General features: G+C 41.8%; 1 protein-coding gene across 1 annotated transcript; it reads right to left on the bottom strand.

The window, feature by feature from the left end:
* Window positions 1-15645: 15645 nt before the first annotated feature.
* On the bottom strand, window positions 15646-59570 carry LOC148025009 (peroxisomal nicotinamide adenine dinucleotide carrier-like). Its single transcript, XM_087694707.1, has 11 exons — window positions 59275-59570; window positions 58708-58836; window positions 58560-58634; window positions 58343-58473; window positions 58183-58237; window positions 56827-56934; window positions 20989-21057; window positions 20778-20885; window positions 19315-19383; window positions 16194-16248; window positions 15646-15960 (listed from the first exon to the last, which is right to left on the bottom strand). Exons 1-11 carry the CDS (start codon window positions 59353-59355, stop codon window positions 15761-15763), a joined length of 1080 nt encoding a protein of 359 aa, XP_087550833.1. The 5' UTR covers window positions 59356-59570; the 3' UTR covers window positions 15646-15760.
* Between the last annotated feature and the right edge of the window lie 12519 nt (window positions 59571-72089).

The raw sequence follows: 72089 nt of genomic DNA, 5'->3' as shown, positions 1-72089 counted from the left end.
AACACTTGACATTTACTGTTTGATGCTTCTTGGCATTGCTCGTTTGATGCCTATTGATGCCTGGTGATGCCCGGATGTTATGGGATGCTATGTCTATGCTTTGGGACTAATTTGGAGCAGAATTAGACACCGTTTGAGCTTCATTTAACAGTAAATATGCTATTGTAATACAATGGGCTGAAGCTCATTTACTTGGTGTATGCATTGGTTCTTGGATACGGGGTGCTTACTAGAGGTTTGAATGATCATACCGATGTATTTGGAGATTATCAAATGCTTCCTTTTGGTTCCGCAATGCTTTTGAGCTTGGATTAGGCTCTGACTTGGTCATCCTTCACTGGAATTTGGCTTCAGTTGGCATGCTTTGGATTGGTTTATGCGTATTGTCACTACTTGACATTTAGGCTTCTTACATTTATGCTTTGGTCAGATATGGATGCCACTTGGTTTGCCCATGCTTGAAGTTACTTGGAGCTTAGTCTTCAGATGTATTTGAGCATTTTGGACCTACTGGGCATTACATTTGGTTGACAGTTACATGCTCTTTGAATGATTTCATGCTTATGCTTTACGGGTCTGAGATAGCTTGGGATTTATGCTCCGGATGTATCCTACTGAGATTTGGCATATATGATGCTATGTACTCCATGTATTAGAGCGTTGCTTGCTCTATTTGCATCTGACTTTACTTCCAGTGGAGCCTCTTGGTATATTCGGAGGTACACAGAGTCTTACTTACATTTGAGCTTGAGCTTGTGGGACAGTTACATGCATTTGCTCTCTTGAGAGCTTTATGTCTGCAATTAGTCTATAGTGGGCTAATTTGATACGCCTATTGCGGCAGGCACCTATTTCTATCACAGGTTTGTCAATTTTGTATGCATCTTGGATGGTTATGCATTGAGCTTCTTGCTCTATCAGTTATACTTGTGCTTGGTCTCTTCTCTTACCCCCCGAGACCCATTACATGCATGACTTCTAGACCTATGAGATGTCTCTTGCCTGACAAGTTGTTGGTTTGACAGTTCTTGGTACCTTCTTGCCCCTTGACACTCACTGTTGGATGTATCTTGCTACCTGGCAGTTGCAATGGCATATGTATCAGTAATTGCTTCATTTTGGGACAGTTTTACATACTACTATCATTTATTACAGCAAGCTGAAATCTACAGATTTTGAGCACTTCTATGAGGTTAGTGCTTACTATTTGATGTTATCTTGGTCATATTTGGTGGACAGGTGCTTCTCTTGGTGATATTCACTCTTTCACGCAGTTTTAGCAGTGGTTTTAGTGTATTTTTTGCTTATTACAACAACCTGCAATTTTACTTTTTTGCTTTGATTTGGGACATTATGGCTGGTCATCTGAAAGACACAGCTCTCTTTAACATTGCCAAGTTGGATGGTACCAACTATGGGTATTGGAAGTCCCAAATATGGCAGGTTTTGGTGCAAAAGTTACAGATTAGACCCTTGTATTTCAAGGGTGTTAAACCCGAGGATATGGATGATGATGTTTGGATGGAAGTTGATGAGCTATACAAGTCTACCATTATCTTGTCACTCTTAGAAGAGGTCCATCATAATGTTGTTGAAGATGAGAATCAGAGTGCCTGGGATTTATAGAAGAAGATTCAAGAGCTCTATGCGTAGTAGAGTCTTGCGTCACAGATGTATTGGCTGAAGCAGTTAATGGACCTTTGCATGAAGGAGGGGACTCTCTATCATCTCATTTCAGTCAGTTCATGCTATCATGAAGAGTTTGTTGTCACAAGGTATTGAGTTCAAAGACAACTTGCACCCGTTGTTTCTGCTTGGCACCTTGCTTGAATCATGGGATGTCTTTCGTACTGCCATGTGTACGAACAAGCTTGATGGGCTAAAAATCAAAGATGTTGAGAGTGCTTTATTGACTAAGGAAATCAACAGGAGAAACAATGATGCTTCTCGCTCTTCACATGCATTGACCGTTAGAGGTGGCAGACATGGCCGGCATGATAATGATCATAAGGGCAGGGACTCTCAGAAGTCCAGGTCACATGGTTGCGCAGTAAGTCCCGTGGATGGAAGTCTGATCTTACCTGTCATTATTGTGGAAAAGCAGGACATATTAGATCGCAGTGCCATAAGATGCGCGATGATAAGCACAAGGAAAAGGAAAAAGAGAAAGTGCAGGAAAAGTGTTCTAAGCGTAGTATTGTACTTGCAAAGTCCAGTGTGAAGATAGAAGAGGTTAATGTCATGCATGCCACTGATTCAAATGACAATTACATACTTGCAGCTTCTTCATGCGATGCCTTCCAGGATTCTAAGATACATTCTATGTATGCGCAATGCTGGCTCTTGGATTTGAGTGCGTCATTTCATGTGACATCCTGTAAAGATTGGTTTCATACCTATCGTACCATCTCTGGTTCTGTGCGTCTTGGTGATGACAGGTCTCTTGAAATTGTGGGCATTGGAGATGTTAGGCTGCAGTTTCCTTTTGGCAGTTCTTTTGTTTTGCATGATGTACGCCATGTACTTGCGTTGACTCGCAGCCTTATGTCAGCTGGACAACTTGATGATGCAGGGTAATTTGTGTCTTTTGGAGACTCTGCATGGAAGATTACTTGTGGCAGGCTTGTGCTTGAAAGAGGTGCCAAGTCTGGCACCCTCTATCCCTTACTTGTATCTGGAGCTACCTTGGATCATGTTTTGTCTGTGGGTTCTATTTCCCATGTATCTCTTTGGCATGCTCATTTGGGGCATGTCCCTTAAAGGAATGAAAACGCTCTGTGCTTTGCAGTATCTTCCATCTTTTGAATTTGCGCATTTTGATTCTTGTGATCATTGTTTGTATGGCAGGCAGACTAGAAATACGCATAAAAAGTTTGGTAAGAAACGCATGGGTGAGCCCTTGGCTCTTGTGCACTCAGATGTATGTGGACTCATGCCCTGTCAGTCACTCACTGGGGCAAAGTACTTTGTTACTTTCATATATGATTATTCACGTAAGCTTTGGGCTTATCCCATAAAGAGAAATCGGATGTCTTAGACACATTGCAGTGTTGGCTTGCATTGGCATAGAACCAGTCTGGGAAAAGGTTAAAATGCCTAAGGTCAGATAATGGGGGTGAGTATATATCACGTGCTTTTGAGCAGTTTTGTGATGAGAGGGGTATTAAGTGTTAGTTGAATGCCCCTTACACCCCTCCCCAGAATGGTATGGTTGAACCCATGAATAGGACCATTCAAGAAAGGGTCTGTATCATGCTTAGCTAGGCTGGCTTACCACAACACTTTTGGGCTGAGGCAGTTACTACTGCAGTGCATCTCATTAACAGGTTGCCTAGCAATAGTATTGACTTTCAGGTTGCAGAGGAGGTATGGGCAGGCAAGCCCTCCTCTTATGATCATTTGCGTGTCTTTGGATATGAGGCATTCTACCATGTGCCCAAGGACAAACACAATAAGCTAGATCCTAAAAGTGTCAAATGCATTTTCATTGTCTATGGAGATGCAGGAGAAATGGGTTACTGTCTATGGGATCCGCATGCGCAGAAAGTGATCCCCAGCCATGATGTCATCTTTCATGAGGACAAAATGCATATGCAGCCTAAGAAAGTGGTTGAGATACGCAGAGTTATCTTTTAGGAGGAGCCACCTGCTCCCATTCAGCCCCCGCTCCACGACCAGCTAGACAAAGTGAAGCATCACTTGATGCTCATGGCCCAAATGTTAGACATGTTGATGTTGGACAAGATGTTCATCAAGTAGCAGAGCCTGGGTTGAGGCATTCTACTAGAGATAGACGACCTCTTAACTGATTTGCACCCTCCATGGATTATGTACTAGTTACAGATGCAGGAGAGCCTCTCGCTTATGATGAGGCTATGCACATAGGTGATTGTCACTCTTGGGAGAGGGCTATGCAGTCTGAGCTTGACTCATTGCATAAGAATTAGACTTGGGATTTGGTTTCCTTGCCTCAGGGTAAGAATGTTTTGCCATGCAAGCGGGTGTACAAGCTAAAAAGTACCCCTAGACACCCCAAGCTGGCATACAAGGCTTGATTGGTTGCTAAGGGTTTTAAGCAGGAGCATGGTGTTGACTTTGATGAAGTCTTTTCTCCTATGGTCAAGATTACCATCCTACGCTTAGTCTTAGCCTTGGTTGCACAGCTTGACCTAGACTTGTACCAGATGGATGTCAAGACGGCTTTTTTACATGGGGACTTGCATGATGAGATTTACATGGAGCAGCCTAAGGGCTTTGCAGACCCTAGCAGGGAACACCTAGTGTGCAAGCTAAAGAAGAATCTATATGGCTTGAAGCATGCACCTAGGGAATGGTGCCATAAGTTTGATGTATTCATGCAGCCACAGGGCTACAACTGCAGTGCTATGGATCCGTGCTTGTACACAAAGAAAGCATGTGATGGTTCTTTACTGATTTTGGTACTCTATGTGGATGACATGCTTTTAGCACAGACAGCTCTCATGAGGAGCTAGATGCTCTTAAGGCACAACTCAAGAAAAGCTTTGAGATGAAAGATCTGGAACAAGCCTCTCATATACTTGGTATGCGTATTACGCGCGATAGATATCAGAGACTACTCTATCTGTCACAGAGGAAGTACATTCATGAAGTCCTTGAGCGCTTCCGCATATAGGATGTTAAGCCTATTAGCTATCCATTACCTTCTCATGTGAAGGTTTCACATGCCGATTGTCTACAAATAGATGAGCAGAGGGTGGAGATGACCAAGATTCCCTATGCATCAGTCGTGGGTAGTCTTATGTATGCCGTGATAGCCACCCCTCCAGATATTGCTTTTGCAGTTAGGGTTGCGGCACGTTATATGGCTACACCTAGCAAGAAACATTGGGATGTCGTGAAGGGTATCATGAGGTACCTGAAGGGCACAACAGATATGTGTCTTTGCTATGGCAGCCAAGATATAGGAGTCTGGGGTATACTAACTCTGATTATGCAGGACATGCAGATAGTAGGAAGCCCACTTCCGGCTATATGTTCACTTATGTTGGAGGGGCTATCTCTTGGATGTCCAGGGTGCAAAAGTGTACAGCTCTTTCTACTATAGAGGCTGAGTATATTGCAGCCACAGAGGCTTGCAAGGAGGCTATCTGGTTAGGCTGTTTGATTGTAGACCTTGGTATGATAGATGCTATGCCTACACTGCATTCGGATTATACAAGTGCCATTTAGTTGGCCAAGAATCATGTCTTCCATGTGAAGACGCAACATATTGAGGTGAGGTATCACTTCATTCGCGAGATCATTGAGGACAGGTCTGTTGACCTTGCCAAGATTCTGACTGAGCAGAATCATGCAGACTTGCTCATGAAGAGCCTCACTACCGAGTGCTTTGCCTTCCTCAGGAGATTGATGGGCATTGGATGAGATGACGACCTTTTCCTCATCCTATTGTACATGTGTACATGTTGTACTGTCTTTTCTTTTTTCTCTCTCACTGGGGTAGATCCGCCTTTAAGTGGGAGGTTGTTGGGGGTAAATGTGCCTCTATCTAGCCGCCTGTGTATTGCTACAATGACAGTACCTGCCACTGCACACTACAGGTGGCGGGCGCCCGTCACAGTCACTTATTCTTTATTCTTTTAGTTGACAGTTTGAATAAAGGAAGGCTCGGCTTCACATTGTGGTTGTTGGAGTTCCCAGTTTGAGTTTCACTCTCTCTCTTGCTCTTGCTCTCCATCCACCATAGCTCTCACCGCCAAGCTTCTTCCTCTTGGGTTCCACTTCCCTTTCAAAGCAATGAGTCACTGCTGCAACTATTCCTTACCTATCCCCATTTTTTTTCAACCCAATTCCATAAAAGTTCTTGCATATCATGAAACGGCAATCGAATTCCTCTCAATACATGCATTTCATGCTATCCTCTTAGCATAGCATTGAACTGCCATGTCTATACCCACGAGGAAAAGTGGATGTCGAGCAAGTTGGTAAGACAAAAGAGAGGTGGCCCTCCCCTATTGAGGAGGACCCTAAAGGGGAGCACAACCCGGCTTGAGAGGGAAATTTGCACACCCCTAATGTCTCAAATCCCATGCATTTAAAGTTTGGGAGCATGTACCATTTCAGAGGCACAAGAATTTAACCTACAACATTATGTAAATTGGCAGTGGTTATATGATGTAATGGAAAATGCATGGCAATCATTGAAAAAGACAAATGTATGACAACATAATGCAATGCAATTGGAAAATTGGGACAGAGCTATGCTGAGCAAGATGTATGTTACTTGTGGCATCTGTACTTTGGGTCAGCATTAAAGAGTTGGAATAGGGTATGCAAACAAGGTCCCATTGATTGGATCCTTATCTTGCAATCTACGGTGGGATTATTCAATCATTTTGTTTCTCACAGAGATCATTCTCAGTTTTGTAGTTGTATGGAATTCCTTTGTAGGTCTACATAGTTGGTACATGCATGAAATTGATGGTACAAGTCATTAAACGACCAAAACAGAGCATTCATAGATTGCATGAAATTCCAGACAGCTATAGCAAATTGCGTACAAAATTTTATGTACTCAATCATTTTCAATACTTGATAGCTCATCTAAAAGGGGACATCCTAAGCTTTATACAAAGCCAAAATTTTAGTCATTTGGATCACTAGAGCTCAAGATATTTGAGTTTTTCTTCTACTATACATCCAAGACAAGACATCATCTATGGCTAAAAATAAAAGAAAGGAACCCATTATGGATACCATCAGTGAAGGTTTAAGGGACTATCAGCTAGATAAAGAAGAGCGTGAAGCTTCACAAGAGGCTATTTACCATGAGAACCATGATAATGAGGAGCTAGAGATTAGTTCAACACATGCTGTAGTAAACAAACAAGTGAATGGGATTGGCACTACTCAGGTCTCTACTGATTCTAACAGTTTTCAACAACTCTCCAATGACATAAAGGACATGAAGTCAGGTATTGACAAGCTTGTGGCTCTCTTGAGTGAGACGATATTACCTACAGCTATTCCAAACGCTCCAAGTCCTCCCATTGTTCAAGAGCAGCCAAAGACCACAACTTCCAAGGTTGTTGGACACTATGAAGTTGGAGAGCCATCAAGAGCTCAGCCCTCTCATTTTCAGCCTCAATTTCACCCCCTAAATCAACCCAAGACCTACACTAGCCCTCAAGGACAAGATTTGGAATATAAGACTCATGCTAACTCAAGGCTTGATGATGACACACATGGATGCCATCCTTTTTACAAGTCTTTTTATGGACAGCAATCTACTATCCCTAAATCTACACATGAAGAGAAAGCTCAAGAACAATGTTCTTATCATGGTCAAGCAAGTGGAGGTAATAATATTCATGGGAAGCACCATGACAATGGACATGGTCATGTAATTTCGGCTCCAAATTCTTTTGGATAGCAACATCAAGTCAACAATAATCATGTAAATAATCAGCCTTCTAAACAAGGTCCTCATTGAAATTAGTTTTGGCCTCATCAAATAAGTGGATAGCAACCACCAATGAATGCCACAACAAATATACACTCTCCAATGTATGGACATCAAGTCTATGGACAGCCTCATGTTGTTGGGAACTCTTTCTTTCCGCCACAAAGACAATTTAATCAGCCAAATGGGTTTGTATATACTCATGGATAGCAACAACCATATGTTCATGAAACATGGAGTAACGATGTTCAAAATCAAAATTCTTTTGGTCCAAACTTTAATGGACAGCAACACAATAATGGCCAATCTCATCAATATGACCGGGAATACAAGGAGAAAATAACCATTTCTAATTTCAAGGGTAAAAATCCATCCCCTACTGAATTAGAAGAATGGTTTGACAAGCTTGAGATGTATTTCTCTTTGTATCCTAGACCAGGGAATGCCAAGATTAAATTTGCAGCCCTACATTTGGAGGGATATGCACACACTTGGTGGCGGTACATGTCGAGGATTGGTAATGAATTCTTGACATGGGATGCATTAAAGAGGGCAATGGTCAAAGTTTTCGTGTCTCCTATTGAAAAAGAGAAGTTAGAGAAGTGTTATGCTCTTGAGCAAAGGGGATTATCGGTTAGAGATTATTCTAGCCAATTCAATAACCTCTCCATGTATGTGGATCGAGTATCCGACAATGCCAAGCTGAATAAGTATATATTTAGGCTTGAATATTATCTATCTTTGGAAGTGGGAGCTATGAAACCATCTTCTTTACAAGCTGCCATACAATTGGCTAAAAGGTATGGTCAAAAATATAAGAGTTTTCAGCAAAGAACAAGGCAATATTTTTAACCAAACCGGTCCACTAGAACAGCTACAAATTATGGGCAAACAAAGACTGGATTTCAGCAAAGAGGGAAGCCAACAAATACCTATAGCAAGATTCCTATATTTCCTTCTGTTTATGGATCAAAACAAGGCAACGATTTCAAATTTAATGCTAAAAATAGATCATATGGAAAGAGGATTGAAATAGGTGGCAAAAACTCAACTCCTATGGTGCAAGGAAAGCATCTGAAGGACTTGTATGCGAAAGGTCTATGCTTCAAATGTGGGGAGAAATGGTCTCCCGACCACAAGACAAAATGCAAAGCCAAGAATGTCAAAGTGAGCATGATCTTTGAAGAGGAATTGGATGTTGAGGCAAATGAAAGTAATCTATCTCAGCTTGAGTGCTTATCTACTCTTGAGGAGACACATGACCATGATGATGATTGCCATTAAGAATTTTATGACCCTATGGATGGTTTTCCATTCGACCCAAGTGGTTACCACATGGATGATCCTTGGACAAATTTGGATTCATTGAAGGTTTGTTTTATCTCCCATGATGCATGGAGTGATTCCAAAGGGGACAATACATTACGCCTTAAAGGCTATATTAATGGAAGAATTTCTCATATTCTTATTGACATCGAGAGTACACATAGCTTCATTAATACACGATCTCTTGATGAGCTGAAGTTGTATACTCAAGAAATGCCTTCATCACTAAGAATCCAAGTGGCAAATGGATCTTATGAGAGTAGTAATTAGATTTTTTCTAATGTTCCCATCACTTTATTGGCATCTTGTACCACTTCGGTGAGTCTTATTGCCTTGGAAATGGGTTCCATTGATGTTATACTTGGCTGCAATTAGTTGAAAAGTATTGGCAGGTTTGCCATGGATTTGAATAGGCTGCAAATGGAATTTCAATGGCATGGACAGCAAGTTATTCTTCAAGGGATTGAGAAGAAGAAGCTAGAGCTGATCAGCCCCAAGAAGATTAAGAGAGAGATCAATGCAAAGGCATGTATGTTTGCCCTTCTCTTATCAAAGATTGATGAGGATCAACCCTCTTCAAATCAACCCTCTACTCCTTCAAAAGATATGGATCCTTGTCTTTGTAAATTATTGGAAGAGTATGAACATTTATTTCAGCCACCTTCCTCTCTTCTCTTCCTCCAAAGCGTGAAGTGGATCACCCCATCGACTTGCTTCCAAATACCAAGCCTATCAATAAGCCTCCATATCAACTTTCAAAGGTGGAAAGAGAAGAAATTGAGCACCAAGTAAAGAAGGTACTTGAAATGGGTGTTATACAACCAAGTCAATCTCCCTTTACTTCTCCCGTTCTCTTAGTCAAGAAGAAGGATGGTTCATTCCGCATGTGCACAAATTATCGGGACTTGAACAAGGCCTCTATCAAAAATAGATATCCAATAGCAAGAATTGATGATCTCTTGGACGAATTGAAGGATGCCAAGGCCTTTTCAAATATCGATTTTCAATTAGGATACCACCAAATATGCATGAAGGTGGGGGATGAATACAAGACTGCATTTAGAACCAAGAGAGGATTGTATCATTTCATGGTTATGCCTTTGGTCTTTCAAATGCTCCATCCACATTCCAAGCTTTAATAAATAAAATACTTTAGCCACTTTTGTTCAAGAAATTTTTGGTGTTCTTTGATGGCATATTAATATATAGCAAAGACAAAGAATAGCATTTGCAACATGTTAGAGAAGTTTTTAACATATTGAGGAGTCATAGGTTGTTTGCTAAAGCAACCAAATGTACATTCATGGTCAAAGAAGTAGAATACTTGGGACATATTATTGGTGAAAATGGCATCAAGGTTGACCCAAAAAAGGTCCAATGTGTGAAAAATTGGCCTATTCCAACAAATACTACATCATTGAGGGATTTTCTTGGTTTTTCTTCTTTCTACCGAAGATTTATCAAGAATTGTGCTCATGTGGCTACACCATTGACCGATAGGTTAAAGAAAGATGCTTTCTTTTGGCATGAAATAGCCGATAAAAGCTTCAATGAGCTGAAGCAACTCCTCATTTCATCACTTATATTGGTTTGTCCTGACTTTTCTAAGGTCTTTGTGATCTATGCGGATGCTAGTGGAAGAGGATTAGGGGTTGTTTTAGCCCAAGAACATAGTTTCATTGCATACGAGAGCAAAAAATTTGATGAAAAAGAGAGGAAAATGCATGTATATGAGCCAGATATGCTAACTATACTACATGCAGTCAAAAAATTGCATCATTACCTCTATGGAAATCACTTTAAAGTGAAACATAACCATAGGGTGTTGAAGTACTTCCTCTCTCAACCCTACTTATCTCCTAAGCAAAGAAAGTAGTTGGCAACTCTTCAATCATATGATTTTGAGATAGTATACATGGCTGGAAAAGACAATGTAGTGGCGGATGCGCTCTCTAGGATGTGGGCATGTAATGTATCTACCATCTACACTATATATAAAGATTGGATAAATGACATACAAAAGGAATATATGATGGAGGAGCATGCTGCCACAAAAATGCAAAAAATTACAGCAAGGGGTAAATGAAGAATATCCAAACTTTAAATGGCATAATGGACTTTTATGGTACAAGGGAAAGGTCTACTTGATCCCTCAAAGCAATTTAGGCTGAAAGTCCTTCAATAATGCATTCTTCCCCCTTGGCTGGTCATCTTGGTCTCTTTAAGACTTTTGACAAAGTGCACAAGAGTTTCTACTGGAAAGGCCTATGGCGGAATGTGAAGGAGTATGTCTCTCATTGCTTGGATAAAGATTCATCTTTATTACCAATCGGTCTCCTTTAGCCCTTGCCTATCTCACAAGGAAAATGGACCGATATTTCAATGGACTTCATTATGGACCTCCCTATCACAAGGCACGATTGAAATAGCATTTTTGTTGTGGTGGACAAACATACCAAATCAGCCCATTTTATTCCAACCAAGACACAATTTTCAGCAAAGCGAGTAGCTGACCAATTCATGGAAGGAGTGTTCAAACTGCATGGTATGCCTTTGAGGATAGTATCAAATAAAGACACTAGATTCATGGAAAATTTTTGGAAGGGTTTGTTTACTTCCATGGGCACTAATCTTGCCCCAAGTACCACTTACCACCCTCAAACTGATGGTCAAACCAAAAGGGTTAACCAATGGGTGGAAGTATACTTAAGACATTATTGTCATGACACGCAATCATCTTAGGATAATTGGCTACAACTTGCTAAATTTTGCTACAACAACACATATCATATGAGCATTGGGATGGCTCCTTTTAAAGCACTCTATGGATACAAGGTTCAAATTCCTTCAGCCATGTTTCATGAAGATGTGAATCCACAAGCGAAGGATGAGTTAGAAAGAATGGAGATGCTTATGAAGCAATGTAAAGAAAAAATACAAAAGGCACAAGATGTCATGAAGTCCTATGATGATAATAGAAGGAGGCACATGGAGTTTAATGTTGGAGATTGGGTCTTCTTGAAGGTGCCCAAGACTCATTAAGCATCCCTTAAAGGTGGAAATAATAAGTTGGTTCACAGATTTTATGGCCCATATTTGGTGTTGAGAAAGATTGGAGAGCTTGCATATAAGCTCCAATTGCCTTCAACTACTCACATACATGATGTTTTTCATGCATCACAATTGAAGAAGTATATTGGGCAGGATGTACAAGTTATTGAAGAGCTTCCACCACTCAATGAAGACGGGCTAATTGTTTATGAACCTAAGATTATTATTGGAAAGTGTGAAAAGGTTCTTAGGAACCGAACTCTCACTGAATTTTTGATCAAATGGAAGGTGCTACCTATGGAAGAGTCCGCTTGGCAACCCTCTTCTTATTTGGACGCTTTTCCATGGCTTTTGCAAGATGAATGATAATAGTCTATGTAGGGACGGCTTGTCTTAAAATACTGTTATTAATTAAATTATCTTAATGACATCAAAATTGATCTTGATGGTATGGGATAATGCCTCAAGTTGTGTACTTCATCTCTACACCAAAACACTGAATTTGAATACTCCAGTCAAAAGTTATGGCAATTTTACTGATGCAGTCTTGTTTGGACAGCAAGCAATCAATTCACTGTTTCAGGTTCATTGTTATGTTTCTTCACACAAGTGCTTCCACATGCTTATGGATCTTTGCTGACATAATTTGCTTCATTAACAACTTGCCTACTACCTCATTATCTTCAGTTTTGAGGACAACATCTCTAGGAGGGGATGATTTGTAATGAAGCAAATTATTAACATGAGAGTTGAAGCCTATTCCAATTATAAACCTTGTAAATACTCAACCAAGAGAGATGAGAGCTTTATGGTTTAGTATAAAAGGCAAGGAGTGCTAATGTAGCATCATTCTTTGGCACTATCATAATTTTTTCCTTCTTATCTTTCATCTTCTTGTACTTGGTTTACAGCTCATGGCTACATTGTGCTATGGTAATACAGGATGTTCCATGGCATGGCCATGCTTTTAACTCAATTTGATATATTTCTTGATTGTGTAGCTTAGAATATTTTGATTTCCTATTCATTTCCATTGTTAGATTAGTCTTTCTTTACACTAATGCATTTTGAGAAAGTTAAGTGCTTAACTTTTGGCCACATGATATGCAAGCACATGTAATATTGCACAAAAAGAGTGTCATGTGCCTTATTATTTTACCAGTGTATGAACTTTTACATCTTTTTGTATGTTGGATGAATATACAAGAATGGTGACTTGAGAAGAAAATCAATGCACGGTGTAGATATTTTTTTTTAATGTATACTTTTATATGACATTAATAATAGACACTACAATGTTACTTGAAAACTTAGGTAGACAATCCTTAAACTATAATTACACTTATCATGTTGTCAAATAACTATGCCTTATAAATTTGCTAATGTGACCTTTGAGTAATAATAAAAAATCATTACAGTCTATCTTCTTAATCACAACATCATTTTGCTCCTTTGTACATGTCCCTTTGTCTTTGCTTTTCCAACTCTAATACAAGCACAATAACAACAAATGATGAACCTTCTTTCCTTACTAAGGTCTCGTGTCTCTTCCACAGCTCTACTCACTTACTACGAAGAACAGCTTTCATTTTTTGTCTCTCTACTCTATTCTACATAAACCACAACTATTTTTGTACATTTGGTATTAGGAGCAAGTACAAGGCTTTGTTGTTGCAAGCCATCTAGTTCTTGCTTAACATGTTTCTCACCTAAAGAGACACTTTTCACATACTGTGAAGTGTTGGCTACACTATCATTGACTTCCATCCAAGTGTTTAGCTTCTTTTCAATTCTCCTTTGTAGCCTCTTACAATGATCCACGACTTGCTTTGCAAAAAGCACCCATGCAACCTTATGACCAATAGGCTTCTCGCAACACTCATTGCAATTATGGAAATCTTGCATTTCCATTAGCAAATGTCAAAGTGTAAACTTGATGCATCACAAAACATGAAATATAAGCTTACACTTGTAAATCTTAAGCACGATACTTTAAAAGAGATATGTATACAAAACTGCAATTCGTTACAACTACATACACTTGCAATTTGGACTTCTCATTCTTCATCATTTAACAAAGCATTTACCATCCTAGTCAAAGAGGAGGTTGATTTACTTCAAACTCAAAATAGATAATCTATTGTTGTGTATACCAAATGTAGTTGTTAAAAATCCTCAAAACCTAATTAGAGATTAATATTCCTCACCATGAAGTTCTTGCAATGCACTTTTAAAGTAACTTATGGCAATAATAGTGAGCTTGCTACTATGATTATTTGATGTTTGCTAATGGTTGTGAGATCAAACAATCTCAACATGATGGTTGTTGGCTGTGAGATCAAAATTGTGTCATGATAGCTTCAAGATGTTTAGGGGGATGCTCAACCAGTGTTCAAAGAGATGGCTTCAGTATATTGATGACAGTAATGAAAATACATGGCTAGAGGAAAATATTGCAATGGTTTTTCTTGGGCTACTCGCATGCACGCACATACATGAGCACACACAAATTCCATGAGAGAGAGAGAGAGAGAGAGAGATCTAAAATCCATGCAAAAGTTTTTCTTCAAACAAACATTCTTGCTATCATTCATGAAAGTACATAATATTATTCAATATATTTGATGAGTGCATATATGTCATAGTAAATTTTGAAAAAACTCACAATTTACCTCTACCTTTCTACTTGAAAAGATACAAAAATTGACCATCTTTCCAACAAAAATTGGCCATCTTTTCATGCTTCCACCCTCATATCACCATGTCTCTCTTAGGGAACTAGAGAGAGCTTGAGATCTATGAAACTTTATTATGAAACAAGGATCTTATCCCTTGATTTGAAAGATGAATGGTCACCCTAGTAGTTTGCTCTCATCTAATAATGCTTGTGCATCTAGCCCTCCTGTCCTCACATTACTCTACTATGTTAAGTCATTGCCCACTATCCCAAGATTCGATTGATGTAAATTATTATTGAGGAGGTCCAGTATGCTCTTCTGTTATCACGATAACCATTTGGAGCATGAATGGCCACCAATCCAATGAGTGCATCATCGATTCTCAATGAGATCCACAAGGCCCTTATTGTGACTAGGATATCCTAATCTTATACTTAACATATGACCATTGTTGTCATACATAAATACATACTCATGCTTATCCTTTTGTATCACCCCCTAATGCATCCTAGTAAAGTCCATTCTATTTTGGAAACTTCCACAATTGTAAGAGATGAATGTCGATACATGGAGGAAATTTGTTAATCTTCTCACTAGTGCTCTATGTAAGTCATATCTTATGAGGCTTCCACGCTCTTGAACAACCATATGCCAAAGCATTGCATGTTCCATGAGAGGATCCTCATGGGGACAATTTGAGTCTCTCGGACCTGCTTGGCATGTCTTTGTTGTCTCCTGATGTAAACATATCAAGTTGCTTTGTGCAATTTTTGCAAACTCCTTGGAATCAATGGAGTCATTGCCATTGAATTGATCCTCTGCTTTTGGATTTTAGCCATTGCCATTGTCTAGAGGACTCCCTTGCAAATGTTGCTTTAATCCCCCCCAAAAAACAATGAGAGCCCATAAAATCGTGCAAGATTGAATAATATATAAGATAACAGTCGTTTAATCTCCCACTTCTGAACGAATCATCCAAGCCCATGCATAGGTGCTAGGATAGGTGGTAGGCTTGTGCCTCGGTTGAGCTAGAAAGAGCAACTGGCTAGGTGAGTGATGACAAACTGAGCTTGGCCTTGGGCTTATCTTACACCAGCTCTATAGTATAAGGCCTTACAGTTCTTTCAATGAAGATCAAAGAATCTTTGAGTAGTGGATTCCTTGTAGCATGTGCATATATTTCAACCGAAAATCATGAATGAGAAGTAATTACAAACATATATGACCAACAGAAGTTAGTTGGACTGTATACTGTAAGCAATTATTTTGGCACATTCTTTAGTTTTCCGACAATAACTTGGTTTTTTGTAACTACAGTGCGAGCTAATTTCACCAGCTCTTCTTTCACCATAAAGAGAACAGCTGCGGCAAAGACACTCTGCATTATCTTTGTGCCCATGCCTTTGTAAAATCCAGCTAAACCCTCGTATCGGATCATTTTGACCACAGCATCAAGTGTACCTGGTTGAATTCTAAGTTATCAATCACATCCAAACAGCTAGGAAAGCAAAGGTCCTAGCCTATAACCCTTCAACATGATTTGTTTGTGTCACTTCAGTCCTTTGCTGAAATCTTCAGCAAAGGCTTTTATGGGTCTTGGCTTCAAACACTAAGCACATCACATGTTTTCCTCTTTTCAGTGTATAAAACCTTTTAGTCAAAGGCCAGTATATAATATAGAGAGCAGGACATACCAGAATATTGCCCTGTTTTATCTCTCCCAATTTCCTGCTTTGCTTGAAGACGTGACTGAAAGAGAGATCAAATCAAATGTCTCAAAACATGTCTTAGAGATAATATGGGTTTAGAAAATAATGCCTAATCAAGACTTAGTTCACTAGTCAGACATTTCAAAATGAAAATGTCTGTCAAAAAAGGGCAAATGATACCTAACATCCAGTTTATGGTGCAATGCATTTATGAACAGGTCATAGCTCTAGACAAATTCCACCATAGCATTGTGGCAGGTAGTGACCCAATCAAATCGTTCCTGTCTCCATACCTCCCTCTCTCTCTACGGCATGTGAGAGCCATTCTAGCAGGGACATTTTAGCCAAAATTCAGGCAGCTCCTAAAGCTGTAGTATACAGTTTTTAACACTTGCAAGGGCGAATCCATACTTTATCAGACATACTTACATTCATTCACCTTGAGCAAACCCTCAGTGATCTGCAAGCAAACTTTAAACCCTTCCCTCTTATATATGCAGCTTCATTTCTGACGTGATTTTTCAAGCATGTCTCTCCTCTCAGACTCTCTCTTTCATGCATTGTGTTCCAAACCGCTACACACTTTTTAAGGCAAGTGCATCCAACTGTAAATGTCATATATTTGGTATCAGTGCCTTATAGAGTAGCATGGCATTTAGTAGTGAGGCAGAAATTGTAATTTTCATGTCCTAGAAAGAAAATGGAGCTTGGATTATGGATTGCATGGACTTTTAAAGAATTGGTTCCGTTGAAAATATATAATCATGTACAATATGGATTATGAGGGTACATATTTCTGGAAAGGATGTGGATTCTGTAAGTATACTTGGCTGTGGAAGGGATGTGGATAATTAAGGTACCACATCCTTGTAAAGCATGTGGATAAGACCTCTATTCCTATAAAGGGTGTAGATAACAGGTGTGGATAACAGTACTTATCTCAAATGTGGCTGAGACTCCGACGTTCTACGAGGAGGGGTAGGACTCTTTGAGTCTTACGAGCTACTAAAGGGCAAATTCTCAATGAATGTATTTCTGCTTGATCAATTTTCTCATGGATTAGACTCCAGCAGTCTTTTAGGGGTATAGATTATTTGAGTTATTATGAGATGCTATAGGGCAATTTCTCTTTGGCATTTTTCTTCATTTGTTTTTAAGATACAAAGTTTCGGAAAAAAAACCATGAAAACTGGTGTAATCCAACCTAGAAAGAAATGTTTCCACCTCTCCTATGTGCTGCTGGAGACTTGCTTGATTTTTGCAGGAGATCAACATCTTCACTCGAAGTGAGGCAGGAGGAGGGGCACTCCTGTGGGTGGCACAGAGACTATATACAAACACGGCAAATAGGGGTACATGAAGGAAGCTAGAGCAGAGTATAGACCTCATATGAGAGCTTCTTTATGGACTCAGACCTGGATATAGAGTTATCTTCTCTTTGCATGATGGGCGCCATGCAATCAAGGAATGGCATAAATTGCTTGAGGCTGCCTCTATAGCACAGTTACTCCAAGAGATGGGGTAGATTTCACATGCCTTGTTGAGCTCAACAACCAAACTCCCTGCATTTGTGCAGGTTAGGCAGACTGTGGTGGAGTACCACAAAGGTGGTACTATCTATGACCACAAAGGTGGTATAGATAGTACTGGAGGGGTGGTCATAGATAGTACTGGAGCAGTACTACTAGCATTTTTCTCCAACAACGAGATCTTGAGAGCCCTTGCAGGCCTTGTGGCGGACAAGTGCCTTGGAGAGTTAGATGGTCCTTTCTAGGCATATCGAAAATCGTCAACAGAGGGCTATTGAGGACTTTTCAAAAGATTATGGTGCTTGGGATTATGCCAAAGACTAGCAAAGGGAATGATTCACCTCATTTCTAACAGTAGGTGGGATAGATTGGAGATCACTGTCCTCGCATCAGGTCACAAACCTGGCATATGCTAGGACAACGATCTCACCTTTCTTGGAAAAGGTTTTCATTGGAGGTTGCTACCACTTGAAAAGTGGTTCACATCATATAGACCTCCCTTAGGACATCCAAAGACAGAGATCACAGGGACTCAAGGAGATTGCTTGATTATGCAATCCATTCGTGAGGTGTGCCTGAGAATTGGAGGACAGATTTGCCCACTATATACACTCGGATAAATCAGCAATGGTTCAGATCGGGCATTTCTGAGCCATTGCTGATTGGCATATAGGAGCCTGGCAGCGGCTATTTGGCTTGATTATGGCAGAGTTGTAGCAGCATATGCTTGAGATGTGGTGCTACTAGGGAGACTCATAGACCATAACTGGAACTGTCCCAGCGCTCATGAGGTTTGCAGGAGATAGCAACAGAGACTTAGGGATCTAAGGGTTGTAAATTGGAAAAGATAATCCTTCTATATAGGATACCCTGAGCCAGGATTTGATAGAGTTTACCAACAGTGACCAGTCACATAAGCCTTACCTAGAGAGGAGGATAGCTTTCCAAAATGGGTTAATCTTTACTTTCTCCCACTGCCTGACAGAGAGAGCTAGACGCCATTCTCGCCATCACACTGTCATAGTATTGGTCTCAAAATAAAGCCCTCGCGAAATGCAAACCAATATTATTGTGTATATTATATAAGCAACTGCACAATTAGCCTAGCACACCTGCAATGAATCCATCTGCAGAAAGCTATGAAGGGGTTTGTCTTCTATAATAATCAGATTGTAGCTTCTTTTATCACAAAACATAAGAAGCCAAAATAGTGGTCCCAATTTCCCATCTTGAAATGCTATATTTAATTTGACACCAATGATTACTCACTACATCTAAGGTAGATTTTATCTTCACGAAATTTACAATTATGACGTGATCATCACCACATTTCAAAATCATCTTATCCAAAGACCATCATGAGTTCTAAAGAATAAAATCAATCCGAGGACCCTGGGTACTTTAGAGCCACTGAATGGTAACTGCAAGTTGAAACTGTTCCCATTGTTTTGACAGACTTCATGCAATAAAACAGGCTGATTTTCTTTTCTCTACTTCCAATGCATGTGCTTTCTGGAAAATATGAGGAATTGAGGTAATGATGATCATAATGCCATATGCAAATTGTCATGATTTACCTTCACTACTAGCAATGGATATGTCACAACAGTGGCTCCAAGCTTTGCAAGAGCTCCTATGATGAACACCTGAGAAAACAAAAATGTTCACAGAGGGCCAAAGAGACTATGTTAGTTGAAGTGTCATCAATTGTATCCAGAATTATTGTCATCACATTAACCACAAACATCTAGTTCTTGGGCAGCTACAGTTGAAACTCATAAGGCAAGTCCAAAAATTCATGATGCAAGTCCACAAACACAAATGCCAGCAGTGTTGAAAGCAGGAAAAGCTTGGAAATGGGCTCTTTACAGAGATGTGAAGCTCATCTACAAAATATAGGAACACATGATGATACACAACCTATACGAACCTGAAGATCTATGTATGGAACTACAATGGGAGCCTACGATTGGATGCAAGATACTTTAAAGACACCTTCAAAGGCAGGACACTGCATTCCACACAGAATCACACCAGTGTACAGGCCAGAGGTGCAACAGGAGTGGAAAGATTATTTAAAGAAGAGCTGGTGGATGTGGTGCAAATACTGCAAAAGGATGCAGAGGCCAGATACATGTCAACCCTTGTATGAACACAGATGGCAAGAGGTATGTCTTTGTTGCAGTATGCTATTTTGCACCACTTCACAAGGGGGGACACCCTAAAGGCTCCCTAAAGGCTATCATATGATGATATTGTGCACTTTGTCAGCATGGGGAACATACACTTGTGGGGGCCTTTAAATGCATGGACCAGCTCCTTGCAGACATGACTATATTGACACAAGGGACACTATGGATAGAGAAATGCCTCTAGAAGAGTTTAAAGAGATGCCTCTAGGAGAGATGGGTCAACACAAAACCTTGCAAGATGGAAGGGATGTAATCGAGCATGGGACACACCACTTGGTCCTTGAAGCGCACATAGGCACTTCCTGGAATGATAAATGAGAAACTGGCACACTCAAATAACCGATACAGTCGCTTGATCTGATACTGGGCATCCAGTGCAATATGGGATATTTCATGGAACAATGACCCACAAAGCCCCTTGGATAAGCTCATGAGACACGTGGCAGACTACACAATTCTACAGTGTATGCATTTCCACATAGCAAAACTTCCCAAGGCAGACCTCCACCAAATGTGATCCCCCAAAGCATTTGGTACAATAGAGAATGCCATGCGACTAGAGGCTGACTCTGGTGGGAGATTTCATTGGGCGCTTGTGTACAACCAAGAATTGAAGCTTTCCACAAATCTTAGTCTAGGAAATTAAATCATTGAAATCTCTAACCACCTGTCCATAACAACTTCTATTAATGTCCACATTGAAGGATACCTATTCACTTATTAACATAAGAAAGACATAATGTTGCAAGACATTAGAAACATCGGGTTACCTCAAGCACAATAACCTTATCATTCACACATACTCGAGAGGGAAGGCATAAGCATAAGCATGAGCAGCATTGGGTTACCTCAAGCGCAGAAACTTTCCTCAACTCCTTTTGATTAGCCACATGCTTTGATTTGAGTTGTTTCAGCATGCCCTCATACAACATGAATTGTACTGAAGGATTGGCCACCTATAAAATGCAATAACTTGAATTGTTTCAGCATTCCTTTTAGACATACTATTGATCTGGAAACTTTTTCTATCTATGTAGACTTCACAAAGTTCATTCTCACCATGATAAGTGCTGGACAAACACCTTTCCAGAAACCTGTTAATCCTGCTTCTTTATATAGATCCTGCACCTGAGACCACAAGCCCTATCAAATGAAATGAAATTGAACCAACAATATATTGGCAAGCTGCAAAACGCATGTGCTTATCCACTGAGTCAGAATGTTCACAAATATTTTGCCATCAAAACATACTCTTGTCACCCGTTAAACAAGCCAACTCTTCTCCAAACATACTCTTTTCACCCATTAAACAAGGCTTTAACAAGCCAATTCCTGAGGACTGAGTGTGACAGCACTGAATGAAAAACTCCTCTCACATAGGAGAGCAGACTGGACATAAGGACGCTTAAGCTGCCTACTCAGGACGGATAGAAAGAAAAGTCCTCTCTAAGTAAGACTTCAAACAAAATCCTCAATTCCTTTCTGTTGCTTTAGCTATGAAAGATAGAGAAAATGCATGGTAAAGTTTTACTATTAAAAGATAGGACCTAAAAACTCTAAACCATCTAGCCTTACAATATTCATGCACACATTATGACTAAGATGCTGAAGACTTACAAAAATGAATGGATGCGAATTTAGGGACAACACTTCTAGCCACTTGCCTCTTGCACAACTACAGCTGCCTTTTCTCCTTGCTCTCAACACATTTGCTTTCCCTCTTCTCTACTTGCCACTTGTGACCCATCACCCAACCATTCACAAACATTCACATGCAGCAGCCCATGTTGAACAGCTTATGGAGAATTTGAGTTGGTAATTAGAGCAAAAAGAAACAGAAACTAGGTGTTACAAAGGGAGGGGAAGGTTCCATGGACTGGCCAGACAAAACAACAATGCTCTTTGTTCGAAGGCATTCCAAACAGAATGTTGGCCAGTTTGTGACTCTTCATGACAACCATAAGAAAAGGTACTCTTATTCAGATGTACATCAAAACAAAGGGAAAGGACAAAGGACATTAGTCCCCCTGGCTGGCCAGGTGGAGGATGAAACACAACCACCATGGAATGATACTCCCAATTTGGCCAGTGGGACAACCAAGGAGGGACAGGGTCTCTAAATAGAAGAAAGGCTCTGCAACACTTAACAACCTGCTGATATGTGTCCAGTATCCTGCCCAATAGACCTTGAGGGTATGCATGAGATCTGTCCAAGTTTGCCACATAATATTCACAAGAGGTGTGCTGACGATTGATAAGTATCTGCCATCAATCTTTCTATGACAAGGATGAGGTCTCATCTTAAGACAAAAGTATGGAAGTGTCTTTTCAAAGATCCACCTCATCCCTCATGGTAAGCACCTTCGTTGATGTTCAGGAGTGTCTATCAGGCCACCATGTTATGGATGTGCACATGTTCCATGCTATGACTATTGGCCAAATCAGAGTATCATCACGAATCCTTGAGATTGGGGCAAGTGGACCAGGCTGGGTGGCTAGCAAGACGGGAAATGCAGGTATTGCCATGGAGAGGTAGAGTCAGAAGAGCATATTTGTAGATGCCCATATACTATGAGATCAGGGAGAGAAAGCATTGCTTGTTTACAGAGGTGTTGGCCCACTTAGTCAAGTGACAGACTATCCTGAGCAGGAGTGGCTTGGCCTCTTCCTTTGGAGCTACAAAGAAGTCGAGACATGCCTCTATACAAAAGATGCAGAGATCCCATCCACACATTACCACCTTCTTCAGGCCCCTCTACTCTCAGATCATCCGCCTCACAACTCAGGCTTACAGTGCAGAAAGCATGAAATAGTTGGGAAGCTCGAAGACCCAGAATAACTTGATGGAGGCCACCACAGCCCTATCAAGCAAGATTGCTGAAACCCTGGCACAACATTGTAAACATGGAAGAGAAATGGTAGAGACTACAGCAGGGTGTAGAAATGGGAGCCCACCTTGCCCCTGCCCAATACATGACATACTACATACTGTCACACCCACTAATGGAGCTAGTGATAGGTTACTGATTACTCATCATGATTGTACTCTGCAGCAGAAGAAACACTGCAGTCTGAGCATTAGGTGCACTCTTATGAACAAGTTACTTCTACTCCTAACAAATCTCAAGATTTAAACTAAGAGCACCTGTTGGAGTTCACCAACACATTGCTGGGTGACTATGTCCAGCACAATCATGAAACATTTGCTGATCAGGACAAACATGATGTTCTGAATGCTATTGTGGATACAAAGACTGTGTTGCATTCCTTTTCAGCATTCTATGAAAGAGGGGTTATCCTCTTCTTCACAAGCAAGATCCCAATGCTTTCCCAACCTGACCATAGTTGGGTTGATGTTTCGTTCTAAAAGAGACAAAAAGGCTGATGTTGACATGGCAGCCAGCATCCTAGCGCTTCCCAAGACTCTTTACATACCTATGTTTGGCGGAAAGATAAGCCATCTTCCGTGCATACTACTAATGAAATGGTTACTTCTGCCCCTTGGAAACCTGCCACTATAAAAGTATTTGTTCATTGTTCAAGGGATCCACCTACTCAACTTGCTTTTGGTACAAAAGGTAAGGCGATTAGCCCCTGGGATCATCATTATCCACAGTTTGCTCCAAAGATAGGGGAAAATCCTTCCATCTCCAAATCTAAGTGTCAAGGTATAAATTCGTTTGCAGTGCGGGCTGATTTCCTTGATGAAGGAACCCTTGAAATTTTAACAATATGACGTGTATTTTAATGTGTGTGTGTGGGATAGACTAGAAGTGTGTTTGTCATTTGGTAGACCCATTTCTTGATGGGGGATTTTAATGTGTGTTGATCCCTCACAATCTACTTCCGAACACTTGTGATGGATGCACTTGAGAGTTATGCATCGAAAGATTTTGCTTTGGCCATTCAGGGATGATTCACACCCTAACCATAAATGTGCGGTCAGGTCATGAACATGCGGAGAGCATATTTCTGCAATGTCACAAAGTACGAATGGTAAGCCTCCCTGATCAATTATCATGGGGACGTGAAATTTTATTGCTTACCTTAGCATCTGATTAAAAGTTAATAAAATGTGCAAATATGACTTGCATATGTGAGATGCACGTCAATTATTTCACAGTGTGAGACCCAAGATCCAAAGATATTAGTTGATGCCAAAGGCAAAAGTTGTAATAAGTTATGCCTAACAGGTACTAGGTGGTACCCGGTGTTAGATATTGGCCTAGACCAATTTATTAGCCGCTAATGTTAGTGGTGACATTAGAGACTAAACATCAATTAAGTACTTAATTAATTAATGCCAAGCTAAGGGTTGATAACTACTCAAGGACACCTGGAAGACAAATTGGCCTAGCCAATTTAATTATTGGCTAGTGGAATTATTTATTTGGACACTAGAATAATTGTTAAATGAATTTTCAAAATTAATACATAATGCTAAAAAACAGGATTAGAAGACTGCCACTTAGCAAAACTTAACCATGCAAATGGGAAAGACATTTTTTAGGCTTTGGGGGTTGAGAGAGAGAGAGGGTCATTCCAACCTTGTGCAATCTGAGAAGGATGGAGAGAAGGCTATCATAAGTGCCACAACAATTGATATGCCATTTCCAACCAGCAAGAGACCCTCCGAGAGCTGGTGACATGTCCTAAAGAAACTACAATAGTAGGTGACAGCAATTTGAAGGCTGTTTCAGCTAAACAATATCATATTTGGTGTGCTCCATTAGTGGAGATAGCTTTCATGGCTGTCTAGATAAGGCAACAGCTGATTTCTTCCATTTTTCTCACACTAGAAGTCTGAATTTTCTTTCTCTTCAGCAAAATCCAACCATTTGAATCATCAAAGGTGAAGATTTTGGTTAATCTCTACTATAAACCCTAATTAGGGTTTGACAACCACCTTGGGATGAATGCTCAAAATTGAGGGCCTTTGACTCAAATTCCAACACCAACTTTTTGTTTTAGTTAGAGCTGATTTTGGATCGGGCTCTTTCAAGCTCAGCAAAGCATAGAAGGTCTAGAGTATTGCCTAATGCTCAAGGGGGAGATTGCACAATAGCTTAATTATATAGTGGATCTCAGATGTACTTGGTTTGCATCCAAGGTATTGTATGTTGACAATATTTCTGCCCTTAGGATCATTATTCAATGTACTAGTCACTATGAGTCGACATGCCTACACTATGGTTTGCACCTAGGCTTTAAAACTATACATTTGCAAGGTTGTTGGCATGTATGAAACACAAGTAATGTACATTTGGATGTGACGTACATTTGCAAGGCATGTATGGTATGCAATGTATATTTGGAAGTAATGCAAAAGATGTACCATTACATAAGTTACATGCGGTTTACAACTAATGTATGCTTTACATGACTATCATGAGGTACATCATTGCTATGAGGTGCCGTTTATGTTCAATTCATGCATTACAATGCCTTGGTGGTCAAAACAATGTTGGGTTTTGGGATGTGGATGCATCCCTTATGGTTTTAACAATGGTTATGATTCATGTATATGGATTATAATTGGTTTGAGTGAGTCCAAATTTTCAGCAAGTGTTTGGCATTAGCATGGTTAAGCACCAATGGCCAATGTTATTTTTATTGTGATGTCTTTTAGGAAATTCAAATGGAGTATGTTTTGCTTTGGCACATTGCAGTGCAATCGAGGACAATTGCAAGGATTTCAAGGGGGTAGTCTATCATTCACGAGGATATGAAATTCTATTGCTTTGCTTAGCATTTGATTCAAAGCTAATCAAATATGCAAATGTGACTTGCACATGTGAGGTGCACGTGAATTATTCCACATTGTGGGGCCCAAGACCTTGAAATATCAATTGATGCCAAAGGCAAAAGTCATAGTAAGTTATGTCTCATAAGTACTAGGTGGTACCCGATGTCAAATTTTGGCCTAGACCAATTCATTGCTTACTAATGTCAGTGGTGACATTAGAGACTAGACATTAATTAATTAATTAATGCCAGTCTAAGGGCTAATAACTGATCAATGATACTTTGAAGACTAATTGACCTAGCTAATTTAATTATTTGCTGGTGAAAAAAAAAATCACTAGAATAATCATTAAATTAATTTTCAGAATTAATATTTTGAAAAATAATTTAATAAGTTGGATAATGCTAGAAAACGGGATAAGAAGGCTACTACTTGAAAACATTTGCCCATACAAGTGAAAAAAACGTTTTTGGGGACTGGTAGAGGTCTATTCCAACCATTGCAAGAGAGAAAAATGCAATTAGAGAGCAAGGAGATGCTACTAATGTGATTTGCAGCCACCAAGAACCAGTCCTACAACAGGTGGCAGCAGTTTGGAGCCCTCCAAGTGTAGGTAACAACAACCCAAGGTCCTTCTAGTGCAAGTGACAACACACAAAAGGGAGCAATGGCCTTTCTGGTGGTCCTAAGTTGTAGGTGACGCCTTCCATGGCTGTTTAAGTAGGGCAACAACAGTAATTTTTCAACCTTCCACGGTCCTAAGCTGTAGATAACAACTTCCATGGCTGTTTGAGTAGGGAAGCAACAATTTTTTAACCTTTCTTGCAATGAAATTCCGAAATCTCTCTCTCTATAGCATTCTCAGTCGTGTTACAGCCATCTCTTAAGTTATTTCAACAAGATCCAGTCATTTGAGTCATTAGAGAAAGGTGAGAAGGATCGAAGCTTGCTTGGAAGTGAGCTATGGCAGAGAGCAAGAGCAAGAAGAGAGAAAGACACAAATGGGAACTCCAACAGTCACAATGTGTGACCCGGCCTTCCTTTATTCAAACTATCAGTAAAAGAATAAAGAACAAAGTAACGGTGACGGGTACCCGCCACCTGCAGTGTGTAGTGGTGGGTACTGTCAGTGTAGTAATACACGGGTGGCTAAGCAAAGGCACCTTTACCCCCAACAACCTCCCACTTAAAGGTGAATCTGCCCCAGTGAGGAGTGAAAAGAAAAAGAAAAGACAGTACAATGTATACATGTACAACAAGATGAGGAAAAACATCATCTCATCCAACACCCATCAATCTCCTGAGGAAGGCAAAGCGCTCAGTAGTAAGGCTTTTCGTGAGTAGATCTGCAAGATTTTCGTCAGTGGAGATCTTGACAAGGTCAACAGACTTGTCCTCCATAACCCCACGTATAAAGTGATACCTCACCTCAATGCGTTTCGTCTTCGCATGGAAGACCGGATTCTTAGCTAGCTGAATAGCACTCGTAGAATCCGAATGTAACATAGGTATAGTATCAATCCCAAGGTCATGAATCAAACGGCCCAACCATATGGTCTCCTTGCAAGCCTCACTGGCCACAACATACTCAGCCTCAGTGGTAGAGAGAGCCGTACACTTCTGAATCCTAGACATCCAAGAAACAGCACCTCCAACATAGGTAAAGACAGCGCCGGAATAAGTGGACTTCCTACTATCTGCATGTCCTGCATAATTGGAGTCTATGTGGCCCACAACTCCTGTATCCTGGGGCTGCCATAGCAAATACATATATCTGCTATGCCCTTTAGGTATCTCATGATACCCTTTACGGCATCCCAATGCTTTTTGGTAGGTGTAGCCATATAGCGTGCCACAACACCAACTGCAAAGGCAATATCTTGACAAGTGGCCATCATGGCATACATCAAACTGCCCACGGCTGATGCATAAGGGATCTTGACCATCTCGGCCCTCTGCTCATCCTTCTGCGAACAATCGGCCTGTGAAACCTTCACATAAGAAGGTAATGGACAGCCAATAAGCTTTACGTCCTGCATGCGGAAACGCTCAAGGACTTTATGAATATACTACCTTTCTGAGAGATAGAGTAGTCCCTGATGCCTATCGCGCTTAATGCGCATACCAAGAATATGAGAGGCATGTCCTAAATCCTTCATCTCAAAGCTCTTCTTCAGCTGAGATCTAAGAGCATCCAGCTCATCATGAGCTTTCCCTACTATCAACATATCATCCACATAAAGTACCAAAATAAGCCATCACGGGCTTTCTTCGTGTAAAGACACGGATCCATAGCACTTCTACTGTAGCCCTGTGACTGCATAAAGGCATCAAACTTATGATACCACTCCCTAGGTGCCTGCTTCAAGCCATAAAGACTTTTATTCAACTTGCACACTAGGTGCTCCCTGCCAAGTTCTACAAAGCCCTTAGGTTGCTCCATGTATATCTCATCATTCAAATCTCCATGCAAGAATGCAGTCTTGACATCCATCTAGTACAAGTCCAAGTCAAGCTGCACGACTAAGGCCAAAACCAAGCGTAGGGTGGTCATCTTGACCACAGGAGAAAAAACTTCATCAAAGTCAACTCCATGCTCCTGTTTAAAACCCTTAGCGACAAGTCTTGCCTTATAAGCCGGCTTGGGGTTTCCAGGGATACTTTTTAGCCTGTACACCCATTTGCATGGCAAAGCCTTCTTGCCGTGAGGCAATGCAACCAAATCCCAAGTCATATTCTTGTGCAGGGAGTCTATCTCAGACTTCATAGCCCTCTCCTATAAGTGACTGTCACCCCTGTGCATAGCCTCATCATAGGTGAGAGGCTCTCTTGCGTCTATAACTAAGACATAATGCATCGAGGGCTCAAATCTATCAGGTGGACGTCTATCTCTAGTAGACCGTCTCATGGCGGGCTCTGCAGCCGGTCCAACACCCTAGCCATGTGTACCAACTGCTGCTGCAGGCTGTCCAACTGGCTGTGCAGGAGCGCGTGGCTCCTCCTGAAATATAACCCTACATACCTCTACCACCTTCTCAGGCTGCCTATGCATCTTGTCTTTATGGAAGACTACATCATGGCTACGGATGACTTTCCGCGCTTGCGGATCCCAAAGGCGGTACCCCATCTCGCCTACATCTCCATAGCCAAGGAAAATGCATTTGACACTCTTAGGATCCAACTTAGTACGCTTGTATTTGGACACACGGCAGAATGCCTCACATCCAAAGATACGTAGATACGCATAAGATGGAGGTTTCCCAGTCCATATCTCTGCAACGTGGAAATCCAACCACTAGAAGGTGATCTATTTATGATATGCACAGTTGTATTGACTGCCTCAACCCAAAAGCTCTGTGGTAACCTGCATGGCTAAGCATACTGCATACACGCTCTTGGAAGGTTCTAATCATCCGCTCAGCCAAACCATTATGGGGTGGGGTATAGGGAGCTGTCAATTGACGCTTAATACCCCTCTCGTCACATAGTTGCTCAAAAGCATGTGACACATATTCTCCCCCATTGTCAGTCCTAAGGTATTTCATCCTATGCCCAGTCTAGTGTTCAACAAACGTAAGTCATCTCTGAAATACAGCCAAGATATCGGACTTAAGCTTAATGGGGTAAGCCCAAACTTTACACGAAAAATCATCAATGAACGTCACAAAATACTTTGCACCACCCATAGACTGACAAGGCATAGACCCACAGACATCCGAATGTACCAATGCCAGGGGCTCACTCATGCATGTCCTACCAAACTTCTTATGTGTATTCCTAGTCTGTTTGCCATAAAGACAATACTCACATGAATCAAAACATGCATAGTCAAGGGGCCCTAAGTACTGCAAACTAGAAAGCATTTTCATTCCCTTCAAGAACATATGGCCCAAACGGGCATGCCAAAGAGATACATGTGGCATAAAACCCACTGACAAAACATGGTCAATAGAGGACCCATCAACTCCAAGAGAATAGAGGCTGCCAGCTTTGGCACCTCTAGCAAGCATATGTCTGCCACGGGTGATCTTCAAGGCAGAATTCCCAAATGAAACATGAAACCCAGCATCATCAAGCTGCCTTGCAAACATAAGACTGCATATAAGCGTAGGTACATGATGTACATCTTGTAATAGGAAAATACTGCTAGTAGAGAACTACAGTCGTACATCCCCAATGCCAACAATAGCAAGTGATCTGTCATCACCCAAGCGAACTGAACCAGAGATAGTGCGGTAGGAGTGGAACCACTCACGGCATGGTATAACATGAAATGAAGCACCAAAATCCAAAAGCGAGTACTACGCATACATAGAGTGAACATCGGTCAACGACATAGCATCACAAGAACTAGCTGCAAGTATATAGTCCTCATCGGAGTCATCAGTCTGCATGACATTCATCTCCTTGATTTTCACAGTGGATTTCGCAAGCATAATGTTGTGATCAGAGGACTTTTTCTGTACTTTGTCTTTCCTCTTCTCTTTGTGCTTCTCATTGCGCAACTCATGACATTGTGGGCGTATATGACCCTTTTTGCCGCAATGATGACATGTCACATTAGCATTTCTCCCACAAGACTTGCTGTGCGACTTACCATGCAACTTGGACCTAGACTTCTTCGAGTCTCTGCCACGGCCATTCCCACGGTCATTCTTGCCATTACCATCTCTGCCTCTAACAGTCAAAGCATACGATACACGAGAGGCATCCAAGTTCTTACGGTCAATCTCTTCCTGCAGAAGAGTACTCTCTACATCAGGCAAGTTCAAAATAGTAGCAAGAGCACATAAGGCAATGCGGAATACATCCCATGACTCACTTAGAGTTCCAAGCAAAAACAATGGAGTGACCTCATCATTAAAGGTAATACCTTGCGAAGTCAAGTTCTTGAGAATAGCATGGAACTGGCTCAAATGAGCAAACATTGTCATATTCTCCTTCATGCGCAGGTCCATAAGCTGCTTCAGCCAATACATCTGACTTGCCGGACTTTTCTTATCATAGAGGTTCTTAATTTTATCCCAAAGCTGCCAAGCACTCTGTGCTTCCTCAACCACATTGTAATACACCTGTTCAATGAGAGACAAGATAAGGGTGAACTTGCATAACTCATCAAGCTCATTCCATTCGTCATCAGTCATAGTTTCAAGCTACTCGCCATGCATTCTTAGTGGCTTTATCTGCAATTTCTGCACCAATACCTGCCAAACTTGGCTCTTCCAATAGGCATAATTCGTACCATCAAGCTTAGTGATGTTGAAGATAGCACTGTCACTGGAAGAAGAACCCATATTGCAGTCCAAAACAGTGCAGACAGTTCAAAACTACTTGCTGTTTTCTGCTGTAAACAGCCAAAAAATACCACCAAAACCAAGGTTTAAGCTAATACTAAAGTTTCAAAATTCCAAGCTTAAATCTTCTCCATAGCCGGCGTTCACACTGGTCAATCCTGAACTCGTTTCAACCTCCCTGCAAGCCCCTGTTCACACCTGTGGAGTGACAAAGTTCAATTCCAGTAAACAAGATTGCTACATGCAGACTGTACGCATGAATATCCTTTTGGAAGAAGACCGTGACATCAATTTCAGCATCTGCAAAGAAGATATACTGCAAAAGGCCTTTTTTTTTTTTTAAGAAATAAGCCTTGTAAACCCAACTTTGAGCCACGCTCATCCCGCTAACAAGATTTCGAGTGTGTGAGGTCTTTTGAAATTTTACAGGATGACCGATCAAACCATGGAAAATTTTATGGCCGAATGTGATTTACCGGAACCAACGATGGAGCAAAAACTAGATTTGATTATGATGCAGCTTCAAGAGGAACGAAGAGCACGTCAAACTTTGCAAGCTCAATTGGCCAATCTTCAACGATCTACCGCCAACCAAGATGGACCGCAATCTGAAAATCTTATACAACGTGTACTTGCTTTTATCAATCAATTTGATGATTATTTCCATGAAAAACAGTATGCTGAGAAAGACAAAATTAAGTGTGTCACTAATCATCTAGTGGACAAAGCATCCCTATGGTGGACTGTTATCCGCAAAAGTATTGATTGTCCTACTACTTGGAAGACTTTCCAAAAGAAATTTTTGCAGAATTTCTTTCCACCCCAATTCCACGAAGAAGCAATCAAACAATGGGATCTTCTGCAACATAGAGATCGTGAGTCTATTTCACAATATACCGAGCGTTTTTGGAATACTTTATTGCAACTTCGAATGCTCGAAAATGTACCTGAGGCAACCCATAAACGTAAGTTTATGTCTAGCTTACTTGGACATTTTTATACGGAGGTGAACATGTTCAAGCCAACGACTCTCGAAGATGCAATTTCCTTGGCCCATGACACTGAAGACAAAATTCGGACAAGAGAAGCGACCACAACAATTTCAAATTAACGGTAACTTTGGTTCAAAACAATTCAATTCAAATTTTCGAAGATTCAATCAAAATCGTTTCTTTCCATCTTCATTCTGTAAATCTTGGACACGACCTCCTGCTTTACCATCAAACACAAATCCAAATCCTAAGCCATCTTTCCAACCAAATTCCAACATTCCTAAACTTCCAACTATTACCAATAATGTGTCTAAAGCCAAACCTATAGTTTGTTACAAATGTCATCAACCTGGACATCTAGCGGCGAATTGTCAAACCAAAAAGCCAACTATTCACATCAACTATTTGGGAGCAACAGAAGATGAAGAACATGAAAAAATATCAGATTTCACGGAAGACAATGACGATATTGGTATTACTTCAGATACTTTACCAGGTATGCCAAATCCCCATTCTTTATTAACGATGAATGTCTTGTGCATGGTAAAGAAAAGGCTATTTTACATAATGACGGGAACACACACGACTTTATTTCTGCAAAATTGGTCAAAGAATTGAATTTATATACTGTTTCTACTTATTATCGCATCAAGGTTGCATACTTAGGCACTAGATACAATGGAACACGATAAGTGCATAGCTTAGAAATTAAAATTGGTGGCTATGTTGAACGTAGAAATTTCTTAGTTGTGTCTTTACAATCTAGTGACATTATCTTAGGAATGCCTTGGCGTCATCAATACAATCCCAATATAGATTATTTCCACACATTCAATGAAGATTCATTCTAATGGAAAACAAATCACATTGCATGGTATGCACACTTTCGATAATTTTCCATTGCTTAGTCATACACAGGCTAAACGTGCATTACGAAAAGATAGCAAATCCTACTTAATACGGGTGAATGAAATTGAAGCTAAAGAAAATCAAATGCATCCTAGGCACGTATAATTTCTTTCACAATTTCAAGATTGTTTTACTGCTGACTTACCACCTGGCTTACTACCTATATGTCCCGAAGATCACAAAATAGACTTAATTCCTGAATCACAACCACCATGTAAAGCACTATATAGACATAACCAAATTGAACAGAAAGAAATTCAAACCCAAGTTGAAGAATTGTTAACCCGAGAACTCATTAGACCCAGTAGTTCTCCATTTGGTGCACCTATCCTATTAGTAAAGAAGAAAAACAATACCTATAGGATGTGCATTGATTATCGTACCCTAAATAAGATCATTGTTAAGAATAGATATCTGATTCCTAGGATAGATGATCTTATGGACAAACTACAAGGATCTGCAATATTTAACAAGATCGATCTTAAATCAGGATACCATCAAGTACGATTGGACACATCTAATATTTTCAAAACTGCATTTAGAACACAATTTGGACATTATGAATTCCTTGTTATACCTTTTGGTTTAACTAATGCACCAGCCATATTCAGTCGTATGATGAATCGCATATTTTTGAAGCATCAGCATTGTGTCATTGTTTTCTTTGATAACATATTGGTTTTCAGTAAGAATGAAAACAAGCATTATAAACATTTATCTTTGGTTTTCAAATTATTAAAAGAGAATCAATTATATATTAATCTTGAAAAGAGTGAATTTTTCCAAACACAAATTGAATACCTAGGACATATTATTTCATCTGAAGGTATTAAAGTTGATCCTAAAAAGATAGAAGCAATTTTAAATTGGCCGATACCTAAAAATGTGCACGAATTACGTTCTTTCTTAGATCTTGCTAGCTTTTACAGAAAATTTGTGAAAAAATTTTCATTGCTTACATTACCTTTGACCAAATTATTAAAGAAATACATTGTGTATCATTGGTCCGACAATCAACAAAAGTCCTTTGATTTACTAAAACATAATAGACCATTTTTTCTAGTAGTCACTGATGCTAGTGGATCTAGAATAAGAGCAGTCCTTATGCAAGATTCTCATCACATAGCCTACTCCAGCTGCAAACTTAAACCCTTTGAACTTAAGTATTCTACCTATGATAAGAAATTGCTAGCTATAGTACAAGCTTTACGTCAATGGAAACACTATTTAATGGGATCTGAATTCATGATCAAAACTGACCAACAAAGTATTAAGCATCTCCTTAGTCAACCACAAATATTTGACCGACACATTAAATGGACTGTTTTTATTCAAAGTTTCCATCCACTCATACAATATCAACCTGGAAAAGAGAATGTTGTTGCCGATGCTTTAAGTAGAAGACAGACTATTCATAATATCTATGTGATATCTTTTGACTCTCTTCTCTCTATGAAAGATATCTACGACCAAGACCCTAGTTTTCAAACTGATTTGAATAAATTAGTTTCAAATAACTGCATTCCAATTGATTCATTGTCTTACGCTGATGGATTTATGTTCTATGAAAAAAGATTATGTGTAACTGTCCCATTTCGATCATTTGTTTTACATGAAATTCATTGTCCCCCATATCAAGGCCATAGAGAAATTATTTCTACTTTGCGTACACTAATTGAAGATTTTTATTGGCCACACATGAAATCTGATGTATCTAACTTTATATCTGAATGTTTAATTTACCAAAGAGTTAAACGACACCATGGTAAACAATATGGCTTATTAATGCCTTTACCAATTCCAGAATGACCATGGAAACAGATCTCACTGGATTTTATCACTGGTCTGCCTAACACTAAAGCTAATTATGATATGATTTAGACTATTGTCGATAGGTTTAGCAAATAAGCATATTTCATTCCATGCAAAAAAACGTTAACTGCATCTCAAGCTGCTCAATTGTTTTTGAAAATTGTTTTCACTAATCATGGTTTGCCAAAAGTTATTATTTCTGACCGTGATTCTAGATTCTGCAATAATTTTTAGACTACTTTGTTTGCTAATTTAGGAATAAAGATTTATTTATCATCTGCATTTCATCCTGAAACAAATGGGCAAACAGAAGCTACTAACAATACTATTTTAGATCTTTTGCGTGCATACACAATTTCAAAACCACAAACATGGAATACACATTTACATTTACTTCAGTTTACATACAATAACACACCACATACAGCTACACAAAAAGCACCATTTGAAATTATTTATGGATATAAATTATCTATCCTAGTTACGTCATTGTCAAACAAAGTTCAAGCTACTGATGATATTGCTAACATGCATGCTACTATTTTTTATGAAGTTAAAGATATAATTGCGAAAGCCTAGCAATCATACACAAAACACGCTAACAAGAAAAGAAAAGCTATGAGTTTCAACATTGATGATTATGTTTGGTTACGTATTGAAAAGAGAAGATTACAAAGTATTGACAAACACCCTATTGTAAAGTTAGCCCCTAGATTTTATAGACCTTTCAAGATCATTCACAAAATCAATGACAATGCATTTAAACTAGAATTACCACAATACTAGAAAATCCACAACACTTTTCATATCAGTTTATTACGACCTTTTAGAGGCCAATTACATGTACATCCTGTCTATGATGTTAGAAGAAGAAACTGAAATCCTTGAACCTAAAACTATTCTAGATACTGACTTTATGACTACTAGAACTGGCCGTAAATATTCTAGATATTTGGTTAAGTTTAAAAATCACCCTGTTGGAAGAGGCCTAATGAATGTATGCTCCAGATCTAAGTGCTTACCCCTCACTGCTGGCTCGACGTTGAGCTAACAGCAATTGAGAACAATTGCTATCCCACCCCAGGGGTGTGATGCCAGGAGGCATATTCCACGGTGGATTCCGTGAAGTTTTGCGGTGGATTCCGTAAAATTATATTTGTTGCTGGGGCTCATACACAAGGTGGATTCATTGTGCGAAAAGTCGATAGGGACGCCTGTCCTTTTCGGGTGTCTTGTTAATTTAATGTGCAAGTGGGTGATTCCATAGCAGGTGATTCCGCAAAATATATATTTAAATTAATGGACGTTTATGAGTTTAGAGTGCGCACTCGTAATAAATTAAGATTAGGATTGAGTTCTAACCAATTTATTTATTTTATAGCTGAAGACTGCTAGGTATTCACTTTTATCAGTTTAATTTTATTATTTTCTAACAATTGTGAATGCTTCAGTTGATGTATAGAGCAAGCAGCGATGGCATTGGAAACACTGAGCAATAGCGTGTATTTAAGTTATTTAGAATAAATTATCATTTTGATGGGCGCGCATCTTAGGCGTGGCGCCAATATTTATTTTGACGCGCTTATTTATTGAAGCATCTGACATTATTTTGTATGCGCATGGACGCACGATTTAAATATTTGTTATTGAACATTGTATTTGGGCATAGCCCGACTCTTTGGATGCCCAATCGCTTTAATTATTTAGTGGGACAAAAACATACACAAAAGCTAAAGCGTGCTAATTGTAAATTGGGCTATTTTTTTAGCTTTGAGATAAATAATATATCAAATACATGCTTTGTGAAGTGCTCACACAAGGCATAGGAGAAGATTGTACCCAATTAGTCTTTTGCTTCATGTCGTGCAAGTCTTCTCTCTTGTTTTTTGTACAAAAGTAGAGTTCTTTTGTTCTTGGAGACCTTCCGGCACTCGCTACGTACGCATACAGTATCCCATCTATGCACCAACAAACTGCAAGAAAAATCAATGCACCAAGTCAACCACTGACTGTCAAAGCATAACCGGGCATAAATCAGCACATAATAGTCATACGAACAACGAGCAAACACCCAAGCATGTCAAACGAATCCGTCAGTAAGCCGGCACACCCTCTATGTAATAGGGCAAAGTGTACACAACACTGGCAAGACCTGACACAAAGAGGTGTATCCTCAGGGAGTGAAAGCCCAAATCAACCCAAGTATATGTATGGGGACCACGGCATATCAACCATGCAATATCTAAGTGAAGAAGATCCCAGTCTCAGAAGACTCAAAGCTCAATAGCATAAATCATTTGCTCAATGTCTATCAAATATCCAACGATGCTCCCACTGGCACAAAAGCCGTATGGATCAAGCCAAGAAGCTCAAGAAAGGCATATGAGAGCACCAGTGATGAAAAATCCAAGACCAGACATCAATAAAACATCATGAGCATATAGGCTCTGTAGTCTCCAAGGATAGTATCCATAGACATCGACTATATCCCAAATACAACTCTAGCAAGCCAAGAAATATCCCAAGTAAGTTCCTGGAAGCCAAATGCAAGCCAAAACAAGGCACTAGTAGCAATCGGCTCCAAACAATGTAAGTAGCATATAGTAGTGGCATATGCTTAGCATGTCAAGACTGGTCGGACATAGGTAATATACATGTCATATGTACATCTAAGACGGAGCATCAAATATATTCCAAAGCCGAGCTCAAGCTCAAATGAAGATCCGGAACCAAAGACAAGCTCGATGTCGTACCCCGAATGTCAATACTTCATTGTATATTCCAAAGACATAGCCTGAAACCAATAGACATAACCAAACTGGAGGTAAAATAACTTGTCAACCAAGGTAGCATAAATCCCAACCAACAACGAAGTGTCCGCATCCAAATCAAAACTCAATAGCTTTCAAATAGCATATCCGAGCATTAACCATGATGATCAAGCATCAATACATCCAACAGGACACCCAAATGTCAACAAAGAGCATTATGCATAAGTTGTCCCTGATAAAACCTTGCTACCCAAACAATGTACAGCAGTAAATCCTTGCATAAATCGAGCTATGGAAGCTCAAACCAAGTCCCAAAGCATCTCAAAACATTAGGCAAACATCCCCAAAGTATTTGGACATCAAATACCAAGCCTTGGGAGCATCACATAAGCTAAGAGCATGACATTTTCATGCTGTAAATCAACTCAGATCTGTTGCAAAAAATGTTGTGATCAGAATTTGGTAGATCTGACATCGCCATCGCGTCCAAAGCGTGCCAAAACCCCAAGTTAGACTCTTATCTTACCTAAATCGGGTTTTAGATGCCCGAGATATGAGGAAAAAATGGGATTTTTTAGCCAGATTTTGAAATAGGCGCAAAAAAAACGTGAGCTGACTGTGAGGCTTGCTGGTTATGCTGACGATAAGGAGGCATGCCCAATGAAGCCAAGGAACACCTGCAAAGAGCCTATAAGGGCCGGGAAGAGGCGGGAGATAAAATCTTACCTCGGGGGGAAAAAGCCATGGCTGGCATTGAAGCTCCAAGCTCTAGGTCTTCAATCCGGACTGAAGTAATGCTGAGCCAAGCTCCATGATCAAGCTCTCATCCAAAGCTCTGATACCAGTTGAAAGGTGAGAAGGATCGAAGCTTGCTTAGAAGTGAGCTATGACGGAGAGCAAGAGCAAGAAAAGAGAGAGACACAAATGGAAACTCCAACAGTCACAATGTGTGACGAGGCCTTCCTTTATTCAAACTATCACTAAAAGAATAAATAATAAAGTGACAGTGACAGGTGCCCGCCACCTGCAATGTGCAGTAGTGGGTGAGCTATGGCGGAGAGCAAGAGCAAGAAGAGAGAGAGACACAAATAGGAACTCCAACAGTCACAATGTGTGACCGAGCCTTTCTTAATTTAAACGGTCACTAAAGAATAAAGTGACGGTGATAGACGCCCGTTACCTGTAGTATGCAAGGGTGGATACTGTTAGTATAGTAATACACGGGCGGCTAGGCAGAGGCGCCTTTACCACCAACAATTAGATGTGGAGATATTGGAAAAACTCTACTGTAAACTCTAATTTACTGCAAAAATTAGGGTTTGACAGCCACCTTGGATGTATGCGCAAAATTCTTGACTTGAATTTCAACAATTGAAATAAAAGAATTTCAAGGAGATTCAAGAGGCCAACCAATCCATATCAAATTTGGGGCTTAATTTGTATTTTAAGGAGCAGGTGAATCCCAATCCCCAAGCAAACCAATAGGCAAATTGGTTTGAGGGCTTGCTAGTCAGTTTTAACAACAAGAGACACTTGCATTAGTGGAGAGATCAAAGAATCTCAATGTACTCCATCCATTTGCAATAAAAGCTAAAGAAACATTGCAAGGGACACCAATTTTGGGACCAACAAGCTGTCCATTGTCCAAGATTAAAGTAGCAAAGTGTGAATTTTCAATTTATGTGAATTTTATGCTTGCTGTAATTGCTGATTAATCAAGTAATTACCATCCTCTTCGAGGAGGAAGGCCGGTTTCATATTACTTAGGCCTTGTAATAGCCTTCCCCTTTTTGTTCTATACTTGTGCATCTCACAAGTTCCTTTTACAAAGTCAACCCAGTACTTTACCTTCCGATTTTTTGTTCTCGAGAAATTTATTTATTTCTCTAGGAAAAAAAAGTAATATAGAAGAGTTTACTATACATGATACAAGAAAATGTGTGCCTCTATTTGCTTGCACATGTTACATAGAGTATGTTAAAGTCCGACCAAAGGTAAGACTATTGACTTGTTATCATTTTTAAATTAGACAAGTATTTTACACAAGTTGCATTCTCACTCCCTCTTCAATACCAAGCTATGTCATCCATGCTCAGCTATCAATGTGAGCATCTAGCCTTGATACCATGTTAAGGAATGCTCAAGCACACATAGATAAACACAATGTATAACAAACACAGAGTATATGTGGAACTCAAGATGTAGAGAACTCAAACGAATGCACAAATGAATGATCAATGCTAAATATGATACAAGAGGCTTGAAACATTCATGTCTCGAGGACCTAGGATGGGCTCGCCTAAGAGTGTTAGAGACACCAAGAACAGCTCCGAGGGTGTGCCATACGCGAGAAAAATCCTAAAACCCAAGAGTAGCGATCCACCAGGCTAGATAATGATGTCAACAGCAACAAAGGGAGCAGTATGTAGTTCTCTGCAGTCAATCAAATGCCAAAAGGCTGGACACTAGCAAACCATGGGGCAAGTGGCTTAAAACAAAGAAGCGATCCTAGTGATGACAATGTCAATAGGGCATATGACTACAACAAGTGATAGTGACAAACTAGACAGTCTGTCTAGTTGCAAAAAGGAGGTGGCAGCAGGTGAAAATGCAACTTAGGCAAGTCCATGATGATGGCGACGACACACAACTACCTAAAGGAGTGGTGAAAGGTTGGGTGGCAATTGGCAACATCTCTCCATAAGATTCGTGGCATATAGTGGCTGCATGTGTCATGAAGACTTGAATTCTTTACTCTTTGCTTAGCATTTGATTGTGTGTTGTGCAAGTCAATTAAGTCACGATGACAGGCTGAGGGCCTTGAAAAGTTAGTGGATGTCAAAGGCAAAAGTTGTAACAAGTTATATTGGTCGGGTACAAGGTGTTGGGATAAAGGCCCGATTTAACCCCCCTATCTAGTAAACACACATTGTACATGTGAATGCACCCTTGCGTGCCCCAAGTATAAATGCATTTTATTCTTTGTGTGCCAACACATTGTTGGTACACTGTAATCGAACCGTACTTGACTCTGTTCTCACTCTTGCTCTCCAGCCATCACACTCTCATGCTCACTCCTTCTCGACTTCCATCTCTTTCAGTTGTGCTCTTCGCCCCAACGACTAGTATCAAAGCCAGACTGTGCATGCTTCCCGAGACCACTGACTAATAGGCGACAGTTAGCTCGGGAACAGGCAGGCGAACAGTTGTTGAGCGAGTGACTTGCAATCGAGTGGGTTGCGTGGCGACAGGCAACAGCAAATCGACAAGTAAGAAAAGGCAGCAATCGGGCATGAGGCAATCAGGTGACAAGGCAGGCGCAAGCACAACAGTCAGGCGACGTTCACCAGGCGCTGGCAAGCTTCAAGAAGGCAGCAGTCGTGCCGCAGGCGCACGCAGGGGGGACAAGGCAGCAATCAACAGGGCAACGGGCACTGATGGCCGTGGGTCGCCAGCAGACAAGCCACGCAACCCGCTTGATGGGTCAATGGACCCCCACATGAGGTTTTTCTTTTTAATCAAAAATTTTCCCTAAATCTTTTCTATCACCACTTACTATTGGCGGGAGATCACATGCTAGAGGCACACGTCACAGAAAATTTGGGGCTTCTCCTAGATTTGACATTGTTTATGCCCATTAGTGATTTTGAAGTCAGAAATTGCAGACATTGCCTGTGGTGACATCAATTAATTTGGAGATTTTGCCAAATTAGTCAGAATTTCGCTCTTTTGAGGAAAATTTCTTAACATTGGATCCCAAAAAATTTGGGGTTTTTCATGTATTAGCAAAATTTTGTTTAGCTGGGTCAGATTAGCTGACATTTATGCAATTTTATACTTGAAATTTTAGGGATTTGTGCAGAATTCGGTAAATTTTTGCATTTTTGCTCGTGTGGTGGCTGGTTCTTGTACAAACAGCAAAGATTTATTTCTGGTTGAGAAATAACAGCATTGTATTTTGCTGGTTCAGCTTGTGCTTCTGCAGTTTAGTGCATTTACTCTTGTGTTCGTGATAAAATGGCTGCGACATCTTCCAGTTCAAACATCAAGAGTTTGATGAAAATCAAACGGTTTCATGGTCATGGCTTTGACCTTTGGAAAGACCGTATGCAGGGCATTTTGTTTCTAAAGGATTGTGAGGATGCTTTGCAGGAAGATAAACCCGCACTAATGTCTGATGTAGATTGGGCCAGAGTATAAAAAGGCTGTGGCTTACATAAAGATGGGTGTCACTTATGACATTCTGAAAGACAATAAGGGTTTAGATACAGGTTATGCAATATGGAAGAAGCTGAAAACTACTTATGAGATCACCACACCTATTAATCAGGTGCATTTAATGCGCAAGTTGGTGAATATGCAACTGGATGAGTCAAAGCCTACAACTAAGCACTTAAGTGCATTTACAGGGATTCTAAATCAGCTCAAAGATGCAAATTTGGACTTTGATGATAAGTTGAGGGCAATCTTTTTTATCATGACACTGCCTGACTCTTGGGAAACCTTGGTGGTTTCACTCAGCAATAACCTCAATCTCTCATATGATGGGGTGAGGGATTCTATCTTGAATGAAGAAATTAGACGTATGTCTAGTGGAGAAGGCAGCAACTCAGCTCATAATGTAAGAGGCAAGGCTGAAAAGAAAAATGCAAATGCAGGGCAGAGAACCAGCAAGAAGAGCGAAGGAAAGGATAAGAGTGACATTACTTGCTATCACTGTGGTCGGAAGGGCCACAAGAAACCTAATTGCAGGTATTATAAGAAGGAACAAGAGAGAAAGAAGAATGCAAGAGATAAAAAGAAGAAGGAAGAAAAGACAGATGCATCGGAGATAACCAAAGGGAAAGAGAAGGCCAATGTGGCCTCTAGCGTGGTTATAGAAGAGCTTTCAGATACAGAGGTTGATGTATTATGTGCAGTTGATTATGATGCCCTTGTATGTCACATGCAGGATATGCAGATTACCAAGGCTGGTGTGATTGATGCACTCTTGTTAGTTGATGATGGTGTCACTCAGACTTGGATAGTAGACTCTGGTGCCTCTTTCCATGTAACTCCTTGCTTGGAGTGTTTTGCTATGTTCAATGAGGCAGTTATGGAAAGGTGTGTCTTGGAAATAGTCATACTTGCAGCATTGATGGGATTGGCACCATACACTTGTCTTTAGACAATGGTCAAGAGCTTGTGTTGAAAGATGTCAGATATGTGCTTGGCATTAAAAAGAGTTTACTATCTATTGATCAACTTGACTTGCATGGCTACACCACACTGTTTGGTGGTGGTTTGTGGAAAGTAAAAAAGGGTTCCATGCTAATTGCAAAAGGAACCAAGAGGGGCACTTTGTATTGCTTGCACTGTAAAGCCTTGAACGGCAAGTTTCTTGCACTTGCTGAAATTTGCAGCCACTTGGAGTTATGGCATAAGAGATTAAGCCATATGAGCCAAAAAGGACTTAATATCCTTACTCTCTGAAGAGGATTGATAGAAAAGGCTCTAAACTTGACTTTTGTAATGAGTATCAGTTTGGAAAGCAAATAAAAAATTCATTTTACTCTGGTGTCTCTCGTAAGTTCAATGTCTTGGACTTAGTGCATTCTGATGTATGTAGTATGCCCGTGAAATCGTTGGGTGGTGCTGCATATTTTGTCAGCTTTATTGATGACTGTTCCAAGAAGATTTGGGTGTACTTGCTGAAAAAGAAAAGTGAAGTGTTTGCTGTTTTTAAAACTTTTCATGCATTCGTGACCACTCAGACAGGTAGAAAGCTGAAATGCTTGAGAATTGATAATGTAGGTGAGTTCACATCAAAACTGAATTCAAGTCCTTTTGTGACTTGAATGGTATTAAGAAGGAGCTTACAACCCCTTACAGCCCTTCTTCAAATGGGGTGGCTGAAAGTTATAATAGGCCTTTATGTGAAAGAATGCGGTGCATGCTATCCACTGCTAATCTCCCTCATGAATTTCGGGAAGAGGCACTCAAAACCGGGATTCACATTTGCAACCACTCTCCAAACAGGTCCTTAAATAATGGCATCCCTGAGGAGGTTTGGTCTGGCAAATCGGCCTCATATGACCATTTACGCATATTTAGTTGTGATGCTTTTGTGCATGTTAGGGATGAGCTGAGGAACAAACTTGACCCAAAATTCACCAAAGGCATTTTCATGGGCTATGGTGATAAGGGTGAATTTGGCTACATAGTGTGGTTACCTCAGTCCAAGAAGATTATTCACAGCCGTAATGTTGTGTTTAATGAGGTAAAATTGCTGAAAGGTACTTTAGTCTCTAATGAAGATATGAAAAATGTGAAATTTCAAAATTTGCAGCCACTTGCTACTTCAGAAAATGAGCCTCATGGTGCTATACCACAAGCTGAAACTAATGATCAACCGGTTATTTTTGAGCCAGATGATGATGGACAGCAAATAGGAGCACAAAGGGGCCACGGACAACAACATAGGCTTGCCGATTATGAAAATGCAGGTGCTGGTAATGAAAATGAAGATGTTGTACAACGTGAATAGCATGCTGAAAATGGCTTACAAAAGCCACTAAATGCGGAAAATGTTGAGATATCGAGCTCCACTCGTGATACGCCAGGGTGACCGTTGTATATTTATGTCACCGACTTGTCAGTTGCAGACGCGGTTGGTACACCGCCCATGAATAATAGCTACATGATAGCTATCCTTATCTATTCTAGTTCGTGGCTCAGTTAGTATGCCACCTTAGTTAGTTGAGTTTGGTTTGAGACCCATATAGAGGGTTCTTCTATTTTTTTGTACTTGAGTTCTTTTGACTTACACAACTAAGAAGAGGAAAACTGTTTTTCAGCCTCCACCCTTGTGTGTCTTCCCCCATTGTGCAAGCAAGAAAGCTTCAAGCGAGACTCCTTCCTTCTCTCCCACAATCTTGACATGGTATCAGAGCCTTGTTCGTGGTAAGGAGCTCAAGAAAGCAAGCCAAGCTCGCGGTGGTCTGGTAAGAGGAGCAGTGTTGCTTTCATTTCCTGTTTTGGGAGCAGATCTCTGCAGGTAGCACAGCCGGAAATTGCAGGAGTGCATTGTCTCAGGTTGAGACGCCCTTCGCGGTGAAGCAAGAGGGCAGTATATGCTGCGGGAGAGGGCTTTAGCCCTCGGCGACCTTGTTTTTTTGATTTGAGGCCATTTCGGGGCCTGTTTTGCAGACGGAAGTTTTCTGCACGCACTCAGGAAAAGGCTCAGTTTTATGCTGTGCGACCACTGTTCTACAGGTCGGTGAAAAGTTACTGTAGAAATTGCATCGTATGCTTGTGCGCAGAGACATTGGGAGTTTCAGAATCATCCTTGGTTCCTGTTTATGCAAAATCGTCACTAGGAAGTGACTGTGTGGTCAAATACCACTTTCGCCAGTTTTGCAGATTTGCCCTTGTGAGGGTGAAGCTGTGTTTTTTGCAGTGACAGAATTTCTTGCAGTATTCTGTAATGGCGTCTGATTCTCTTTCACAGATTGTCACTGAAAAGCTTGACAAGAACAACTTCCAGGCATGGAAGTTTAGAATGACGAATTTCCTTATGGGAAAAGGATATTGGGAATTTGTTGCAGGAAATGAAGAAGAACCAGTTCTTCCTGATGTTCCCAATCAACAACAAATGCAGGCATTTAAAACATGGCATGAGAGAGCCAGGAAAGTTATGTATTGGCTGTCTATCAGCATTTCAGACTCTATGATTGTGCATATTCAGGATGCAAGTACGCCAAAGGAGGCATGGGATACTTTGTCAAAAATGTATAGCACAAATACGCAAGCCAGGAAAATGCAGCTCAAGCAAGAGTTGCACAATGTGCAAAGAGAAAATATGAGCATCAACGACTACCACATGAAGGTGAAGAAGATTGCAGATGCACTTGCTTCCATTGGGTCGCCAGTGGAAGATGATGATTTAGTTTCCGTGACCTTGAATGGTCTAGGAAAGGATTATGCACAGTTTCGGACATCCATTTCAGTTCGTGAAAGATTTCCTGATTTTGAGGAGTTGATTGCTCTTCTAATTTCTGAGGAGCAGAGAAATGGTGGTGCATCTTCTTCAGGAGGAACTTCAAAAGAAGCTGTCTTCTACTCAAATGCTGGAAGAGGTAGAGGCAGAGGTAGAGGAGGCCGATTTGGAGGCCGTGGTAGAAATCAGAATATGCAGCAAACTCAAGAAAACCAGTCCTATGGAGGAGGACGTGGTAACTCTAGAGGCAGGGGGAGCCAAAGAGGTCGTGGTGGATGGCAAAGAGGTCAAAATGCAAACAGTAATGTTGAATGCTACTATTGTGGTAAAATGGGTCATATGGCTAAAGACTGCTATAAAAAGCAGAATGACATCATGAATGGAAAACTGCAACAAGGGAATTATGCGTCTTCTAACAGACAGGGTGATGACAGAAATGAGCATTTGTTCATGGTGCAGCACATGAACAACTCTGTGACAAGTGCAGAAGAAAGCAATGATGTATGGTATGTTGACTCAGGTGCATCAAACCACATGACAGGTCATGCAGAATGGATGGAGGATGCAAGGAAAATGGAAAAACCAGGATTTGTGGAGACTGGTGATGATACTGCACATCCTATTGTGCAGATTGGAAAAATTCCTTTGTCTATGCAGGATGGGAAAAAGAAATACCTGTCCGATGTATTTCATGTCCCGAATATCACCAAGAATCTGGTTTCAGTTGGTCAAATGGTTGAACAGGGCTTGCAGGTCAGATTTAATCCTCATGGATGCTTTGTTGAGGATATGAAAAATAAAGGTCGCTTGATAGCAAAAGGAAAGAAGAAGGGCAGAATGTTTACATTGGATGCAGACATGTCTGAATTGAGTGCAGCAATGTTTGCACAAGGGACCGGTGTAGTTGCAGATATTGATATCTGGCATAAACGCATTGGTCATGTTAATGTACAGCGACTTAAATCAATGCAGGCCCAAAATATTGTTGCAGGATTGCCCAAATTCAAGGTTGCAGAAATGCATAAGGTATGTGAAGCCTGTCAGTTTGGAAAACAGGCAAGGAAACCATTTCCTAGACATGTTCAAGAGAGTGAGAAGCCATTGGAATTAATCCACTCTGATGTGTGGACTACTAAAGCTGCATCTCTTGGAGGCTGTCATTATTTTGTCACTTTTATTGATGACTATAGCAGGAAAGTTTGGGTGTATTTTATGAAAAAGAAAAGTGAAGTTTTTGGGCATTTCAAAACCCTTAAAGCTATGGCTGAAAAAGAAACAGGTCTGCAAATAAAATGCCTGAGGTCAGATGGAGGGGGAGAGTACCTCTCAAATGAGTTTGCAAAGTTCTTGCAGGAGCATGGCATAAAGCAGCAATATTCATGCAGTTATACCCCACAACAAAATGGAATTGCAGAAAGGAAAAACAGGCATATTGGAGAGGTATCTCGTGCCATGCTCAATGAAAAAGACTTGCCAGATTTTTATTGGGCTGAAGCAGTTGCTACAGCAGTCTACATAATGAACAGGACTCCCACTGCAGCAATACATGGAATGACTCCAGAGGAGAGGTATACTGGTAGGAAACCAGATATTTCTCATTTGAAAATTTTTGGTTGCATTGCCTATGTACATGTGCCAGATGAGCTGAGATCCAAGTTGGATCCAAAAGCTGAGAAGTGCGTCTTTATTGGTTACTCTCTGCAGCAAAAAGGGTATAGATGCTATAACCCTTCTACTCGTAAGTTTACAGTGAGCAGAGATGTTGTTTTTGATGAGATGAGTAGCTGGTATAAACCAGTAAATGTGATTGATGATGAAGATGCACAAAATGGTAATGCTACACAGAATTCACAGCAGCAGTCACAAAATATTAGTGGACCTGGAGCGTCCTCTAGCAGTGGTTCACATTCTTCGCCATGGACAGGCAGATTGAGATCAGGAGAATCTTCTCAAAGCAATGCAGATAGTGGTATGCAGGTATCACGAAAAGGAAAAGAGAAGGTTGATCAGCCCATGTTTGATGTGAATGCAGGTCACTCTTATGTGGATGGTGAATCCAGTGGCTCAGAACAGAGCATTGATGATGAGTTGGGTATTCCTTCTATTGTTACACCTGGAGTAAGGAAGACCAGGGATGTTTTGAGAGCACCTGGGAGTGAACCTACTTTGCGCAGGTCTACAAGAGCTAGGTATCCTGTGGATAGGCTGAAATATGATGGATTTACAGCCATTCACTATGCATATATGGTCAAAGTGATACAGGAACCAGAACCCACATCTTTTGAGCAAGCCATGGGAAAAGAAAAATGGGAGAAAGCCATGGATGAAGAAATGGATGCCTTGGAAGCAAATGCTACATGGGAGTTAGTACCTTTGCCTAAAGGTAAGAATGCAATTGGCTGTAAGTGGGTTTATAAGGTGAAGCACAATGCTGATGGTTCTGTGAACAGATACAAGGCAAGATTAGTAGTCAAGGGGTATGCACAAACATATGGCATTGACTATGAAGAAACATTCAGTCCGGTTGCAAGGATGGCAACCGTAAGAGCAGTCATTGCTATGGCTGCATCAAAGGGATGGTCTTTACATCAGATGGATGTAAAGAATGCCTTCTTGCATGGTGATTTGCAAGAAGAGGTCTATATGGACCAGCCACCAGGTTATGTGCATGCTGTTCATCCTGAGTTTGTTTGCAGGTTGAAGAAAGCTTTGTATGGCTTGAAGCAAGCACCTAGAGCATGGTCTGACAAGATAGGACAGTATCTTGTCACTATTGGATTTCAGATTTCCAAGGCAGATTTCTCACTTTATGTGAGAAAAACAGAGAAAGGTATTATGCTGCTTGTCATTTATGTTGATGATTTGATTATGACAGGTGACAGTGATGAAGATATCCTTCATGTGAAAATGCTATTGAAGCAGAAGTTTGAGATGAAGGATTTGGGAGAGCTGCGTTATTTCTTGGGCATTGAGGTGATTAGATCACCAAGTGGGATACAGCTCTTGCAGAGGCAGTATGGATTGGACATGCTGTCCAAATATGGAATGACAGGCTGTAAGCCTATTTCAGTTCCTTTGGAGCAAAATGTGAAGCTGAGCACAGATGCAGGTGAGCTTCTAGAAGACCCTACTATGTACAGACGCATAGTAGGAAGTTTGATTTATATGACTATTACCAGGCCAGATTTGAGCTATGCTGTTGGATTGGTAAGTCAGTTTATGCAGGCTCCAAGGAAACCACATTTGGATGCGGCTAGACGCATACTTAGGTATGTGAAGTCCACATTGCAGTATGGACTATTTTATGAGACTGGGGTTCAGATACAGTTGCATGGATACACTGATGCTGATTGGGCTGGTAGTATTTCTGATAGACGATCTACCAGTGGATATGTATTCTCTTTTGGGAGTGCTGCAGTCACTTGGAGCAGCAAGAAACAGCCTACAGTTGCCTTGTCGAGCACAGAGGCTGAGTACAGGGGTGCAGCAATGGCTGCATGTGAGGTAGCTTGGTTGCATAAGCTACTTTATGATATGCATCAGTCTACAGATGGGCCAGTTGTCATTTATTGTGACAACATGAGTAGTATACACTTGGCAAATAACCCAGTCTATCATGCTAGAACAAAGCACATTGAGGTGCATTATCACTATGTGCGAGAGAGGGTTTTACTAGGTCTTATTGATCTAGTTTATGTCAGCACAGAGGATCAGGTAGCTGACATATTCACGAAGGCATTGGGCGCAGAGAAGCTGCGCAAGTTCAGAGACCTGCTTGGTGTGCAGGAATTGGGATTGAGCTCGAGGGGGAGTGTTGAGATATCGAGCTCCACTCGTGATACGCCAGGGTGACCGTTGTATATTTATGTCACCGACTTGTCAGTTGCAGACGCGGTTGGTACACCGCCCATGAATAATAGCTACATGATAGCTATCCTTATCTATTCTAGTTCGTGGCTCAGTTAGTATGCCACCTTAGTTAGTTGAGTTTGGTTTGAGACCCATATAGAGGGTTCTTCTATTTTTTTGTACTTGAGTTCTTTTGACTTACACAACTAAGAAGAGGAAAACTGTTTTTCAGCCTCCACCCTTGTGTGTCTTCCCCCATTGTGCAAGCAAGAAAGCTTCAAGCGAGACTCCTTCCTTCTCTCCCACAATCTTGACAGAAAATAATATACCTCCAGGTGTAGACCCAATTCCTAAAAATGTTAATCATTGGGTACACACGTTTACACGCATAAGAAGGTAACCACAGAGGCTTAACCCCTCCTTGCATTATGTGATGCTTATAAATAAGGGTGAGCCTCTTACATACAAAGAGGCCAAGTCATGTGAATTCAGCAGTAAGTGGGACCTTGCTATGCAGGAAGAGATTAAATCTCTATATGCAAATGATATTTGGGATCTTGTGTCTCTACCCAAGGGAAGGAAGCCACTTCCAAATAAATGGGTGTACAAAGTAAAGACAATTGATGGGAAACCATAGTACAAAGCAAGGCTAGTTGCCAAAGGGTATACACAAAAGGAAGGGATTGACTTCCAAGAGGTCTTTTCACCTGTTGTGAAGATGACCACTCTACGTGTGCTTTTTGCTCTCACTGTTGTATTGGACTTAGAGCTATATCAAATGGATGTAAAAACAGCTTTCTTGCATGGTGACATTGATGAGGAAATCTACATGAAACAGCCCGAGGGCTTTGTGGTTCTTGGAAAAGAGCAAATGGTGTGTAAACTAAAACGCAACCTGTATGGGTTGAAGCAAGCACCACGGCAGTGGTACAAAAAGTTTGACACCTTTATGCTATCTCATGAGTTTACACGCAGCCATGCAAATCATTGCTTGTACATGAAAAAGGATACAAATGGCAGCCTCATCATACTTGTTTTGTATATGGATGATATGTTACTAGCTGGAAAAAGGAAGACTAGCTTGGATGCTCTCAAAAATCAGCTAAAATCAGCCTTCTCCATGAAAGATTTGGGAAATGTAGAGCATATTTTGGGCATGAGGATTCGTAGAGATAGAATGCAGAAATTGCTGTTTTTATCTCAAGAAAAGTACATTGAAAAGGTACTGGACAGATTTAACATGGCTGAAGCTAAGCCTTTTGAGGTACCCTTACCTCCTTATCTCAAGCCTAGCAAAGCCAATAGCCCGAAAGATGACGTGAAAGCAAATGCTATGAAGGGAGTTCCTTATGCATCAGCTTATGGCTCTCTTATGTATGCTATGGTTGCTACTCGTCCAAACATTGCTCATGCAATGGGAGTGGTTAGCAGGTTTATGTCAAATCCTAGCAAAACACATTGAGAGGCTGTCAAGTATATTCTTCGATACCTTAAAGGTACACAAAGAAAGTGTATTTGGTATGGACAAGGTGCACTTAGTTTGCAGGGTTATTGTGATGCAAACATGGCAGGTGACTTGGACACTTGTAGGTCCACCAGCGAGTATGTCTTCACAATTGCTAGTGGAGCTATTTCTTGGTGTTCCACATTGCAGAACATCGTTGCACTGAGTACCATTGAAGCTGAATACATATCAACTACTGAAGCTTCTAAGGAAGCTATATGGTTGAGCAGACTTGTAGAAGATCTCGGCATGTCTATGGATACTGCAGTTTTGGGATGTGATACCCAGAGTGTTGTGTATCTGGCTAAGAATGCCATGTATCATTCACGCACAAAGCATATAGATGTGCAATATCACTTCATCGGACAGATTCTGAAAGATGGTCAGCTCACATTAACCAAGATCAAAACACAGGACAACCCTGCAGATGTTCTCACTAAAAGTCTAAGCAAAGCTCAGCATGAGCATTGCATACGACTAGTGGGAGTTGGATAGCTAGAGGTTCACATCGGACCTTTAAGTGGGAGGTTGTTGGGATAAAGGCCCGGTTTAACCCCCGTGTATAGTACACGCACATTGTACATGTGAATGCACCCTTACGTGCCCTAAGTATAAATACATTTTATTCTTTGTATACCAACACATTGTTGGTACACTCTAATCTAATCATACTTGACTCTGTTATCACTCTTGCTCTCCAACCGTCACACTCTCACGCTCACTCCTTCTCGACTTCCATCTCTTTCAGCTGTGCTCTTCACCCCAACACAAGGTGATGTCTGGTGATAGATTTTTGTCTAGAATATTTTATTAGCCATTAATGTCAATGGTGACATTAGAAACTAAGCATTAATTAGTTTTTTAATGCCAATTCAAGGGCTAATAAATGTTCAGGATTGATTGGATGAGGAATTGACCTAGCCAATTTGATTGTTAGTTGACATAGTTATTTTTCTAAGCAATAATGAATCATTAAATTCATTTTCAAAATTAGTATTCTGGAAATTAATTAATTGGGTTGAAAATTGCTAGAAAATCAATAAGGAAGGTTGTCACTTGGCAAATCTTTCCATGCAAGAAGTGGGAAGGCTGTTTGAGGCTAGAAGAGAGATCAAGAGGCTGATTTTAGAGAACTTTTCCTATTGGCAACTACAGTTCTGGAGCAAATCCTAACTCGGAAAAGCCATTTTGCTACTAGCGACAGCAAATTGGAAGCCTAGAAGGGCTGGTGACTACAGATTGAACATCTATAGGGGCTGACAACAGCTGTTTGAGCTCATTGTTGATCTTGATTGCTGATTTCCAGACTTCTACAGTAGGGCGACAGCTGATTTAATCAGATTTCAGCAAATAAAACTCTGGATTTTCTCTCTTCAACTTCTACTCTACTCTCTCAGACGATTCACTACTTTCCTCAAGATTTTAGCCAATGTCAATCCCAACAGGGTGCAATTTGCAAGTTTCTGCTAGTAAACCCTAATTTACAACAAAAATTAGGGTTTACCAACCGCCTTGGGAAGAGTGCTCAGAAGTTGGGGCCTATCACTAAAATTCAATTGCTAAAATTTGGGCATTTTGAGGAATTCCAAGAGGCCAACCAACATTGGATTTGGAGAAAATTTGTCATCGAAGGAGCAAATTATAGGCCAATCCCAAGTCAAACAAAGGGGCAAATTGGTTTGAAGGCTTGCTCTTCATTTTTAGCAACAAGAGGCATTGAATTGCGAAGGAGATTGGAATCAAATCTTTTTTTTTCCCCATAAGAGATTGGATTGGAATCAAATTTTGGTATACTTCATCCAATTCTAATAGAAGCTAAAGAAATATTGCAAGGGGCGCTACTTTTGGGGCCAATCAAGTGCCCAATTTCCAAGATTGAACAATGTAACAATTTCATTTCAGTTTATGTATAGTTTATGCTTGTTGTAATTGGTGTTAAATCAAGTCACTACCACCCATTCCCAAAAGGATTAGCTGGTTCCTGTTAGAGATTAGTCATCCCCTACACTAGCATTTCTCAGGATACAGTTAAAGCAATCAGTTCTCTCAAAGGGTCTTATGCATTTCCTGTCAGTTATTTGGGCATTTTCAGCAGTTGCAGTATAGGCCAGTGGATTACCGGCAAGGGCAGTGCCACATGGCAAGCTGAGATCAGACCATAGTTGTTTGGGGCTGTGTGCAACCAGTCAGCTGCATTTATGAAGCCACCTGCTGGTCGGCCAGTTTTTGCAAGTCGATTTGCCTATTTTTTAAGTATTCTTTTGTGCTATTTATAGTGCCAGTTCAGTCTACCTTCCTCACTTTTGTTTTTCGGGTCGGTGAGAGAGATCCAGTTTGAGGAGATACACCAACAGCCCTTGTACATCTGCCCTCTTCATTTCAACATTCGTTGACTGCAGATTTCTGCATTATTCTATGTCTTTTCTCTCTCCCTCTTCTCTCGTGTTCGTTGTCTTTGAGTCTTGTCAATATGCTTCCGCATTTGCTACACTCTGACATGGTATCAAAGCAGCATAGAAGGGCTGATTGATTGTGGGAGGACCTGACCAAGAGGATTCTTCGCAACAAAAGTTTTGCATTTAGAGCCTACAAAGCCTCAGATGAACAAGTACAGTGTAGAGCAAGAGCGAAGTTTGATGTTCATGGAGGAGGAAAGGCTGCATTTTCAGCCTTTTGCTGCAGATTTTGAGTTTTCATTGCCTTTGATCGGTGAAACTCTTTGAGGACAAGCAAAGGAAGCCCTAGCAGGCACCAACACCACGCACGGAGTCAAAGGGGGCTGCCCTTGATTTTCTGCAAGTCATTCCATTTACAATGTCAACCAAAATTGACGCCAAGTTTCAGGCTATTATGGATCGTAAGGTCCCCGTGTTGTTGACTCTTCCTTCATATCAAAAGCTTGATGGAAAGAATTAATGCATTTGGCACATAATGATGCTTGCCATCTTGGAGTCTTGTGATTTGGCAAAGCTCATAACCAAGGCTATAGATTGTCCTATAGCTCATGATGCCTCCAAGCTTTCTATAGATGAGAAAGCCGAGATTATGAAGGTACAAGCATATTGGGACAAATTGAATATCCACATCTCTTCTTTCCTTTCTCTCTCATACTCCAACCATCATTGCTCATATCAATCACTTGACCATGGCTCAGGAGATATGGCTGGAGCTTGATCAAATGTACAACCAGATGACCATGATGAAGCAAGTCTCTCTCAAGATTTAGATGTGGCCTTTGAGTCCTAACAAGTCTTCTTCTATGTGGAAGCATGTCAATAAGCTTCGGCAATTGCATATCCTGTTGCAATGGAGAAGAATGCCTTCACAGATAAGACTCGTTTTAATAGGTCAAATTTCACCACTTGGTCGAACTTCATGCAACAAGTGCTTGAATCTCACAGACTTTGGAGCCTCGTCGTTGGTACCGCCAAACCCCCGATTAGCTCACCTTGATCACGTCTGCCATGGAGAGCCCGCAATGCCGCAGCCAATGTTGAGCTAATACAGGGGTTGCTTCCTGAGTTCCACTCTCAATTACACCATTTTCCCCTCGCATCTGAGTATTAGAGTCATCTCATTGACTACTATGCAGCATGCAATCGCACTCGCAATGTATCAATCTTGATTTTGAGTTTCGAGAGTTTTCCATTAAGGAAGGGGATAATCTCAAAGTCAAGTTGGCTGAGTATCAGCGTTTACTAGCCAAGTTTGCCACTACTGGCTCCCCGAAGTCAGATGACAATCAAGTCACGTTCTTCTTGAACAAGTTACCCGACAAATACTTCCATTTTATCCAACACATTATCTCACTACGTAGATTGCCGACCTTCTACGATTTCTAGTGTCAATTCTTGCATTATGCAAGGCTGCATGATCAAGTCCATAAGAAATCCTCCACACACATCCATTCAAAGGGGCAAGGATCGGTCATCTCTTCTTCGAGAGGGAAAACCAACAATAGCAAGAACTCGTAAGATGTGAAGGCAAACCAAAACAAGGGTAGCACCACTTCCTCCAATGGAAACAAAGAAATACAACCCCTTTGGCAGCAAATTCCTAAGGAAAATAGGTTTTGCACACACTACCAGAGGTCAGGCCATGTGGACAAGGAGTGTCACACCAAGGCCCAAGGTCTTCCTCCTAGAAAACCACAGCACACTACTGCGAGTGCCTCCACTCCAGCTGGCAAGTCTAGTGGGGCTACGCCTCTCGTTGCTACACCGTCTACTCTATCTGCCCCTTGCGGCTACTAGATATATGGCATGCGAATAGCCTCAACAACCTATCTCCTTCACTAATCCTGAAGGATTAGCTGATTGATCTGCTAGTGACTCGCCTATTGCACTTTCCGCATCCATTCCTAGCACATCCACTGCACCTTCTAGGACCACTTCCCCACCTCGCCTTATCCAATGGTGGCCACACACTTAGCCTTTCTTCTTTTAGAATTCCACTACATACTTACATACTCATTGCATTGCACTTATCTTTGCTTTCTTTTATTTTATTATGGGACCCATGGGAGAAATCCATATGGCATGCAAGGGCCATGGTCCTAAAATTAGAGATCCCCTAAAATTTAGGCACCCCCTCCCCCAATATGGGTGTCATGTGAAAGCTCTTGAGCCCTTCAAAGAAGGGGACTCAACAACACAAGAAGGGGGTTTCATGTGTTCATGTGTTTGAGCAACCCGAGAGGACGATACAAGATGCACAATGTGCAGGAGAAGGATTCTCCACACAACAAGACCAAAGGAAAGAGTGTCACGCACTTGCACATATGGGGAAGATGCATAGTGTACAAATATCATTCACAACAAAACAAAGCACCAACGTGCTAAATGGTACACCTCTCAGTATCTAGTGATAGCCTAAAACCAAGATGTGCATCAAAGGCAACATGAGCTAAAACTAGATAATCTATTATAGATCCAAAGGAAGGGTCAAAATATAGTGCAATTAAGAACAAACCAAGTAATCCACAATAGCCACAAGTAACTCTTTAAAAGCACACCAACTCCAATACCATGTGGAGATGCACTAGAAGCAAAAGAAAATATTAAGTGTGCGACCACAACTAAAACGCAGAAAACTCAAATGCAAATGCAAAAACACAAACAGAGAAGAGAAAGAACTCTAAAGTGAATATATGAATGTTGTAAATGAGGAAAAGAGTGTATAAGATGCTCAAGGAAAGAGCTGTCCAACAGCAAGTAGCTCTTTTGGGAGTGGCTGAAGAAGGTGTCGATGTGTGTCATCCACCAAAAATGGATCCCAAGTGCTCTAACCCCTAGTCAGAGCAAAGGCTGAAGAAGAAAAGTGCTGAAACAAAAAATGACCTATTGTAGATGATGATGGCGTCAACAAGCTAGGGTAAAACACACCTTGAAGGAGGAGTTGCCAGGCCAAAGGGCGGGCAATAGTTGAAGATGACCATGGCAACAAGTTGAATGAGACACCTCATGGATGGAGGCTAGAAAGAAATGGGGTAACCTGCAAAAAGGCTGAATGGTGGGCAGCCTGTCTACTTATAGATGAGTGGCTCCTCCCAAATTAGGGTTTGGCACTCTTTAGGACCATACACCATTTAATGAAACTTTAGGTAATTTACAGTGCAGGCTAGCCATGTCCTCCAGTCCCACTTAGAAGAGATTGTTGCCAAAATTATGGGTTACCATCAATGCTAACAAATCCATTCCACAAGCTTCACAATGGGAGGGAAAAGATCCACGAAAGAGTTTGATGGACAAATCATACATGCTGACCCATCATTGCACCCACACTGGCTGCAGTGTTCAAAATTGTTCTAGTGGAAGTTTTACCCCCTCATTATCTATGGACATTATAGCGTAAGCCAGAATCCCCATCCTGTCAAGATCAGACATGTTTTGTCCTAGTTGTCTAGGGCTGTTTTGGCTGATTGTAGCAATTTCTAAGTGGCCCCGCAAACAACATTGCTATGTACTATGAACACAAAAAAGAGGTGGCGAAATGCCAATATCCACTGTTTAACAGCATAACAAAGTTCAAAGGCTCTCTTACAGCTTCAAATGTACCATATGATTTGCCTGATCCCACCCTGCTGGATTCATGTGATGCCCTCTCTTCATCTCTATATTTCATTAGCTTTTGTTCAGCCTGTGCATGAGTCTGAAAATTCAAACACAGGAACTTGATTTTAAAATGTCATCACTGGAAGCCAAAAGAATTCAAAACAGAATGTCTTTCACAATGTCAATTGATTGTTTGTCAATGCAACCTAGAAAACTGGAATTCTTCTGATCCACAATCAAGCAGATTTCTTGTGGAACTAAGTATGCTACATGTTCTTTCTCTAATTCACCATTCCAAAAGCTCCCCTGAACTTCTTACTGCTCATGGGTGGTCAAGGTAAACAATTACAAAATCTTTCTACTTCATTACCAAATATCACACATTTTGTAAGGACTGACTGCTGCATGCACAGCCAGCTTGACACATGAAAGAGGTAAAGCAGAGAGACACTGGGAAACTGCAAAGGTTCTGATCACAATAGAGAGGCACACTAGAAACTCAGATTCTCATTCTTAGAGAGCTTTTGAAGCCAAACGAACCATGCAATTGATAGGTGACAGGTTTGTATAAATCAAAGTGCCAAACTAAAGAAAAACACGGTCAGTTAATTACAAGTAATAGCCTTAAAGCTTGCTGACTGCATGCTGAGCTCTAAAAACATCTTTTAAATAGGGGAAACAACCAAGCTGGTTGCACTTCTATCATCTTGAGGATTATTGTCACAGTGAAACTACAAATCCAGCTTTGAAGGTCGTACTTACAGCATACCTCTTCCTGGGGGGATGAGAGTAAGCCCTGCAATAGAGCTTTAACATAATAGCAGGGAGCATTTTTCGGTACATATTCCATCCTTTCATGCATGAATACAATTTGGAGGCTCCCAGCATTGAATAAAGTCTAAGGTAAGCATGCTCAACTGATATGCAATAACTATTGAAGGTAGCAAAGAAAGCATTAAAGACTACACATATTGTGCAACAACCTTAGCTAATCGTTTATACTGAGCAATAGGATCACGACACTGTGCACTAGCCAACATAATGAGCCTTTCCAGATCTAGTGGTCCATTTAGGAATACAAAAAAAGATGAGCTCTCTGCTATGCATAATCATCTGAAATAATATCATAAAAGCCGATGATCTAGATCACAAGGCATTACTGTTCATACTTAGTAGAAACAAATAACTTGCACTAGTATGAATTCTACATCCATGGCAATGAACTCACATTTTAGAATCAAAGGTTAAACAAAAAGTGCCCCAGCATGCATATTGACCAATCAGTTAAGTCATGTGTACAAGAAAGTCAGAATATCTGAAATAAGCAAAAAATTGGTCCACATACCTGCATCCGTGTGACAACCACCCAGATGGGATTCGTCAGCAAGACATTCAGGCAACTAGATTACATATAAATTACCCATCAGAGTCCTCCTATTTAGAAAGCTAAATTAGTAACATGCCTATTTTGCAGGGTAGAGCTTGCAAACATTCCAGAAACATACCCTGCAAGTGCTGCAACAATCAATGAGGAGAAAACTCCAATTGTACCATCAACGCTCCTCTTTTGCCTTCTTTTGACAGCAAGAGCTTCAGCTTCATTCTTGAACAGTTGATAAAAGTAGTAATAGACACCCTGATGCATTAATATCTCAGTAAAATGTAAATTGTGAACTAAAGTTGATGCTGTCAATGATTAATAAAAAGAGATGCAAACCACACCTGGGAGGCAGCTGTCCCTACTAAAGATGGTGTTAAGCCTCTAAAAAGGCCAGTCCAACCTTCCTCTTTAATGACCTGCACGCACTCAAGCTATAAGGAGCATGTTTTCTGATCTTGGAGCACAAGTATGGGATGGTGAAGTACTTGCCTTGCATAATTCTTGATATGTACCAAGTGATTTTTTCCTCTGCAACTGGTCTGCTGAATTGCTCTCAATGTCAGATGCTTGAGCAACAAGTCTTTTAGCATTCCTTTCGGTTTGCTGACGAGTATTAACCTATACAATTGAAACCAGCCCAAGCTTGAACCAACATATACAATACACAAAAATCGGTCCCCAAGGTGCACATCAACATCAACATGACATATAATCATGCAATTCAAAAGCATAGTACACCGTACATGAGATTGACTGACCTTTTTTTTTGGGTGTGAAACCAATGCACACAGGGGATAGTTCTCAAAACAAGGATTACCCCAAAAAAAAATTTCAGAAACACGCACCAATATACCAGCATGCTCAACATTGGCATGCCTACACAATCATTGATGAACTGGGGTAGCCACCACTAGTAAGACTGCTTGAATTGAATCGGATAGAAGGTACTTAGAAGTGCTTGAATTGAATTGGATCGAAGGTAGTGCAATTACTGACTACACAATCATTGCCGAACTGAGGTAACCAATCAAGCAAGGTGCAGAGCATTGAACTTACTGCCTGCAGAGGGTAAGTCAGGATTTGGGCAATGATGCCCCCTCCAGCTCCAGCCAAGCCATTCACTAGAGCATCAGACATTGTTGCTAACTCTTCGTCTCTGTCCGGCCCACTCTCCTTGCAGCAGAAGAATAGGGTTGCTGAAGGGGAAGGGACAGCCGGGGCAGCTGGTTTGTCCCTTCCAAAGCCACGAAATCATGTGAAGGGCAGCGACATGAATGTGAGAGAGAGAGAGGGAGAGAGAGTTGGTAGCAGAGTCTGTAGTACGTGCAAGTGCGTATGATTGATTTCGACCGGGGTTCACTAAAAAACCCAGATTCACTGTTGAGCAAATTGTTATTTCCTAAGAGAGATTTAATGTTGAGCAAATTGTTATTTCCTACGAGAGAACTTTGAATTCTTTTTTTTATATGCATTAGACCTTACAAAATGATAAATTTCACAATAGAGGAGGCTTCTTCTTGGTGGGGGAACCTCACACCAAACCAAACAAACCATCTAAAGATTTGGTTTCCAATTTAAAAAAATTTGTAAAGACATGACTCCCATTGTGGCAACGCTACATGGCACAACAACGAAAGATAATGTTGTAAACCTACCAATTGCAAAGGAGCGCGCTACTACCATCGCACATGACAACATTGATGTTCACCTACTGTTCACCTCTCTCTCTCTCTCTCTCTCTCTCTCTCTCTCTCTCTCTCTCTCTCTCTCTCTCTCTCTCTCTCTCTCTCTATGTGCAATGTTAGCTACTTAATGTGGGAAAGGTTGGTTCACGCATAATATAGGCTGATGTAAATACCATCATGGCATTACTTATGCTTATTTATGATTTTAAGTTGCAAGTATTTCTATTTGGTGATTGCACTTGCACTACTTTTTGTTTGTGAGTATATTTAGTGGACTTTGCTTACAAGTGTATCTTGAGTATTTCTAATAATAATGATTTAGTGGTGGCAGTCATTGGCACTTTCAATCATTGTTATTTCGACCAATCGGGGTAGACTATATCAATTGCCTAGGTTGGATCTGCTTTTTGAATTTGAAAAGCTTATATTTTGATCCAATTAAACAATTTTTAACAGGGTTATAAGTATGCATGGATTGCCCTCTCATGCCTTAAGTCTAAAGGACTTGGATTAAAAGATAATACCTTTGGTATTTTGTAATGTATGACTCCATTTTGTGAATTAAAAACATATGTAAGTATCTATCTTAAGGGTTTTAGACAATAAGAAGGGTCAGCATTAAGGGGTAGAGGTGTCTATAGTAAAAGAAAACATTTCATCACTCATATAAAGAATGTACAATGTAGTAAGAGGTCAAGGAATCCTAGAGCATATAGCGATATCCATGTCTCACACGTGGCAACGTGTTACTTTGCCTCAGCCTATCTACACATATTCCCTATTTGTAGGTGTAGAGGAGGTAGAGAAAGAGGACTCTTAACACTTGGAGTTTAGGGTTTAAGAAAGAGAACTCTAAACACACGCACACACTTTGTATTTTAAACTATTATCTTTAACATAAATGTCCCAAATTCTTTCTACCTCAAACTAAACAATATATGTTTTTTAGAGCTCATATGATGCTATGTTTTTTGAGAGGGTTATAAATTAGCCTTATATCATGATAGGGTCCCCTCTTTCTCTCTCCCCACATGTATCCTAATGTGCATAATGTGTCAATCCACAACGCAATATAGTGCACCTAAGTTTGTATGCTTATGTCCACAGAGAGAGAGAGAGAGAGAGAGAGAGAGAGAGAGCGAGAGCGAGAGAGAGAGAGAGATCCTCTTGCACGCTGTTAACCCCAAGTCAAGATGGCGAAAGATGGAGAAAAAGCAAAGGAAAATGAAGAAAGAGCAAAGATATGCAAGTGGCCTCTAAAGATGAACCGGGGCAAAAAGCGCAACCTTAAAAGAAAAGGCACCTCAAAAAACTCGAAAAATCCTTGTAAAAGAGTGCCAGGCTCCCTCCTGTGCCCATTGTAAAATATTAGACAGGTGTAGGCTAGAGGCACATGGCTAAAAGAGGAAAATGGAAAAAGGACCTTGCCACAATGGCCGGTCATGTAAAAAAGGGATGGGTGCACATGGAATTTTAGGGTTTGTATATATAAAGTTCAAAAGGTGAATAAGAGATCATTCTTTAGTGTGTGGCAAAAGGAGTCTTCTTCTTCTTCTCTCCTTCTCACCTTCTTGCTTGTGTGTACTCTTGAGAGAGGGAGTGTGAGAGTGTGAGGGAGTGAATGTGTGTGAGAGTGAGGGATCAAGAGGGTGAACCTCTTCACCATCTCCTCTTCTTCTTCTTCTCTTCCCTTCTCTCTTCTTGCGCACACAGCTATGGAGGATGGAGCTTGGAGGTGGAGGAGGCTTGAGGATGCTTGAGCTAGCATCTAGGATCGTGGAGCTACCGGTGTGTGGAAGAGAGGAGGCAACTCATATCGGCACTAAGGTAAGCTCACTACACTCGTAGGATCGACGGCCCATCGGCTAGGTGAGAGATAGCCATTAGAGCTCGCTTGGAACGCTTGAAACAATAAGCGGTCCGTGGGTCTTGGTGGTTGAGCGAAAGCTCCCACATTTTGGTTCTGTTGCCGAGACCAACGGATTCAAGCTTGAGCACTAGTGCGCCTCATATCGAGCATCGAAGTAAAGGGTTCATCCCCGAAACGGAGCTTGAGATAGGTAGGAAGTTTGGGTATTTTTTATCTTCAAAACAAGTAAGTATTTTGGGTTATTTTGTTTGTTTAATGATTAGGAAACATGGAGAAATCAGTCCAGTATTTTGCTTTCGATTCGTGTTGCATTTAGAGTAGGATAGGATTAGGAAATCGCACCGGAGAAGGATAGGGTTTCCTATTGCAAAACAGGGCAAACAGGGCAAAAAATTGTGCAAAAATGGCAAAAAGCTCGCTTGCGATGCTTAAGATTGGTAAGTGAGTGATTGGGGGCGTCAACACCATACTCGGGAAGGGGTATAAGAGCTAAAAGGCCAAGGAAACACTCATTTGCAATAGTTCAGTGTGAAAGAGAGAGAGAGAGAGAGAGAGAGAGAGAGAGAGCTACCGGCCGATTCGATTCGATCGCACCAACGACGAGCCCAACACTCCATCCAGGTATATGAATCCCTTCTCTTACTCCCTTAGGTAGGATCTGGAAGGTTATGCCTGGTATGATTGAGTGAAGCACGAGAAACGATCAGAATCGAGTTTGCGATGTTTACGTGCACCGCGCTCGGCCCATCCAAGTGGCCACTCCTGGGCTGAGTCCCAGAATCGGCCCACGGCCACGTATCAAATTCGGCCCATCTGACCAAAACCCTAATCTGCTTGTCCGAGTCTATAATTCAGACCGTGGACAAACTCGGCCCTCGGTCCACTTGCCTCGGCCCTTCCAAACAACCTTGTCCGAGTCAACCACTTGGCCCGTCCGAGTGACCCCGTCTGAGTCCACCCTGTCCAAGTCCCGGATTCAGCCCTCGGCAGAAGAAAGTCCAAACCGCAGATACAACGAGGAATTCGACTTAGTAGCCTTTCCCGATTCAGTTCAGTAGCTGGTTAGTAGTTACGACGCTCATGCTCGGTACAAGCACCGCGGTAGGACGGCGGATGCTATCATTGCAGATCTAGAAGAGGAGAGAAAGTTGGCCCGCAAGGCATTGCAAAGCATGGCTAAGTACAATAGGGATCAGTAGGCTAGGAACCAAAGGCAAGGCATGGAGTTGTGAGAGGTGCAGCGGGTACTGAACTTGGCTGGCAGGAATCGAACGGACCATGAGAGGGCACTAGAAGGAGACTTAACGCTGAGTGAGCTGCTTATGAAGCGACTACTCGATAACACGACTGCAGAGCAAAGTGCCACCGATCTAGCAACATCGCTGCTCGTAAGATTAGGAGCAAACCAGGGCTCAAAGAGCCAGGCTAAAATCCCTATTGTTGCCAAGCAACTCGATAAGTACCAGCCCCATGACAATCCCTATAGCTTTGTCGAGCAGTTCGAGCAAGTCTGCGAAGTCAACGGCCTCAACGACTTGACTCAACGCTCTTAAGCGTTTGGGCTTTGCTTGGGCGACAAGGGTAGGATGTGGTATACAAGCTTAGATAACGCAGAGCGAGCCAACTTCGATGGCCTCAAGGATCTCTTCATTAAGAGATTTGCTAACCCCAGATACTCTGATAATCTACTAGTACGCTTGATGAATGTCAAGCAGAAAGAGAAGGAGGACATTCGCGATTACGTGACCCACGTATAGAGTCTCTTCAAGAGAATCCCTACTGGAGAGCGACCGACTGAAAGAGCAGTGTCAACTGTATTCATCAGCAGGATTCAGAACGAGGAACTATACAAGGCTTTGGCAGGCAACTCGAGCTTGCAGCGAGACGCACTAGCCAGGGTCTTTGAGGAGGTCATCCGAGTTGACGATCAGCTGAAGGAGCGAAGCTCCAGAGGCACAAACCTAGAGGAGACCAACTCGTGGAGCTCAGAGAGAGCGTCAGCCTCGAGTGAGCGATCAGCACCATCATCCCAAGATAAGGGAAAAACCACCAAAACGAATCAAGACCTGGCTAACATTAGGATGGAACTAGCCAAGTTGCAAGATATGTTGAGACGACCAACGCACCCACACATCCAATGCGTGTACTGTGGCGGAAACCACTTGCCAGCCGAGTGTCAAGACCCTAGGTCACGACCTTGCGCTAACTGCGGTAGGTTCGGTCATGACGTCGCACATTGTAGACTACCAAGGAGACTTCCATACTCACAACCATATGGCCAGCCTTACCTAGTGAACAGGCCGCAGCCATTTTTCGGAAGGGGAGCCCCATTGGCCCTCTCTGTGCCTAACGACATAAAGCCAATCGTTCCTAGGATGGAAATAAATCCTACAGGCATTCCTAGGCCGCCTGGTCCTTACGTGACCCACCCACCGAGTGACGCTCTTGTCCACTATGTGGAAGAACCAAACGAGGAGGAAGCTTACATATGCCCTTACGTTTCGCATGACAACGAGGGCAACGCTGTCCTCATGGACTATCGCCCCGTCCCAATGATGGCATTAGGAAGAGGACGAGGTAAGGGCCTAGGAGGGCAGACGTAGAATCCAATCACCTGTTGGACTTGTGGCCACCCAGGTCATGTCTCATCGCGCTGCCTTGAGAGAGAGTAGCAAAACAAAGATAAGGATGACCAAAGGTGTGCTGAGTGCGGGATCACCCATCTTTTTGTCGACTGCCCAAGGCAAAAACCGTCATCTAGCTCAGTCAACGAACCATCGGTCCCATTGGGGCTGTTCGGTGTCGAGAACCACGATGGGGAGGCCACGCCTATCCCCTTGTGGGTCATGACCCGTGCCCAAACAAAGTAGGCTGACATCTCTTTGCCAGGACCTAGCAATCTTGATGTAGCCTCGATAGGAAAGAAGAGCCATAGACGGCGGAAGAGGAAGTCGGAGGCTAAAATCGCACTGAAAACGGAGAGTGTTACAACTCTGCCCGCTGGAAAGAAGGTCTCCGACACAAAAGCAGAGACGTCGGCCCCTAAGACGACCAAAAAGGAAAGCGCTAAGGTAGGGGAATACCCGCAACCGAAGCGACAATTAGAGGCCATAAAAAATGTGAGAGAATGGGTGAGGGAAACCCAAGAACACCTAAAGGATGTTGAGCCCATCATAGGAGGATGGGATCGATGATCTCTCTAGCATAAGTACGCCAACCTCACTTCCACAACCAAAGTCAAGAGAAGCAACTGCACCACAAGCGGTACCGCTAAGGCCAAGCCTCGGCGCTGCTACAGGGTCGCGGTTCAGTCACGGCCACTGGCCAAGACAATCCAAGTTAGGAGAGAGACAAACACCCAACAATCTCCTCTAACCACACTAGTGACTACCCCTGTAACACTCAGCTTGGGAGATCTGCTTAGGCAGCACCCCACTCTTGTTGGGGGTAAAGGCGCCTCCGCCGTGCCGCCCCGTGTATTACTACACTGACAGTACCCACCACTGCACACTGCAGGTGGCGGGCGCCCGTCACGTCACTTTATTATTTATTCTTTTAGTGACAGTTTGAATAAAGGAAGGCCCGGTCACACATTGTGACTGTTGGAGTTCCCATTTCTTGTCTCTCTCTTTCTTGCTCTTGCTCTCCCGCCATAGCTCGCGTGCAAGCTTCGATCCTTCTCACCTTTCAACTGGTATCAGAGCTTGGCATTCTCTTGCTCGAGCTCGACTCGGTGCTTCCCGACCTTCGCATCGACTCGCTTCACGCATTGGGTCTCCATCACGGCAGCCATAGCCGACCTCTTGAGCTCCCGACTCTCCCCGGCTTCCCGAGCTCCATCCTGGCCTTCTTGAGCTTCATCAGGGCCTTGCCCTTGAGGTATTGCTTCAGCATTTGCAGGCATTTGAGTGTATTCTCAGATTGAAATAGGGCAGGAACAAAGGGCAGCCACTCTTCTTGAGCTCCATAGCTCATATCTTCCCTCCCCTTTGCATTGGGCCTTCATGGCTTGGTATGTGCCTACCTTGGGCCATCATTGAGCCCCCCATTACCCCCTTTTCAGCCCATGTGGAGCAACAGCAAGTTCAGCACCAACAGGGCAGATTGCATCATTTTTTTCCAGGCTGTGAGCACTCATCTACTTCAGCTCCACACTTGGCCATTGCTTCTTGCTCTCTACCTTGATCAAGAGGGCTATAGACTTCATGTTTGATGTCATTCAAGCTTTGGGTATTGGTCTTGATCTTTCGGGGCTGATTTCTTCAGATTTGGGACTGTCATAAACTGTCATAACAGGCTGAAAACAGGGCAGCACCATTGGCATTAGCATTTGTTGCTTATACTCCATTCCGGTTGTGCTATTTGATGCCCGTATGCGGTCTACATGATGCCTAGTGCCTTGGGAATGTATGCACATGATTATGCCATGATTTTGGCTTGAAATATTGGCTGATTTGGGACTGTTATTTACTGTTATACAGTGCTGGAAACAGGGCAGCCACACTTGGCATTGGCATTTAATGCTTATACTCTACTCCGGTTACCTTGTTTGATGCCCGTATGCGGTCTACTTCCTACCCGGATGTATTGGGGATGTATGCATTTGGTTTGACCATGATTTTGGCTTGAATTTGGGGCTGAAATCTACTGTTTAGAACAGTAAATACATGCTGGAATAACAGTGGGCTGAAGGTACTTTACATGCTTTGGCACTTACCTACCGATACCGGATGTATGCTTTGAGCTTTGGCATGATATCTCTGACATTTGGGGACGACTTGGAGCATATGTATGAGATTATGGGATGCTTTTGAGCTTCGCATTAGCTCCGTCTTCACTGGCATTTGGACCGACTCGGCATGCTCGTGGACCACCTATGCCTCATGTCTCTGCTTGACAGTTAGGCTTTTGCATTACATGCTTTGGTTCGTGACATATGCTATTTGGTTCGTGTATGCCATACCGACATTTGGAGCTTGGATTTGGATGTATTTGAGCATTCCCGGCTTACTTGATCACTGATCTTGGTTGCTATTTGGATGTCATTAAGTTGACCGAGAGCTTATTTGGGCTTATGTATTGCTTCATGGTTAATACGACCGGTGCTTCATGTATGTCATGCTCTCTTGGATGCGCTTGATGCATTGACAGGGTCACTTATCACTGGTGCTTTCTCTTGGGTTGTTTGAGCTTCTGAGCTCGCTTTGTATGCCTTTTGTGCCAGTGGGAGCATTTTACATGCTTTCTTGACCTTTGACAGTTGCATGCTATTGGAGCACTTACATGTATTTGAAGCAGTTTATGTCTTGAGCAGCTACATACACATTGAGACTTTGGGATCATACTCCGATCTTTATGGATATGCATTGATGTACTCTTGGTTCACAGGATGCTTATGAGCTGAGTCTCATATTTGGATCTTTCTCTTTGAGCAGATACCTATTTGTGTCACGTTTTGGCAGTTACAGAAACACTTTGCCTAGAGTGTCTGGGGGTGTGCCTTTCACTGGCAGATGTTATTTTGACATGCTTGGTGTTGAGCTCATGTTCTTTTCACTGTCATTGGCCTTGCTTATGTCCGTTTCATGCCGGCTTTGGACCTAGCATTGTTTGCTTGACATTGGATCCTATTTTGGGACAGTTTGCTCTCTAGACTGCATACCTGCAATTTATTACAGCAAGCAGTTATTGGTGGACTGAGGTGTACTTTTCATGCTGAAATATCCTGATTTGGTGTACCGCACCTAGTACTAAGTGGGCAGCAACTTTTGGCACACTTTGCTCACCCTTTGGACCCCGTTTTGGTCATTTTTGGGCAGTTTCTGCAGTAAAACAGCAAGCAGTTTTGGACTGTTTGGGCATTTCCAGCCTGCATAATGGCGTCATCTTCGCATGATAGTGCCATCTTTAACATTACAAAGTTGGATGGTACCAACTACTCTTACTGGAAGAGTCAAATATGGCAGGTTTTGGTGCAGAAATCTCAGATTAAGCCACTTCGGTTGAGTGGGGAGCAGCCTGAAACTATGGACATTGACGACTGGCTTGAACTTGATGAGCTATGCAAGTCCACGATTGTATTGTCTCTCACTGAACAGGTACATTATAATGTATTTGAGGAAGCACAGAGTGCATGGGATCTATGGAATAAGATCAAGAATCTTTATGATAAGAAAAGTCCGGCGAGTCAGATGTACTGGTTGAAGCAGCTTATGGATCTGCGCATGAAGGATAATGCGACTATGTCTGCTCACTTGAGCCAGTTCCATGCTATACTGAAGAACCTCACTTCGCAGGATATCACCTTTGGAGAGGAAGTAACTCCTCTTTTCTTGCTTGGAACTCTGAATGAGTCATGGGATGTATTCCGCACTGCTCTTTGTGCCTCTAGTGCTACTCTAAAATTGGCAGATGTTGAGAGTGCTCTTCTTCAGGAAGAGGTGAATCGCAAAAACTTGGATGCCTCTCGTGGTAGTCATGCTTTGACAGTTAGAGGCAGGAATGACAGGTATGACCGTGGTAATGGCCGAGGCCGTGACTCGCAGAAGGGTCGGTCTAAATCTCGTGGTGGCAAGTCGCGTAGTAAGTCGCGTGGACGCAATGCAAATGTCACTTGTCATCATTGTGGGAAAAAGGGCCATATTAGACCACAGTGTCATGAGTTGCGCAATGAGAAGTGCAAGGATAAGGGGAAAGATAAAGTGCAGGAGAAGTCCTCTGATCGCAGCATAGTACCTGCGAAGTCCAACGTCAAGATTGAGGAAATTAATGTCACGCAAACTGAAGAGTCCGATGGTGGTGATGAGTTTATACTTGTAGCTAGTTCTTCTGATGCTTCACACTTGACTGAGACACCTAGTATGTATGCACAGTGCTGGTTATTGGATTCAGGTGCGTCCTTCCATGTGACGCCTTACCGTGAGTGGTTTCACTCTTACCGTACTGTATCTGGATCAGTCAAACTTGGAGATGACAGGTCTCTTGATATTGTGGGCTGTGGAGATATTCAGTTGCAGTTTTCCACTGGCAGTTCCTTTTTGCTCAGGGATGTACGTCATGTACCTGCGCTTACGCGTAGTCTTATGTCTGCAGGACAGTTGGATGATGCAGGATTTCATGTCTGTTTTGGGGATTCTACCTGGAAGATTACCAAAGGCAGACTTGTGCTTGCTAGAGGCGCCAAGGCTGGCAGCCTCTATCCTCTTGTTGTATCTGGGTCTTCTGTAGACCATGTTTTGGCAGTGGGCTCTATCCCACATGTATCACTTTGGCATGCCCGTTTGGGGCATATGTCTTTGAAAGGAATGAAAATGTTATCTGGTTTGCAGTATCTTCCGCCTTTGGATTATGCATGTTTTGACTCGTGTGATCATTGTCTTTATGGTAAGCAGAATAGGTCTACGCATAAGAAATCGGGTAGGCCACGCATGAGTGAGCCCTTGGCATTGGTGCATTCCGATGTTTGTGGGCCTATGCCTTGCATGTCTATGGGTGGCGCGAAGTACTTCGTTACCTTCATTGATGATTTTTCTAGGAAAGTGTGGGCTTATCCCATAAAGCAGAAGTCCGATGTCTTGGCAGTTTTTCAGAGATGGCTTGCTCTTGTTGAGAACCAGACTGGGTATAGGCTGAAATGCCTTAGGATAGATAATGGGGGAGAATATGTCTCGCATGCTTTTGAGCAGTTTTGTGATGACAGGGGTATTAAGCGTCAGTTCACCGCCCCTTACACCCCACCCCAGAATGGTTTGGCTGAGCGCATGAACAGGACTATTCAGGAGCGTGTGCGCTCTATGCTTAGCCATGCAGGCCTACCCCCGAGTTTTTGGGCTGAGGCAGTTAGTACGTCAGTGCATGTCATAAACCGATCGCCTTCCAGTGGATTGGATTTCCAGGTTGCAGAGGAAGTTTGGGCTGGTAAGCCACCCTCTTATGCGCATCTCCGTGTCTTTGGATGTGAGGCATTCTGCCATGTGCCCAAGGACAAGAGGAGTAAATTGGATCCAAAGAGCATTAAATGCATATTCCTTGGCTATGGTGAGTCAGGAGAGATGGGCTATCGCCTATGGGATCCGCAGGCGCGGAAAATAGTACGCAGCCATGATGTCGTCTTCCATGAAGACAAGATGCACAGGCAGCCTGAGAAGGTGGTTGAGATCCGCATAGTGATCTTTCAGGAGGAGCCTAAAGCTCCAGCACAGCCAGTAGTACAGCCTGCAGCAGTTCCTCCACAGGGCCAGGATGTTGGACAAGTAGTTAGACAGGCAGCAGAGCCTGCGGTGAGACGGTCTGCTAGAGATAGACGTCCACCTGACAGATTTCAGCCCTCTATGCATTATGTTTTGGTTACAGATGCAGGAGAGCCTTTCACTTATGATGAGGCTATGCGCAGGGGTGACAGTCACTCCTGGGAGAGGGCTATGCAGTCTGAGATAGACTCCCTGCATAAGAATGAGACTTGGGATTTGGTTGCCTTGCCTAAGGGCAAGAAGGCTTTGCCATGCAAGTGGGTGTACAAGCTGAAAAGTACCCCTGGACACCCCAAGCCAGCATACAAGGCTAGATTGGTAGCAAAGGGTTTTAAGCAGGAACATGGTGTGGACTTTGATGAGGTCTTCTCTCCTGTGGTTAAGATGACCACCCTGCGCTTAGTCTTGGCTTTGGTTGCACAGCTTGACTTAGATCTATATCAGATGGATGTCAAGACGGATTTTCTACATGGGGACTTGCATGATGAGATCTATATGGATCAGCCTAAGGGCTTTGCAGAACCTGGCAGGGAGTACCTAGTGTGCAAGTTGAAGAAGAGCTTGTATGGCTTGAAGCAGGCACCTAGGGAATGGTATCATAAGTTTGATGCCTTTATGCAGTCACAGGGCTACAGCAGGAGTGCTATGGATCCGTGTCTTTACACGAAGAAAGCCCGTGATGGCAGTTTGCTTATCTTGGTACTCTATGTTGATGATATGCTGATAGTAGGGAAAGCTCATGATGAGCTAGATGCTCTTAAATCTCAGCTAAAGAAGAGCTTTGAGATGAAGGATTTGGGACAGGCCTCACATATACTTGGGATGCGCATTAAGCGCGATAGGCATCAGGGACTTTTGTATCTCTCACAGCGGGAGTACATTCATAAAGTCCTTGAGCGCTTCCGCATGCAGGACGTAAAGCCTATTGGCTGTCCATTACCTTCTTATGTGAAGGTATCACATGCCGATTGTCCGCAGACAGATGAGCAGAGGGCCGAGATGGCCAAGATCCCTTATGCATCAGCCGTGGGCAGTTTGATGTATGCCATGATAGCCACTCGTCCAGATATTGCACATGCAGTTGGTGTTGTGGCACGCTATATGGCTACACCTGGCAGCAGACATTGGGATGCCGTGAAGGGTATCATGAGGTACCTGAAGGGCACAGCAGATATGTGTATTTGCTATGGCAGCCAGGATACAGGGGTCGTGGGGTACACTGACTCCGATTATGCAGGACATGCAGATAGTAGGAAGTCCACTTCTGGCTATGTATTCACCTATGCTGGAGGGGCTATCTCTTGGATGTCTAGGGTTCAGAAGTGTACGGCTTTGTCTACCACTGAGGCCGAGTATGTTGCAGCCACTGAGGCTTGCAAGGAGGCCATATGGTTAGGCCGTCTAGTTGCTGACCTTGGGATTGATGCTACACCTACACTGCATTCGGATTCTATGAGTGCCATTCAGTTGTGCTAAGAATCCGGTCTTCCATGCGAAGACGAAACACATTGAGGTGAGGTATCACTTCATACGTGGTGTCGTGGAGGACAGGTCTGTTGACCTTGTCAAGATCTCCACTGACGAGAATCCTGCAGATTTGCTCACGAAGAGCCTCACTACTGAGCGCTTTGCCTTCCTCAGGAGGTTGATGGGCGTTGGATGAGATGTCACCTTTCCTCACCTATGTACATTTGTACTGTCTTTTCTTTTTCTTTTCTCTCTCACTAGGGCAGATTCGCCTTTAAGTGGGAGGTTGTTGGGGGTAAAGGCGCCTCCGCCGTGCCGCCCCGTGTATTACTACACTGACAGTACCCGCCACTGCACACTGCAGGTGGCGGGCGCCCGTCACGTCACTTTATTATTTATTCTTTTAGTGACAGTTTGAATAAAGGAAGGCCCGGTCACACATTGTGACTGTTGGAGTTCCCATTTCTTGTCTCTCTCTTTCTTGCTCTTGCTCTCCCGCCATAGCTCGCGTGCAAGCTTCGATCCTTCTCACCTTTCAACTCTATGATAGGATCTTAAGCAGTGGGTTGAAGGGTCACAAGAGCAGGTCACAACAGACCC

This window comes from Lygodium microphyllum, chromosome 15 (assembly GCF_053477565.2).
Source record: "Lygodium microphyllum isolate KBCC chromosome 15, Lygodium_microphyllum_v1.1.10, whole genome shotgun sequence".
NCBI lineage: Eukaryota > Viridiplantae > Streptophyta > Polypodiopsida > Schizaeales > Lygodiaceae > Lygodium > Lygodium microphyllum.
Note: the sequence above shows the minus strand (reverse complement) of the source record. Positions and strands in the feature narration are given on the sequence as shown.

Bases quoted from the DNA above. Each gene is read 5' to 3' on its own strand.
- LOC148025009 (XM_087694707.1), bottom strand. From the start codon at position 59,355: ATGTCTGATGCTCTAGTGAATGGCTTGGCTGGAGCTGGAGGGGGCATC. The intron at 21,058-56,826 runs GTAAGAGAGCCT...TTGTGGTCTCAG, and splicing joins CATATGGTACATTTGAAGCT to GTGCAGGATCTATATAAAGA. The intron at 16,249-19,314 runs GTAAATCATGAC...TCTCTCTTTCAG, and splicing joins ATCCATTGCTAGTAGTGAAG to TCACGTCTTCAAGCAAAGCA.